The 72,089-nt window shown below is 44.9% G+C and overlaps 2 protein-coding genes and 1 long non-coding RNA gene across 3 annotated transcripts; 1 reads left to right on the top strand and 2 right to left on the bottom strand.

Annotated features, from left to right (window-relative positions):
- The first annotated feature begins 28,129 nt into the window (after window positions 1–28,129).
- LOC108650328 (uncharacterized) lies at window positions 28,130–29,109 on the top strand. Its single transcript, XM_018099443.3, has 2 exons — window positions 28,130–28,243; window positions 28,305–29,109. The coding sequence occupies exons 1-2, from the start codon at window positions 28,238–28,240 to the stop codon at window positions 28,959–28,961; spliced, it is 663 nt and encodes a 220-aa protein (XP_017954932.1). The 5' UTR covers window positions 28,130–28,237; the 3' UTR covers window positions 28,962–29,109.
- Window positions 29,110–36,487: 7,378 nt separating this feature from the next.
- klu (zinc finger protein klumpfuss) lies at window positions 36,488–67,597 on the bottom strand. Its single transcript, XM_018102598.3, has 3 exons — window positions 66,249–67,597; window positions 50,321–50,371; window positions 36,488–40,011 (listed from the first exon to the last, which is right to left on the bottom strand). Exon 3 carries the CDS (start codon window positions 39,895–39,897, stop codon window positions 37,561–37,563), a length of 2,337 nt encoding a protein of 778 aa, XP_017958087.1. The 5' UTR covers window positions 39,898–40,011; window positions 50,321–50,371; window positions 66,249–67,597; the 3' UTR covers window positions 36,488–37,560.
- Window positions 53,804–60,871, bottom strand: LOC149091525 (uncharacterized). The gene is made up of 2 exons (XR_016196684.1): window positions 58,288–60,871; window positions 53,804–58,257 (listed from the first exon to the last, which is right to left on the bottom strand). It is a non-coding gene; the product is annotated as an uncharacterized LOC149091525 (long non-coding RNA).
- Window positions 67,598–72,089: the final 4,492 nt, after the last annotated feature.

Below are 72,089 nucleotides of genomic sequence, written 5' to 3'. Positions count from 1 at the left end.
TTGCGCTGATTATTCCAGCCATCGTAAATCCCCACTTTTGTGGGGGCACGCGCGTGCCTTAGGCTGATTCCAGCTGCTGCCACCAACATCAGCAATACCAACAACAACAACAACAAGTGTTTGCCATATAGGTAGCTGCAAGTCAAAGAGGTGCGAAATGGCAAAGCGCCCGCTGGCATTGAATTTCAGACAAAGTGTTTTCGCCAGGCATTAGATGATGTTGCCATCGCGTGGGTCAATGCTGCTGCTGCTGTGGCAGCACCAGCAGCCTAAACGTGTTGCTGATACAATTTGCTTGATAGGCGCACATTTTACGCTTCAGCGCTCTGCGCTATCTGCGCGAAATCTAATACATTTTGTTAGCGCGCACACTTTAGCCAATTTCAGAGCAATTGTTGCTGGTGCGGCAGCAACTGCAACAGCAACTGCAGCCGTAGCTGCTTGATTACCGAGCCGAGCACCGACGATCAAACAATAAGCAGACCCCAAACCTCTGACACGAGCAACAAAAGCGCCGCATTGCAGCTCGAGTCGTGTACGTGGCTGGCAAATTTGTGTTGCCAAAAATGAGGAAGGCAGCAAAAACAGTCTCACCACCAGCAACACCACCAACAGCAGCACGCAGAAGGCGCAGGAGCTGGCGCCAAGTGTGTTTTTTGGTTAACCCTGTGTGTCCCTCTGCTTGCCAAGAAGCATTGCTGCTTGGCCACGTAAGGCGCATAAATTGCATAATTTTGACTGACTCTAGTTGGCGGCATTGCTGGCACTGCATTTTCTTGGCAGGAAGCAGCATGCCCAGACAGCTCCTGGTAGGTGCCGTACATTGGCTTCTGCTGTGGCTCGAGCTCGATTCGAGTCAACTTTAAGTTTAGAATTGAATATGATTATGATATCGGAGAGAATTGTTCAAAGTACTTACGATATTTATTTATTATTTTTACTTTTTACATAGTAATATCACTGTCAATTTCAAACTTTAGGAGGATTTAATGAAATTAAATTGATTATTACTATATTTTTCCTATGAAATAATTAACGCATTTAGGCTTTGCCCCCTAACATTTTGTGGCATCGCACGAATGTTGCTCGTATCGAAATCTTAACATAGCCTGCAACATTTCCGTCCATCTTTCAATTGGTTTTCCCCCAGCTAGTTAGTTGTGCTGTCCGTTGCACTTCCTGCATAAAAATTCTAAGCACGAGCAAACTGACTTTGACAGTTTTATGTGCTTTCAAACTGTTTTATGACACGCCACAACAGCAACAGCAATAGCGACAACAACAACAACAACAACCAGAGCAACAGTAACGCGAGCCGAGTGAGCGAGTTGAGGCGCGAAGCATGCTTATAATGAGAACGAGATGCTGTACACACTCCGAGACTGAGACTGAGACGGAGACGGACTGACAGGGGAGCTCGCACGTTGCTCATACGCCATGTGGCCCTGCGCCAATCAGACAGTTGTCCGCCCACACATTTCTCAGTTGGCGCTGGCGATATTTAGTTGCAAGAATAATGCGCCAAAATTGAAATGAAAATGATAAATGTGCCTCAGATACAGAGTAAAACAACAGCAACAGCAACAACAACGGCAGCATGCAGCGAGTCCAGCACGCACAGTCGCTGTCTCTGTCTGAGACTCCGCTTCTCTCTCTGTCTCCGTCAGGGTCTCAGTCTCAGACTGAGTCTCAGTTTGCATCTCGGCGCCTTCGCGCAGGCGTTTTTGACAGTTTTTTAATAATATCAGCCATGCAACTGAGCCTGTTGCTGATGTTGTTGTTGTTGTTGCTGGGTAGACAGACCAGCCTACTTCAAATCCAATACTCTCATTCTGCTGCACTGCATATATCTTTTTTATATATTTTGATAAGTGTTATTTTGTTTTATTTTAATTTTGATTTTTCTCTTTTCATATAGCATATCTCATTGCTTTTCTCGCATAAACGATGCAGACACGGGCGTAACAGCTCCCTCTCTGTCACCTCCTGCAGCTCCATCTCGTTCAATGGTTTTACATTGCATGCCGCACGACATTTTTTCGCGCTGTTTCTGTGTGTGTGTGTGTGCGATAATGAAATTTTCTTACACCTTAACCAACACTTTTTGGCTCGCCAGCAGGCGTTACTGTCAGGTAGGCCGCAGCCCCAGCACCGGCAGCTACCACCTACCAGCTAGCACCTAGCACACGGTGTCCACCGCCAGTTGATAAGTCAAAAAGTTGTTTCCTCATTATGTTTGATAAACGCCCAATGCCCGCCCGTAAATTGATTCATAGTTTGTGCGCTAGGTGTGACAGGAGCGGAGAGAGAGGGGGCAGAAGGCAGCGAGTAGAGAGCAGAGGGCAGAGGGCGAAGGCAATCCTCCGACTTGTGAAAAGTCGGAATCGGATGCCAATTCCGGTCTGCGGTTGCATGGCGTGCTTTATTACTTATGAGGTTGTTATTGCTATTGTTGTTGTCGTTGTTGTTGTTGTTGTCGCTGCCTCGTTGCCTCGTTGCCGCTGCACTGCATTGTTCTGTGTAATGACATGTAATTAAGCGCATATTTACAGACAGCTGGCGATGGGCGTGGCAGTTAAGCAGGCATTTAACAGACGCAGAGTGCCCGAAAATTGACAGCTTAAAAGCGCCGCTGCTACCCGAAGTGCAAATGGCAACAAATTTGAGCTGCAGGTAAATTATTCCACTCGATTGCCACGCAGAGCCATTGGAACTTAAAGGAATTATGTACATATTTCCCTCTTGTTTTAAATTGTGGAGCAGAAAGTGCTTGCGCGTTAAAGCTATTATTGTTGTATGATTAATATTTTTAATTTTATTATTATAAGCATTAATTATTTTTAAATTTTAAATTCAAATAACAATGTTATTACTCGATTTCGCAAGAGTCACTTATTAATTCATTTCTGTTTAAAGATAATAATTTTTTTGTATATCTTTTCTTTTGCTTTTCAGGTTATGGGACTCGCAAATATATGTTATAATTTTTATTTATTTTGTTTAATGTATATATTGTTTTTAGTTTGAAGAATTTTTACAGTTTTCTACAGTCACGTCTCCCTTGGTCAGCAGTGTTTCCATTTTTCTGAAACTTACAAATAAATGTTTTTCATAAAGAGCATCAACTAATTTTAATTTCGACTATAATAGATAGACCACAAAAATGAGTATACAAAATTCCTCATACACATACTGAGATATTAAATTACAAGCATTGTTTCAGCTGTTCGCTAAGTGAGCCAATATATCTCCATCAAATAAAATCCGTAGATCTATCGCAAATTTAGCTGCTCATCCATCGATACTATTGATGGTGCCGTCAATGGCTTTCACAGCTCTACCGTGTTTGTGAAGTCGATTTGATTTTTGATTTCGTCTGTCTGCATTTTAATATGTTAATCATGATGTGATTCTTGCCCATCATAAGAGCTGCCTGTGCGTAGGCGATGCGAGCTGAAATTGAAACCAAGCACAAGCCACAATAGCGGCATTGGGCGGACAGGCAGCGCGACCTATGGGCCGCTCAGGCGGGCCGAGCCGGAGCGACGCTCGCCTAGGATCCACGCGGCGTCTAACCAACGCCAGCGCCAGCCTCAGCGCCTCAACTGGTGTCGGGTGTCGGAGCTCGAGCGTTAGTATCGGTGTCGTTGGCGCTGTCGTTGTCGGCGTCGAGGCTTGCGTCGGCCTGGCTGGGTTGGTAGTAGACAGCTGGCAGTCAGGCGACAGGCGGCAATAAATCAAACGGCAAACAGCAAACAGCAAACGGCAGACGGCAAACGGCTTCAAGTGTAAACTAATTTCCATGTCGATTTATAATAACAACTTGTTAGCATTTTGTAACATTTCGAAAAGCGAGCTGCACTTCATTACCGGGCGCCACAGTCAGAGCCAGAGCCACAGTTGAACAGTGCAACATTTTGATAATGTTTGCCAAGTTCGGCAAACAACTTGTGTCTTTTTGACGTGCCACTGGTAAACGTGCAACGCGCAACGTGCAACGTGCACCACGCTCCACGCACCACGCACCGTGCTCCATGCACCGTGCAACTTGGCTAAGATAAATACCCTTCAATCTAAATGTAAATGGCTCCGCATGTAATTGCCACAAATTGCCACTGCAGTGACCAGTTTTTGCCACAGCCATTGGCCATGTCATGTCTATGGCTCGTAGTCGATCTTGGTGGTGGTGCTGCTGCTGTTGTTGCTGCCGTTGCGTTGCAGTTGCTGTTCTTGCGCCTTTTTTAATTACCCGCAGGATGCGCGACAACAGCAAACAAATTGCCTCAATTTCAATGTTGTTGGCTGCCAGGCGAGTGCGTCGTGATTCATGTGATGGAGAACAGCGACAACATGCAACTGCGGCAGCAGCAGCAATAGGCATCTAACGGCTGCAACTCCCTCGCACACCCGACCAACTGTAAATAACGCGTGAAGTGGCCAACATGCGTGGCGGCGGTGGCAAAACTAACGGTTCACGGTCTAACAAAGTGGGCGGCGGCTCTGCAACAGCAATAGCAACAGCAAAAGCAACAGCAGCCGTAGCAGCAGCAGCAGGAGCAGCGTCAGCAACAGCGCCTGGCAACAACATTTCGTGCTGGTGCGATAAACAAACGCTAAGTGTTGCTGCCAGACACCAAAGACTGCGACGGCAGCAACATGTTGCCAGCTGACTGACAGCGTGATGTTGCGTAGACCGTCCAATGGGAGTGGGTCATGTTGTAATGATAATGACGACGATGATGATGATGATGATGATGATGATGATGATGATGTAATGATGATGATGATGATGTGGCTGAAACATGCTTGGGTCGCTCTTAATAATATTTGTATTTATCCAACCCGTTGATAATTAATGGACTTCTTATGCGATTCCTAACTCGAACAAGACACCGCCACACCAGCCATGCAGCCACCTCTCAAGTGGTTCGGGCGTTGGGCAAATTGTAGCCGGCACCTTTGAGCCCCAATTGCAATTGGCCATGCCAACCACCTTCCTGGCAGCCAGAGCGACCGAAGCAGCACTTGCTGCTTGGCAATTTGATTTATAGCGCGAATGGATTAAGTCAGCGTATCTGCCGCATGCTGCTTAATTAATTCGTATCTTTTGGCTAAATCGAATGCTTTCGATTTGCCATACTTCCTTCTCTTTCTCGCTCTGCCCTACTCTCTGTCACACCCGCTCTGCTGGTCTCCCTGTCGGTCTCCCTGTCTCTTTCTTTCCGTTTAGCCACAGTCGTTTAACATGTCAGCAAGGCTTTTTGCCGCATCCTCTTGGTCTGGCTGGCTGTATGGCTGTATGTCTGTCTGTCTGTCTCTCTGGCTGGCTGCTTCTTCCGTTGTGTGACGTCTGTGTCCTTGTGCCGCCATAAATTTAGTGCCCCGCCTGTCAGGCGCTACACATTTTGCGTATTTATTTATTTATTTATGTGTGTGCGGCGGCAATGCAAAACTGTCAAACGAATTTGCTGCTGCTCCTGCCGCTGCTGCTGCTGCTGCTGCTGGCAGGAAATTGTTGCATTTAGCGGTGCAAATCTGTCCAGCATTGATTAGCCGAAAAACATATGGCGTTGGTCTTCATTTTAAATCTGTTTCTCTTACTTTTTATCAATGGACTTGACCATGTCCCAAAGACATGCGAGGCTTTTGTTAGACAGCAGAGCGTACATCACGCAAGGCACAAATATTCAATTGGCAATCAATCAAACAGCTGCGCAGCGGTAACAGCAACAGCAACAACATTAATGCAAGAAACAACAGCAACAATAACATCAACAATAGCAACAACACAACTTTGACATGCAGCAACTTCCAGGCGGCAGCAGCAACAGTTGCTGCCACCGCAAGCTGTGGCGTCTCGAACTGACAACAACACAATGCCGCCAACAATCCATTGTTGTTGTTGTCGTTGCCGTTGGTTTTTGTTGTTATTGTGTACTGTTTGCCGTTGCATTTTTCATTGCCAGGCGGGAGACTCGGCATTCTCAGTGGCTCGCTGGCTCACTGGCTCGGTGGCTCGGTGGCTCGGTGGATCGGTGGCTCTTGGCCACTTCAGAGCTTGTGGCTGCAAGGTGTTTTGTCCAGCGCGCTCAATCAATCAAGCCGCCTATAATTAATCAAATATCTCAAACATAATTAGATATGGAAAATCTAATGAGTCTGCTCTCTGCACGCTTAGTTCTCCTCATGCTTAACCCTTTGTTGCCCTAGCGTTGCGGGGGCAGCGTGTTAAATTATGAAAAATGAATGCGTAGAACGCGCTTTTAATTGTGCCAATGCTGCAAGCCGTCGGCCTCCAAGGTCCCCAACAGGGTCTCATGTACTCAGGCGGCGTCGGAGTGGGAATCATCTGCTGCTACCTTGGTGTCCCGCTAATCCCAATTTGTAAGTTAATCGGAGACGCTGCTTGACTCGGACACAAAAGACCTCATACCCCGTAGTCTGAGTAGGGTTTAGGGTATATGAGGAGTCTCATATACTACCAATTTTGCACCCTATCTATTGTAATCTCAATTCTTCAAGTGAGCTGTAAACAGATTCTGTTAAATCTCAGCCTTATGCCAAGTGCTATATGATTTATAAACTTCACTTTTGCATTGAAGACCATAAAGAGGAGGAGATTCTCGCATGTCGTCTAAAATTAAAGAAGCAGTTAAATCGAAGATCAGCAAAAATTATGTTTAGTACAGGGCATCTGTTAGTTTATCACATAGTCTACCAGCCTTTTATGTCGCTGGCGAAAAAAATGAAAAGTCCATTGTGCGTTGCTTGATTGGGTTCGATCTATCTGGTGCTCGCCCTTCTCTCGCAGCCGTGTGGCGTTTATAGTGGGCGCAACTTGTAATTAACTTGGCTGGCACACACAGCCCCCAACCAGGCCGCCGTTCGTACATAATTTTTCATAATTAATGTGGCAGCTCGAATATACAATATATCGAATACAGCGAAGTCGTCTGCGAAAGCTGTTGCACCTTCTGCATGCATATACAGCATCTCTCTTTTTCTTTATCTCTCTCTCTCTCTCTCGCTCTATCACTCTTTCACACTTGCTGCAATTGCCAAATAATAAGAGAGCGAGCAATTTCAAGAACAGCTTGAATTGAATTGTAGTCTGAGTAGGCTTATTATTTTAATTGGGTGTCGATATCAAGGCCATCAAACTGGCATATTGCGATTGCGATTGCGATTGCGATAGAGTTTGGAAATGGGAATGAGATGGGACGGGGAGCGGGATCGGGCCTCGCACTGGTAGATTGAGAGATCGTCGCAGACACAAGCACAAACGCCTATTTGGGCATTTGCATGCCACAGCAACGTAGCATCGTCGCATCGTCGATGAAATCGTCGCATTGTTGTTGACACCTGACAACGTCGAGCCAACGTTGTCCAGTGTCGCCTATAGAATTGCGTGGCAAGTGCAACTCCAACAGCAGCAGCAGCAGCAGCAGCAGCAGCAGCAAGAGCAACTTGATCGACTGACAGTGAATTTCCGCCGGCTTTTGCCTTTGGCCAAGCTAAAGCGCTTCCTTCAGAGTGAGAGCTGCGCTAAAAATATCTCTAGAAATGGATGCGGATCGTGTGTAAGTGATCCCCTCCCCAACATGTTGCCAAAATGTCTGGCGAGTTGCGCGGCTCGCGGTTGTTCGACAGCTTATATAAACTTTAAGTATTTTATTGTGTCGCGTTTTATTAAAAGCTCATAAACATTTATTTTATTTAATAAATTACAATTTCTAAAGACGAAGCGGACTCACAGAGATACACACAAGCCTAAACTATATGGGCGAATTTGCATAAGAGCATATAAATTGTTCATCACGGTTTGATTGGTTTTTGGCCAGTCGCCGTATCTTTGTTTTCGATGTGTCTGAAAATTCATTTAGCCCTAACGGTAGTCACAAGGCTGAACACAACAGAAATATATATACATCTCTATATGTATATACATATTTTAATTTAATTTAATATTATTAACAAAAGCCTCTGAAAACAAGCCTGGGAACACAGCCATAAACTCGAAGCTTACCAGCTGCCGCAGCTACGGCATGAAAAGAAACACTCGATTTAAATATGTATGTGTATATTGCGTTGAGCTTCTACACATACATACACACAGACACACATATGCATTTGTATATAAGCCTATCGGAGATGTGGCCATATTTGTGGCTCATTATGCGGGAGGAGTGTCAGCATCTCTCCGATCATTAATTAATTTCGATTTAAATAGTCGCGACTTCCCAGGCGCGCATTTCTCGATCGATCTATACATAAGCAGCCAGAAATTCGGCTAACGGGTCACAATGAATGAAATTTGATATGCACAACGAGATAGCTCCAAAAGAGCGTAACACCCTATACTATATATACCAATAATCGTTACAGAGGCGTGACTAGCAGGGCTCCTCAAAAAACAGCCAAAACAAGAAAACAAAAAGTAGAAAGTAATTTTCATATGAGTCGCAGCCCAAGTGAAAGGCTCAGCCGGAGACTCTTCAAGTGAATGTTCCACAGAACTAAAAGCTCAAGTTGTAAAACTGAACAAGGTCTAAGAGGAGCAGCTGCAACGCGTATAAACGATATAAATATATAATTATTGGTGGTCCTTGCGCCTTCTACTGCACCCCCTCTGAGACGACGCCTCTGGCCGTTGGCAGCTAACAATGCAAATTTATTTACTGACAGAGTTAGCATCCGCCAATGAGGCGGGCTTTTGATCGGCGCTTCAACATTGCTCTGGGCTCTTTCGAGATCGACTTATTTTCTCGTTTTGTCACTTGCTTATCAGCAGGTGTCTTCCATTGAGCCGCAGACCGCCAGCCGCCTAATTGATTTTCGAATGCCTGGCGCTATAAATCTGAAAACAGTCGAGCACACAGACCATCAAAACAATACGAAATAAAACATAGCGACAACACACGAGCCAAAGTGCCGAGCATTTTTCAGCTTGTTTTACATAAATAGATGCGAACTGCAGATATCTATACAAAACTGGCAGCCCCCGGCCCCTGCCCCAGCCCTAGTCCCCAGCCGAAGAGCTCAGTCAACGCCATTGTTTCGACTGGAACCGAATCGGGCCCGTAGCAGGTCTTGAATAGCTTTGGCTGATTGTGGGTGCATTTGCGTGCTGCGCGCCGAGTCCCGGCCAAGTGCTGGGCCTTCTCATAATTATGGGCATGTGTGCATAAAAATTTGTGGCATCATTAGGCTGCACCCCCGGCCAAATACATACACACTAACATACATACAAACGTGTGCATACCAGAGCAGAGACGAGAGAGGAGAGAGGAGAGCGGACCCGAGAACAGACAAAACGGAATATGTTTTGGCTTAAAGGCTTTTCAAATGAATCCCTCGACTGGAGCTGAGACTCAGGCCGAGTCTGACCCAACTAATGACCGGCTAATCATTATGGCCAAGTCCGAGCAATGCTAAGCTCAGCTAAGCTAGATAACGACGGTCAAATGGAGGGGGCAGGGAAATATTTTGACAGTTTCATGCGCAGCCCGCGAGTGCTATATGATACTTTAATTATAGGCTACGCTTTGATTTTTTAACAGAACAACGAAAGCTGCCCCTGTCTATGAAAAAAAAAGGAACAACAACAGTATAATATATAATAAATAAACCAAACAACGGACCGCAACAACATAAACAAAAAAAAAAAAAAACAAAAAAATAAAATAAAAGAAAAAATAAAAGCGCTGAAAAATTCTTTGTACAAGTTCAAGACGTCGGCTGCGACGCCGACACCGACTGCGACTTCGACTGCGACGCGTCGGCGGCAACGGTAACAAAAATCTTTCAATTAAAATTAGCATAATTGTGGCAGAGAGTTTTGCATGAATTATGTGACTACTTGGGCATTATTTAAACAAAAAAGTTTCTGCTCATAAAATAAATTTCAAAAATGACAAAATTATAGTTTGGCTTTTACAACGAGTTTTCAAGCCATCATCATGACTGAAATTCAATGGAAAAAGAACTGGTTGTATATGGTACTCTCAATATATTTATCCCACAGCACAGCATACACACACACACACACACATACATAAATATGCATAACGTGAAACCGATTTAAAACATAAATATATGACTATGTCTTTATTATTGAAACCGAGCCAGCGCACATGGGACACCTATCTCAACTAGGCAGCTAGTTAGTGTTAGTGAGGGGCTGGAGCGTGTGGCTCGAATAAACACACAACTCAAAATAAAATGTAAGCTCATAAGAATTTGGATTAGATATACTATTCTCGAGCGCGCATTGTGTGGATCTAGTTAAGTGGCGTGTATTTAAGCCGGGCTTATCTGTCTAATTAGCAGCTGAATGGGCGCGTTTTGAGCTGAAACATTGCGCACGGCTATAATAATATGGTCTTTGGATAGGTCATCAAATAAAATACGATATCTTTTTGGGTTGCTTGCTTTCTAAAACTAATTTTGAAATAAATGTCAAAATTGTTGAGCTCTGCCATCATCGATGGGGGTACATTTTACGACAGCAAATGGAAATTTATGCTCATCAATCGCATATATCATTCGCTAGTTGGAGAGTGTCCGAATGTCCAGCGTATCAAGTTACCCGAAGCATACACATTATAAGCCCGAAACAAAGCTAAAGATTCAAAAGTGGACAATCAAATAAAAACAAATAAAAGACTGGCTATTAAATTATGATTTCCCTCGCTAATTTCCTGGCTTGTTAATAAAAAAATATATATTGGAATTCTCACTATCGATACTGTAAGCCAAGACGAAAACGACAACAACTGAAAGTTAATTTGTCTGTGGCTCGGCGGTGCGGTGGTGCGACGTCGGGTGCTGCTGCTGCTGCCGCCGCTGCTGCTGCTGTTGGTGGTCCACTTTATGGCTGGCTGCCAGATGCTGGTTGGTCGGTTGGCTGCCTGCTTGTTTAGCTGGTTGTCATTTAGGCAACCACACCCCGCCGCCGTATGCTAATTGCGAGGGAGAGAGCGGCAGGTGTGTGCGAAAGAGCGAGAGAGAGAGAGGGCTAGAGAGGGCAACTGTTTGAGAGGGTTAGAGCGCGTCGACGAGGGACCGAGCGATGGATGATGCATAAACAGCACATCAACAGCTTTTGGCTCGTTGTTGCTGTTGATAAAGTAATTTGTTTGATGTCCACGCAAATGAGTCGTGTCCATGGTGCATCTATAGAGCAAACGCACACACACACACACACACACATACCACATACTCTGTGCTAAAGAGACTGGCCAACTGACCATTAAAATATTGTATGAAATTGACCAAAAATGACAGACAAATTGGTATTTTATCGTTAGCCATGCCTGTTGTTGTTGCTATCATTGTTGTTGTTGTTGTTGTTGCTGTTGCTGTTGTGTGTTATTTTTGCACCATATTAGTGTTTGAATAATTTAACAATTTAAAGTGGAGCTAATGGTGTTAGTTGTCGTGTTTCATATGTCGATTTATTAAAACTGCTTTTGTTTAAATAAACGAACCAGGTGTGTGTTTGTGTGTGTGTGTGTGCTTATTATGATGTGGCATCGGCCCATAACATAATGCGCTGAATCTTTGAATAGCCAAATGAGTTCAATCAGCATCCATTTCAGCGCACAGCGTTGATAAATTTCATATTTATGCAAATGCATTCGCATCCAATATCCAAACCGAAAGCCACCCAACGCTCTCCGCCGCGAGCTGCGTATGCCTAAAACTCGATAGCCCCATCTACGTTTAGCAATACGATTTTTGGTTACCTGCGGCGTGCGACGATTTGGCTGCCAATAAAGTGTTTAACTTATATATCCGGCGGCTTTTGGGGTAATGCCACGCTGTATGACCCGCTATCTATGGAACATTAGGGATGTTTAATGGTCGGCAGGTGTCATAACTGAGATCTCTAGCAGATCGATCCGATAAGCTTGGTCGAACAAAAGCCTCAGATTAAAATCGGAAATTGTCTTTATTTTCATTTAAATATTTATGATAAATATATTTGATTACGCTTGTCCGCTTATCTTGTGAATCTCATCTGAATCGTTTTCGTCTACAGCCCTATATTTGCTGAAAAATATAAAAGAAATCAAATAAAATAAAAGATGATACATGTGTTAATCAGTTCCCAAATATACATAGTCCCAACCCAGCCAATTGGCACTCCTCGATTTGTTTCTTTCTTACAAATGTAACGATTACACGATCTTTTCTCAGACTCGATCTTCAGAGCGAGCATTGATATCTCAATCTAAGTGGATTAATCGGCAGCATTCGCTGTTATCGCTATCTGACGATTACCATATTTAATGGTTTAAGACCTTGGGCATGGACGGCGTTACGATTGCGCAGCGCAGCCCCCATTCTATAAATGGCTTCAACATGTGTTTTCCCCCGGTGCTTTAGGCAAGTTTTTTGCATTTGGATTTTGGGTATGTCTGCTTAGATTCGGTTCATAAAATCTCATTAATAAAAACTTTATCACTTGGCAAGCAGAGCGCTCCTTTGGCATATGCAACTTAATTATCGCTTCTGATAAAAATCAGGGCTACAAACATTTAATTAACGAATCTATGCAAATGCTGGCCCCTAAAGCAACGAAACCCCTCTATAAACGGATTCGGGTTGGGCTCTTTTATTATGAGTATTTTTTCGTTTTTGTGTGTTTTTTGTTTTTCATAAATTGTCATTTTTGTTATATTTTGTTTATGGTTTCTGTTGGTAGTTGTAGTTGTCGCAGCGGCTTTCGTACAACTACCAAATTGAGCAATAAAACGGAAACTAAGGCGCTTAATTAATCGTATTAGTATTCTATTTTCGATCCACGGCCAACCAACACCCAATTAGCCACAGTTTATTTATAATAAAAAAAATCTGTTATGTTTTCTAGTTTTAATGACAGTTGTTCCAAATGGGAACTGCCGTCGCAGGAAATCGTCTTCTCGATGCTTATTCAAAACACATATATCCATCGATATATTTGCATTAAAAAATTAATTAATTAATGTCTATAATGCTCATTTTATGACATGTTTCGACAACAGAGTGTGGGAAATTGTGGCACCCGGCCAACAGTTAATAAATATTCATTATCATCGATCATCAAAAGGTTAATCAAATCAATTTTGAAAGGATATTAGAGTCGAAATGTGAAGAGGCCCAAAGCACCACACACACGCACACACACACACACATACACGCAGAGAGTGAGAAAACGTGAGAGAGAGAGGGAGAGGAAGCTATGAGCCACAGTGTGTGTGAGGGAGGGTCGAAGGGCAGATACTTGAACCGACAGCGAGCCAACTTCAAAAACAGTTCCCACAATGAAGCGCGCTTGGCACTTGTGATTTCTACGAATGTTACAACAAAAACAACAACAGCAACAGCAACATAAGACTGAGCCACGATACGTTGCTGTTGTTATTGTTGTTGTGACATTGAGGGCGAATGCGTTTGGTAACTTTTTGTTCCGTCGCCGTCGCCGTTGCCGTCGACGACGTCGAAATCAGGTAAAAACAAAAGGTTAACACAAAAGAACAAACAACGAGAACAACAACTACAACAACTGGCAGGCTGAGCTGGCCGCAACTACCGAAAAGACAACAGCTCCAACTCAGCTAAAGACCAGGCCCAGGCCCAGGCCCAGGTCCGGGAATAGACTTAAACTGAAACTCCTCCACCGCCACCGCCACTACAAGCACCGCCACCACTACCATCGCGAGAGTCGCAAGAGTCGCCTCAAGTGCGTGGAGGAGCCATCGCTGCCACCATCGCCGCCGCCGTCGTCGTCATCGCCATTGCCATCGCATTTGTAGCTCATGTGCGACATTAAGTGCTTTGGTTTGACGACGACTGAAAAACAAAAGGAAAACTGACCCGTAAGTCATCATAAATGCAAGTTTATGGCAACAATGAAATGATGACGGGCTCGATTCGAGACTCAACTCCAACTCCGACTCCAACTACGACTCGGACTTGGCTTGACTGTAGGTCGTTTAGACCGCCACCGTAGCTTGTTGGCCAATGGTATTGCCGTTGCTGTTGCTGTCGTACCTACCGCGCAACAGCAATACGCAATAGTCCATCAGCGGTCACTTCTACGAAATCACATCAAGAGCTGCGGCGTCGGCGTTGCCGTCGGCGTCGTCAGCGTCGCTGGAGTCCGAGTCAGAGTTGGACTCCGTCGCTCTGACCAAAGCGGGCGGGCGGGCGTATTTCTTTATAGACGCGCTTCATAGATGTATCTATTCCGCGGAAATCACAAAATGCTACAAATTTTCGTGTAATAAAACCGAATCCCAGCTCAGAACTGCGTTTTCAAGTGCCCACGCAATAACACCAACATACGCACACACACACACATTAATAGGCATAAGTGAACAGCATTTCGCTATGTAAGTCATATTGATATTGCATAGATTACCTTCCGATATACCCATTCTGATTGCCTGTCAATCACCCTGCACATTTGCCATAAAAAGGCGCCTTAGTTTCAACTGCAGCCGCTGCGTTTTGAACGCTCGTTAAACAATTATAGCGCTTAAGTAAGTAGGATACATCGGCCAGCATTCGTGCACAGTGGGTCCATGGTTGAAGATAAGAAATGTTTTAATGAATTTAAAAATATGAGATAAATCTAGAAAGCTGTACAAAAAGCGTACATAATGTATGCATACATTATTTTGGAGAATATTATTACAAAGTATATTGAGCAGAAAGAGAGTTCTCTTTCTTCACAATTTAAATCTCAATTTGAAATCAGTGAAAAACATAACATGTTAAATTCTCAAGAGTAAGTAATTCATTGAACATATGCATTCATACATGGATATCTAATGCTTAAGAGAATATTCCATTTATATGCCGAGCCTATATAGGAATTAATGCTTATCATATTGAGACTAAATCTTGTATCATTTTTAATATCAGAGAATTAGTAGAGTAGGTTGATGAAAGACATAGATGGCGTAATTATACTATGAAGTATATTTATGTATATATACTATAATTGATTAACTCCAATACTTGGACACACAATGATTAGGATTGCTCGTCTCTGTGTCATATTAAGTGTGATTAACTGATAAATGCATTATTTGATCACATGTTTATTTTCAGACGCACCTGATCACAGCTCGCTCAGCTATTGCGCGCGTAACCACTGTAAGCGCTAGCGGTAAAAATGATTTGGGCTTGTTAGTGTCCAGGCTGTAGCATGATGATGAATTGTGTGAATTTTGCGCATTAGTCGCGTCATGCAGCAGGAGCGGCCACAAGATGAAAACGACAACGAGACTAGTAAGCCGGCCTGCCTGTCTCTGTGTCTCTGTCTGGGCAGCAAGATGTTGCAGCAAATCATATCAAACATAGTGTACGTCCAGATGTCTGATCCATGTCTAGCCAGGGACGCACGGACACACGGATCACTTCCTGCGAGCGAGCGAGCACTGGCAAAAGTGGGCAGCGTCGTCTGCCTCGTCTGCTAGATCGATAGGCAAGTCCATATCCAATTGAAAGTCATAGTCGCAAAGTCAAGTTGAAGGCAAAGCATTCATTGTGCTTGTAATTGCAATTGATCTTGATTATTATTGTCTTGTAGCCTTGTGACTTGGCTCGGCTTGTACCGCGGCAGTGATAATGTTCTTATTCAATTTGCAATGGGATTGGTCAGCTGGCACAGGGTATTATGGCGGCTCAGATACTGCTGCTGCGACTACCGGACACACGATCGTTCAATTGTGGTAATTGTTGCACTTGACGTGGACATAAAGCTCGCATATTTCTACGTGCCTCAATGTGAGCGAGGCCAGTGTTAGGAATGGCTACAGCTACAGCTACAGCTGCAGTTACAGCTACAAGTCCAACTCCAACTAGCTACAGTTCCAGCCCATTGATCATCGCGTTGCCCACAAGTGGGCGTCACACGGAGCCATTGCCGGAGCCACGATCCACGATCAGGTAGCTGCAACAAATGTCTGCCAGTTTAATTGATATACAGCGCTTGGCTTATTGACTTCAGCTAAATTCACACAAGAGTTCATTAGAGTTGACGCTTGCCTTAAAACTGACACACGTTACATTTTGTTCGACTCTGGCTCTGACTCTGAGTCTGACTGCGACTGCAACTGCAACTGCAACTTCGACTTCGATTCCGACTTCGGCCTCGACTGCGACTGCGACTGCGACTCCGAGTCCAACTCTGACTCTGACGTTGTCGTGGCTTTTGCAAAATTGGGTCCCTAGTGCAATTTAGCGCGGCTAATAAGCGGCCAAGACGTCGCCAACTTCAACGACTGCGACATTTAAAAGTCAGGCTCAATCTGCCGATCGCTCGCGAATCAAACTAATCATTCAAAATTCAATACAGGCCAGCGACTGCCGGTGACTGCTAGCGACTGCAGTCGCCAGTGTTGAGCTCTACGTGTTCTCCGGCTGCAGCTACAGCTACAGCTCAAATTGTCATCATTAGGAATAGGCAGTCGGTGCCGCTCTCTGCGGCAGCCCTGCGCACCCTGCAGCAGCCCCTCGGCTGCTCTGTCCGGCCCGTCTCCCTGTACCGCTCGGCTAAATTTGATTTCTTCCTGCTCGCTGGCCGCCTTTGTGCGCTTTATGCGCCGTCAAACGCCAGCGACAGTTTGTCAGATTATTATCAGATTGCACTGGCTCACTTTTGACTTTTTGAACGGTCGGGCAACATTAGCAGCGCGCATCTAGGAGCGCAGCTACTGTCGCCGACAGTGGCGTGGCCGCCAAGGGATATGCCTAAACAGCGCCTGGCGACCCAATTTGAGCTCCGACGCCACTGCGATGTCGACGTAGACGTCGCCGTCGCTGTTGCCGTCGCCGGCAACGTTGGCTCTGTCAAGCGATTGTTTTGCTCCCGCGCATGCGCGCGGCGCTTCAAACGAAATCACATTGAATGTCGTCGCATGCGCGTGATCAACGTTGTTGATCTGTGCCTCTGTGGCTCTGCTTCCTCCTCTCTTTCTGCCTCATCAGTAACTGGGCCCATGTCGTTTTGGGTGCTCAGCGAACAGCCGAGGCGCAGGCCGCTTTCGTTTTAGGGCCATTCAATACCGTTTTATGTATTCGAATGTAGCTTCTCAGCCGATGCCCTGCACCTGGGGCACATTAGCTAAGTTATGATGCGGAAGCATTACAGTGACGCCACTTGACTGATGCCTTGGGTATGCTACTAGTCTGCAGAGCCAAGAACTATCTTGAGCACACTTGGCAGCTAGTTCTGCCCCGGCCTTTGTGGATTTTTCATTTGCTTGATTTAAGTGTATTTTGAATTCGTTCAGTCAGCTGCGAGGCATTCTTATTTGTTCTGCCTTATTTTTTGCTGTTTGCTTTTTTGGGGTTTTATGAGATTTTTTCAAGTGAATTTCAGCGCCTGAGACAATGGCGCAGCATTTGTTGTTTTATGTGGGTGGCTTCCTCCATGACCATGGCTCACTGGCAGTTCCAGTTAACTCATCGGAAAGTCGACCAGAAACATGCGAGGCTGTTACTGCTGTTGGTCTCTTACCCTTTCGCTTTGAGTACGAGTATGACAATCGTTAAATTAAATCGCCAGCGTTTATGAGGCTGCTTTTCCTTTTGGGCGCCTACCAAGCGACCTGGCCGACCTCTTTCGGGCCTTCAAATTTGTCAACGTGCAGCGTTTTTGGATTTTCTCGCTGCTGCCTGTTGTTGCTGCTCATAAAATATGTTTTAAGAATTTTACGATGCCGCCACTCTTCGTCTGTCTGTCGGTCCGCCTCTCTGTCTGTCCGTCTGTCCGTCTGTCCGCGTGGCCGTACTTTGCCTCTTAGCGGCATTAAAATTATTGCCACCGGTTTTTCTTGTCCGTCTCACTTTTATGCCTACATGTAACCAAGGCTGCTGCTGCTGCTGTTGTTGTTGTTGTTGTTGTTATTCTTGCTGCTGCTATTGTAGGTCAACTTCCGCTCGATTTTCCCTTTTTAATTAAAACGGAATATAATGCCGCATTTAGCACTTGTCTAATAACAAGCCACATCTACTTTCCAAGTGTTCGACCTGGCTCCTGTGCAGACATTTTTATTTGCTTGCTCGATCAGCGTCTGATTCGCCTTCGCCTTCGCCTTTGCGTTCGCTCGGCTCCATCCAGCAAACAATGGCGGCAATTGGACTTTGATCTTGGCCGATCGGTAGCCAGGCCAACGCCACCGCCATCAAGACCAAAATCCACAAAAGGTTTATTATTTATTGTTGCCAGGAGTAGTGTTCGGCTGTGGTGCGGCTCACCATGGAGCCATGAAGCCACGGAGCCCGGGACAAGTGCAGCTGCAGTTGCACGCGACATGCCAATGGGCCAATGGCTACTGCAAATCTCGGCGTGCACTCGTACGTAACAGGCAACTTGGGAACCTGCAACACACATACAAATGTACACATGTACACATGTACATATGTATGTACGGGAGCAGACAAAACGTTTTACAAAACGTTCGGCTTAGGACGTTAAAATAAATGCACTCAAAAACGCCAAAATGCCCGCAAACAAAATAAATAAAAATGTTATTGATATTTAGCGAGTGGCTGGCCCGGCGCGGTCCCCTTTCCAGTTGCTTTCTGCTGCTGCCCCAGCCGCAGCCCCATCGTCCATCGTAGCGCGTGCTGCATCCTGTCCACGACACTTGCGGCCATTCAAGCGGCAAGCAGCAAGCGGCTCCAGCATGCAGCATGCAGCATGCAGCATGCGGCACACAGATCTTAGCATCTCTTTTATGGCGCCCGTTAAGCCAGCCCGCTTTTGTCTATGATTTGCTTTATAAACACGACTGCCAAGGAGACTCGGTTACAGTTTGCGCACTGCTTCGCTGGTCGCTTTGTCGCGGGCTTTGTTATATTCACTTGCGGAATTCAGGTAGTAATTTCTGCTTTAATGCGCATGTGTTGGGGCATATTTTGCTTATATGAATAGCTGGCGCCCTAAAGGGCTGCTGGCTGGTCCAACTCTTAGCCAACTAGATAGCCACGACTCTGCCGGAGATTTATGCACGGCATTTAATTGTAATTTGGCAGCAATCACTGAGAAATTTACAGCTTCATTAGAAGCTGAAAGATAAATGCCTATATAACAGTCCATTGAAATGGTAATCAAAATGCAATTCTGCTGCTTTCCCCACGATGTCAAATTGCTCTTTAAGATTCCAGCTCATTAGCCTGCCGATACACATAACTAAATCCGAGGTGCTTAAGTTGTGATCAGCTTGAATACTTTTTGGCAAATACAGCGGTGATTTCCGACATTTAAAAGAAAAAGATGGAAGTCCTGAAACACAATAGATTCGAAAAATTCGTTATTTAATATTATTATTCTGATTACATTCCCTTAGTATACAGGTGAACAGTCTTTAAAAATGATGAAGCTATTAAGAAATCCTTAGTCGGGAATTCGCAGATCAAGATTTGATGACTAATGATGAGCGGTCCGTTAAAAATAGAATGCAATCATATTCAATGATAAATTCTTAAGAGTTCTACAACTGCTTAACATACATATGTACGAAGAGTTGATCCATGACTGAATGAACATTTAAATACTTTTTGGCCGTATATTATAAATTTAAATTTATTTACAGACTTAGCAACAAAACCAGCTTATTTTACTGGTATATGGACTATGTAGAGCTGATCTTTTGTAAAATACATATTTAACGTCTAAACATATCCATATCTTCGAAGTTGTCTTTCAAGACAAACCTTTATCGACAATAGAATCTCAATTCTGCATCAATTTCCTTAACAATGTATTAATAAAATGTAATGTATTATTAATAAATGTAAGGAATTTTAAACAGCTTATTACAGAGATATAAAATACAATTATTATCACACATCATTTTATTATGCATTGTTTGATTGCTGTTTCTGATATTCAGTTTATAGACGAGTTACATAAATATGCTTGAAGGCCCTTACATTTTGCACTCTCGTTGATTATGTTAAACATAGTTCTCAATTTTAGTAATTTACTCTCAGAGGCGAGTTTTCATTGAGGACTTCTTTAAAATGCACAACATGCTCCGTCAACAAATTTACACTGGCCACATCAGCGCCATCTGCAAATTCCATCTACGGTGGGTGTTGCCGCCTCGTGAACATCTATCATCTCACAAAAGAGCACAGCGATCTATAGTAGCAGCAGCAGCAGCAGCAGCAGCAACAATGAGGCTGATGTTGCTGGCGATGCTGTTGCTGTCGCTGTTGCTGATGCTCTCAGTGGCGATGCTGGGGCTGATGATGCGCCTTTTGTGTTCTTTAGCGCCCGCCTTAACTGTCAACGTCGATTAAATATACATTTGCATAAATTAGTTAAGGCCTTCAGCCAGCCTCGGCCAGCGCGGGCAAAAGGTGAAAATTAAAGAGCAGCAGCTTCTCTCTGAGGCCCCCAAAGGCAACTAAAGAAAAGAAATCAAATCGAATGGCTCCAAATGAAATGCGTTGAAACGAAATGCCGTAAGAAACGCCTGAAACCAGAGACAAGTAACTGAAACAGAGACTGAGACTGAGACAGAGATGGAGATGGAGATAGAGATGGAGATGGAAATGGAGATCGAGATGAACATGGAGTTGGAGACGGGTTCTGAGACTCTTGACTTGACTATCGACTAACGCATTGTTATTGTTATTGTTATTGTTGAACACCCGCTAGCCGGCAACAACAGCAACAACAACGACAACAGCAACATCAATAACAACAACAGCATTAACAACAAAAAACAATAACAATGACAGCCGCAACGACGGCAACGTCGACGGCAGCAGCTGTCACATAATTCCGCTATAAATTCTTATAGAGTTTGGACTAGCTGTTGATTTCAACACCTTCATGGGGCCCACAGCTCGGCTTGATAAAGCCAAGACAGAAAAGCACCGGCAGGTGCAGGTACAGGGGCAGGGGCAGGGTGGGGGACGGGCCTCCGCCTCCTACGCCTGTGCATATAAACTGCTTGTAATACGCGCCTATTAATTTGAAATTACAGTTTTACAAGATTTTGTGGCTGTTGCTGTTGCTGTTGCTCGCGCTGTTGTTGGAGCGGAGTGAAAGAGTCGAAATATCTGAAAGAAAAAAAATTAATGGCATACGCACAGATTTACAAGTCTCGGCATCGATATGCATAAATGCCTACAGTCGCAGCCGGAGCAGTCGGAGACCATAAAGAGCCTCAGCCCACACTCTGCTCTCCGCTAGCCCCTCTGGCCCTGCAGCCATACAAACGAACTACAAAGCCACTTAGATATTTTGGCTTTGATAAGAAGCGGCGGCAGCGGCAGCGGCAGCGGCACCGTCGTATCTTGAACAAAACACAGCAAAACATACGCTTAAAAATGCATTTACAGTTAAACTCATTCAACTTCAATCGATTTCATTCACGACCTGCCTTCGGAGTGCAACTAATTTATGTGCCGACATAAAATGGTCATTCGGTGTAGGGATGTGGCATTCGCACTGCGCAGTGAGCACCACACAGCACAGCAGCCGCTGTGCGCATCCTTATCACCGGCATTGAGAATCCTTCTGCCAAAGGTCACATTTCATTTCATTTTCATGGTGGCAAACGATTTTTATCCGGTCGGACGACCGACCCAGTGGCTGGCTACCTGTCACCACCTGTGCGTGGGAATCTCGATAAGCAGCGCCTGCCCAGTTTTTACAACTATCTGGCATCGTTCGGGCACTCGAAAGTCGAACTTGACTTTGATCCAGGCAATTCGACGCCGCTTTGTCAATGCGGATTCCGAAGCGAGCCGCTATCCGTGCCCAAAGATACAGACGATTGACCAATTGGTTTAATCGACTCGCCAATTACTCACAAGCTTACACTCTCCAACATGTTGCTCATGTGAAGGACATATATTTCAATTAATTTTGTCATTAACTAGAGAGAAATCTGGCTGTTCAAATCGTCTATAGATTCTGAGTTCCCAACAAACAGTTAGATTTTTATAACCAATTTAGAATGTACACAGCAAAAACCCTTTATTTATTTAGATTTATATATATATAAATATATATATATATTTGTATATATTTGGTAAATGATATAATATATTTGGTAAGTGATATCATAATAATAAGAAATTTTCCAACAGTAAAGATGAGTATCCATAGTATTTAATAGAACTGCTATTGATGGACTCACAGCGCTTCATCGTATATAAAATCATCTTGAAGTATTCAATCTACACTTGTGGATGCGATGCCGACGTACATATGTATGTTTATTGAAAATTATAGATAATGTGCTTGTGTGAAATTAGATCACAACCAGCTCCAAAGTGTTTTTCTGGTTGTTCAGTGTAATTTAAAGTCAGTTTTAGCCACGCACTTGTCGATGGCATTGTCGGCAGCCTCTGATGGTATTGGCCAGGCATTTCAATTGGCTGTTCTATGAAATTAGCACCTGTCCTATGGTCCATTTGAAATTCCGCAAAATCATTATGCCACATCATACGATCCGTTGCCCAAACACTAATAGAGCAATAGCTGCCATGGACCAATGGTCAATGATTCTCCTCCTCAAGATGATGCTACCCCTGCCCCTGCTGCTGCTGCTGCAGTTGCTTTGTTCGTGTGTAATAACTCCTTCAATCGATCCGCTGATCGGCAGATCAATTGCTGCCGCTATCGACGCCGCAGCGTGGCATGAAAATTGCATGCTTTCTATTTCAGATGAAATCAGCTAACAATGGCCACAAGAACATTCAACAACAACAACAACAGCAGCAGCAGCACGTGAATTGAGTTTGAGCCATTGTTCTGCTGCTGCTGCTGCTGCTGCTGCTGCTGCTGCTGCTGCTGTTTCTGCTGACGAACTTTCGCAAAGCTGCCTTTGTGCAATATTATTAACAACAGCAGCAGCAACGGCGCAAGCAACAACAACTGAACTGCAACTTTGAGCTCTCAATCGAGCGTTACAATTTTCACAATCTTACAGCGATTGGTCATGCAGCAGCAGCACCGGCAGCGGCAGCAGCGGCTTATGCAACACCAGGCCCACAGCTACAGATTCAGATACTCTTGTGGAGGGTACACAGACGCAGATACACAACACGCGCCTTGCCATATGCATGATCGTATATGAAGATCTGAATGCCAAACCTGGACTCGACTCGGCTGCCAGAGTTTGCAAAATCACACGACGAGTCGATGCGGCCTCTGGGTCTGATCTTTGCCGCCGTTCAAGGTGTCTGCCTGGCCCCGATCAGACTGCACTCAATGTGTGCATATGCATGTGCTGAGTGTGTCTGCGAATTTGTGTATGTAGTGTGTGTGTGTGTGTGTGTGCATTAAGACAATTTATTGCCGCTAATGTGCAAGCAAAACCCACCGCACAATTGGCCAACTGCTTGGCAGCTTCCGTTCCGTATCATTTGTCTATTTAGTTGCGGGGCCTTGCTTTTCCGATTAACTTTTTGCTGAACTTCATTACCTGGCGAAAATGCAATAAGAGACCAGACTGGATCTACTGCTACTGCTGAGCAATTTGTTTTCCGTTGGGGGAAGAGCCCCCAATCGCATATGCGATTCTCTGACCATCCTGTACGAGCCCCGATCCGAACTCCCGAACTCCTGCACGCGGAGCCTAATGATTAAAAATCGTGTGATGAGAAATCGAAAGCAATCTGAACTGCAAATTGGAACAGTGGCCAAAAACACCTGTGCCCCGAGCAGCTGAAGCTACCGTTGATAACATCCCCAGATCGTTTGGTTTCCAGGGGCCAATGGGTCGACCAGTTCACAGACAGTATAATGATTGGGAAATTAATATTGTGATTGCAAGCCAATGACGTTGCGTGAGTTGCTCAAAAATTGTGCGATTCAGCGTGTTATTTGATTAAGTGCTATCCAAAAATAAAACACATAGCCAGACTTTTGATATGATTTGTTGTGACAATCGGTAAAACGAATATAAATTACCTTTGGTAATAATATAACATCATTATTTTCAATTAACATAGTACAAGCGTTAGTGGAACTCATGAGTCGGTCGTCTGGAAGAAATCATTTTTTATGTTCATATAGTATGTATACCTGTCGGGGCAACTCCAACAGCAAAATATCGCACTGATACGGCATGTCTATATGATGGAAATCTACTACTCTGCATGGTTTATTGAAAAATGGAACTCATTCTATAAGTCCTTAACGTTCATTAATAGACTAATAACAGCATTTTTTAGTGTATATGAATCGTGTATATGAATTGCTAAATAACTCATATATAAATTTATGTATTTACCCTCAACCCGTTGCAAATGTGAAATTGGGGTATAATTCATTCAATGTAGAAGAAGCGCTGAAAACCCAATAAAGCACTACGAGTAGACTGCTATCTGTCTGTCCATAATTCCGCATTTGTACCACAGCTTATTATTATTATTTATAATATTAATATAATATATAGTATACACTCATTTATATCATATTATAACAGAAAGAATTCCCCTGGGTTTGGAAACTCGTTTCTGCAATAAGTTTGGCGGTTTTCTTTAATTGAGTATGTAAATTACATATTGAATATATGAAATATACATATATGGAATTATGTATTGAATATTTGAACTAGTATACACAATATAAAATTATTGTACAATTTTAGAGATTTTTCATCTAATGACAGAATTTAAGTGTGACAATCTGGACAGAGTTTGTCGACTCAATTCTTATTTTTAACTAAATTCTCAGTTATAAATGATGCGACCAAGCCAGCTTTCCCTTTTAGATAATTGTAGATTTTAATATGAAAGGATTTTACACATAATTCCTAATGTCCATGGGCTCAGGCTGTAAAAATAAATCTTGAGATCTCAAATATTAAATTCCTGAAAACATACTCATTGGCCGCCTTTCCATGCCATTTCGCCATTTGCCTCTAGCATGTATGACTCTATAGCCAGGAGCTATTAAGTGCAGCAGAGCCATTTATTTAAAAGCATAATACGTTTTACTTACAATATTAATTACCATCAAATATCTCATGCCGTTGATTTGTGGTCGACAAAATATGTGATGCAAAATTATTTCAGCCCCATGTGCTGCCCACAATGGACACCGCAGCCGGAGAGCCGCAGGCATAAAATATGCACAACGTCATGCCGCCCCGCCCTCCCCGCCTGTCAAGCGCCCCCATCAATGCGATCATCCTCGTTGCACTCCGCAGGCGGCAAGCGGCAGGCGTTGCTGTTGACATGTTGCCGTCTCTGTTGTTGCTGCTGCTTGCTGCTGTTGCTGTTGCCGCTGGCATTAAATTAGTTGTTGGCAGCCTCGCTAATACAGCTCACTCTCACCTCCTACCCACTGCCCCGCTAATACTGCCCCGCAAACGATGCACTCAATTACAAGCAGGCACCACCACCACCACCACCACCAGCACCCGCACCCACACCCGCACCGCACCCGCTCCACCAACTACTTTGCCGTCATTTTTGTGCAAATAAATTATAGATTTTTTTATTATTTTCATTTTCATTTTCATTTTTTCTTTCTCTCTCTTTTCCCATACAGCTTTTTGTCTGTGTGGCTGTCTCCCTCTGCTGCTGCTGCTGCTGCTGCTCGTCGGCGCTGCTTTATGTAGATTTTTTTCCTATGCTAGTCTAACAATAATTTGCATATTGAAATAAGTTGCCGTCAACGTTGTAGCTGCCCCGTCTAATTGCAAATGCTGCACTGCCCGCCCCTTGAGATGTGAGCTGCGAGCTGCAAACTACGATCGCTGCCCGCTGCATGCGACGGAGATACTTTTGCGGCTAATTGGCTGTTGGGGCAGGTGTAAAGCACACGGAGCGGCTGGCAAACAGATCAACACACAGACAGGCAGACCGACAGACCGACAGACCGACAGACAGGAACTGCCAATTCCAAAAGACCAAAAGAGCGCGAGTATTAAAAACAGCGCCAAGAATTGTCAAATTCGTACGCAAAATTCATTGGAAATGTTAAAGTAGTTGTCAGGCGTACAAATTGCGTTTGCGCTTCTATCGAAACCAAAACAAATTCGCACTCAAATCTGTGGACAGGTCGACGACAAGCGCGTCGCGTGGGCACCTGGCGGGCATTTTAAGTCGATCGCCGCTTTTCAAGTTCCACTTTGGGCCCCATTGCACATGTGCCGCACGTACGGCTCTATGTAGTTTTCGGGGTGTTGACGCCGCCGCCCAAAACGATAGTTGCGATAGTTGGGCTCCCTCGCCCCGTTGCTCGCCGCCTCCATGGACTCACCACCTTGCATACAACGCTGCTCATTAGCAACGTGATCAAATTGACCAAATTATTATGTAATTAGCCACAGGCTGACCCACTTTGGATTCGACTTATCTTGGCCTGGCTTTGACTCTGCGGCTCCGCCAGCTAACCGCCTTAAGTTTTTCATAATCTATGGAACGTGTCTGCCGTCTAGACAGGAAATGCAATCGCCATGACGAATGAACACATGCTTAGATATGTATACAGCATTTTTTAAAATTATGCGAATTTTAATGTCTTCAGATAATTATTACAATCGCTGTATTGTCAATAATATCAATAATAATACTAACTCAATAATCGTATATTATTTTTATTTTTTTGTCCGTTCGGCCAATTTTAATTAACAGTCATATGGTAAGGTGCACAATTACCCATGAAGTAATCAAATTATATTGAATTCATCTTTGAAATAATATAAATAATAATACAGTCTTAATGGCTAACTGTTGCTGTTATGATATGCGATGGAGTTTGGAAAAAGAATAAATAATTGATAAGAGGGAAAGTGTATTATCAAAAGTGAATAAAAATCCTTCATCAGAATAGACAATTGCATAAAATTACCGTAATAATATATATGCTTAAAGTAGATATGGCTTCTAAGCTGTTAAGAAATAAATGCTGTCATCCCTTACTTCAATATTTTTACAAAACATTATTTATATCATCTTTACTAATTTGCATTGGCCTATTTGTATTCCCGTATAATATAATAAATTTATAAACTGGGTAAAATATTTATACATTTATTTGTTAAATGATTATAGAATACATACTTTATTATCTATCTTCACTACTATGATTTATAAAGTTAGTTTAATTATGTCAAAAGCTTGAACCGCAATAAAGCTAATCATATTATATACATTTATTGAAAGACGCTCGTTAACAGATTGACCTGGCTGATCTATCCGTTGATATTGCAGTTGTATTGACATACAAGTGTATATTGCAAGAAATGATCAGTTCAAAATTTTTTTAAGATTAGTTCCGATTTCTAATAAATAAACAATAAATAGCAATAAATTATTTTGAGCTGTTGTCATGTTAGTGTAGAATTACGCCCCGATTTCGAGCGTATTTACTATTCGGTGCGGTGCAGCCGTAACGCTTTATTTGATATCCGAACTGAGTTTTGTTTCCCTATTGACAAACGGCAATTCACAGCTGGCCGGGCGCGAATATCGGGGAAGTCACGATTGATAACACCCACAAGTTGCTAGCATTAGTTTTTAGCACCATCGTGCCAATATAAACACGGAGATATTGGCAAGCCGCGAATATCGTGTGCCGCCGACAAATTCCGCACGTAGGCGCTATGAATTGTGTATGCCCAATGCAAATTGTGTGAATGGATTATTTTTGGCCATTATAAAAATGCTACATGATATGTTGGTCAGCTGCAGCTAACGCTTTCACTGGCAGCAGATTGCCAAATTGGTTGCAAAATGCAGTGCGAGCGCAAGTGGAAGTGAGGCTACCGATGGCCTTGCCCACACCTGCCCAGAATGGTGCAACCCCTGGCAAGGTGAGGTAGGCCTATTGAGCCATCAAATTATGACATGACCGGCGCGTCGACGAGCTGGCGGGCTGGAAATGGTTTATTGACCACGGCGCGCTCTTTACATAATGAGCGGGACTGCTGGAAGTGTGACGACAAAGCTCATTGGCCATTCCAGGCACGCCGGCCACTTGGCTGCCCCGGCACACATCGCGCATGGCATTACTTTCATTGCTTGGCCATTTTGATAACGTTCAATGGCTGGGACGACCGACCATGCCAGCTGTTCGAGCCGCCGGCCTGCACGTGCTATTGGCCAACGATTGCAGCTGCCTTCCAGTGCTATAAAACGGGTGGGTTGCAGCGGATTGGAGCACAGTTGAACGACAACAGCAGAGCAGCAAAAGTGTCTCAGGCGCACCGTCAATCTTAACTTTTGGATAACCCGAATTAAGCGTGAAATCTCCACAATGAAGGTGTGTGTGGGGCGGGAGATTGAGGTTCCCGAATTTAATCTAATTGTTGACGTTTCTCTAGTTCTTCATCTGCACTTTGGCTTTGCTGGGCGTGGCTCAGGCTGGCCTGCTGCCCCATTTGGAGCACGATGTGCACCACGAGGAGCTGCCACCCTACGTGGACGGCGACATTCATCATTCCGATGGCATTCATTTGGGCCACAGCTCCGCCATAGTGATCGACGGTAACGACCACCACGTGGACGCTGTGCCTCACCCCGTCTACCACCACGACGGCTACTCTGCGCACTTGGATCACGAGGTGCACCACGGCCATTTGGAGCATGTGCATGCTCCGGCCAAGATTGTCAGCCACGAGCCCATCCATGAAGTGGGGCCAGTGCATCACGTGCACAAGGTGGTGCACGACGAGCCACACCACTTCCTGCACTACAGGAACCCCGTGGTCGACCATCACATCATCCACAACAACGCTCACATCGATACGCACGCCCATGCCCACGCCGATCTGCACCACTATGCCCACCACTCAGCTCCGCAGGTGCACCACCACCACTCGGCTCCGCTCGTGCACCACCACAGCCACGCCGCTGTGGTGCACAAGACCATCTACCCCGCCCACCTGGATGTCCACAGCCACGCCAACCTGCTGGCCTTTGCCAAGCACCATTTGCACGGTAAATACGGCAAGGTCAGGATCACGGAGACGCATTACTGAGAGATTTCCCCACCACACCACACCACCGCACCGCATCCCACACACATAACACATAACACTTATCCAACTGCATGACGACGCTTTCATAGCTAATTTATTACGCACAACGTTTAGTTTGTAGTGCTCGAATAAACGGGTTGTTTTTAAAGATCTTTGTGTGCACAACTGTCTCTCTCTCTTTCCCTCGATCCACATCGATTGATCTCGTTGCCCCTTGGAGCAGCCCGGCCATGTGGCATATTCCCACCACGGCCATTGCTCAGCTCATCAAATCACTCACTGGCCACTCAACAAGCCAGCATAATACATCAAGCTGCGCGAGCCAACGTAATTTACTTGCAATTTAAAGATAAACAGGCGCGATAATGTCTACAAAGCATAAACGTGAGTTGACGCCTACAATAGTAGGCAGCAGTCGAGCTCGGGGCAGTGGCAGTGGCTGAGCAGGGGCTGCGACTATAGCTGGGGCTGTGGCTGTGGCTGTGGCAGTGCCTGTTCCAGAAGTAGAGGCATAAACAGCACAAGTTCAGGCCATACATCATCGCACTATCGCCTCAACCGCAGAGAGTGAAGGTGTTGCTGCTGCTGCTACTTCTGCCTCACGCCACAGCGTCGCTTCGTGCAACGGCAAAAAGCTGAACGAGCTTCTGAACAATTGCAAAGTGCCGAGCACGAAGCGAGCGCGCGATGCAGTCGACCCTGACAAACGCAAATGCTGTGGTTCAGGCTCTGGCTCTAGCTCTGGCTCAGGCTCAGGCTCAGGCTCAGGGCGTCGCGTCGTGTCCAACTGCATGTCTAGGGGCCAAAAGCGCATGCGCAACACGTGGCTGCAACACTCGCACTCACACTCCTATTCCCTTCCCCTTTCCGTTCCCATTTCCATTCCCCTTGCCTTTGTCATTCCCCTACCAAGAGAGCGAGCTCAGCCAAGCGCGGAGCTCTTCACCACCGCAATTTTCTAGTCGTGCGGCGGCTAAGCGCGTGCCGCGCTCATTTTCATTTTCATTGGTCCACTACAATGGGAAAGGAAATTCGGATTAGCCCAAGACAGCGTCGATTCGGTCGTAGCAACAGGCAAGCAGATGCCTAAATTCCCTAAATGAGATATTTCAACTGACAGAATTTGAAGTGCATAATAGAATAGGTGAAAATGTTTGCTAAGCCCGGTCGAGTTTCGGCAATCACTATTTAGCTAACTTTAATCATATTCGCTTAGTTTCATTGAAAATCATATATTTTATATTCCTGTATATCCTGCTTTAGAAAAATTGGTGATCAATGTTGACATCGACTATTTTAATTTATACACTTACAGAAGCATATTTCATCTGCATGGAAGGTATTGACACAGAGTATTATTTAATTTTCCTGCTACTCTGGACTCATATTTGGAGCTCCACTTAAGCTTTAGTCAGCTCTCAAAAGTCAAGCTTAAGGACAAAGTAGTTGCACCCGATGCTAGTGTATGTATATTATTAGCAAATGGCCAACAAATTCGCAGATCGCGAACTTTGCTCTTTGTCAACAGCTCGCATTGAGAGCTGGCAACAACAAAAGCAACAGCAACAGCAACAGCAGCAGCAATGGCAACGGCAACGGCAACGGCAACGGCAATGTCGTTGTTTGTGGCAACATTGTTAATGTGGCTAACGCCGGCAAAAATCGTGCCGCTCGAATCTAAACCAAACGCATCACGACTTTTGCTTTTGCTCCGGCACCTTCGGTCGCCAATGCTGATGGTGCGTTATACGATTTTGTTGCCTTGTTGCCTTGTCGTGCGTTGCGCCTAGACTGGGTAGCCACTGAGCATTGAATGTGCCACACGTTGCAATCGCTTTTGCAGGCTTGCCACAAGCAAGCACAACCTTTGATGAGCGCTGATGGCGCTGCTCAACACCTGCCAAAAATCGCATATACAATAAATCACAACAAAACGTTAACTTTTTTATTATGCTGCGCCGGGCGAGAAGAAGCTGTCAAAAAACACTGATGCGTAAAACACCCTCAACCTGCCGCCCGCTTCCCGCTGCCTGCTGCCTGCTGCTTGCTGCTTGCCGCCTCCTGCTGCCTACCTCCTGCCTCTTCCTTCCACCTGGCGGCAGTCTACGCTGCGCTACGATTAAAGTCAGCGTAGTGTGGAAACGCTAATGGCCAAGGTATACAAAAGTTCGGGGGTCCGCAGCTGAGCTGGGGATGGAGCTGGAGTTGGAGTTGGAGTTGGCTGGTCAGACAATGCCACAGTTTATATTGCAAGTGACTGCGTCGTTCGCTCGGCCTGGTCATTAGCAGCAATGCAGCTGCAACTGACGCCGAGCCAGTGTAACTACAGTAGCTATTCAACGGGGTAGGCAGCAGCAGCAGCAGCAGCAACAGCAGCAGCAGCAGGCAGCAGCTCACAATTGCAGACCCGGGAGTGCGCACTGCTGACTGCCGACTGCTGACTACTGAGTGCCGTCGTCTGCTTGGCAGCGTAATTGTGTTAAAAATTACTCAGGCATCTTAATCACTTTGGTAAATATTTTGCTTGTGAGGCAGCAGCAGAGTGAACGAGGTTAATGCGCCACAGCTGCAACAAGCGTCTCCAAGACTCAATGTTGCCAGAAAAGCAACAGCAATAGCAACATGCAACAGCAATAGCAACAGCAACAGCAACAGCAACAGCAACAGCAACATGCAGCAGCAACAGCACGCTCTTTACACACTTCAATGGTTTGTGTGGGTGTGCGTGTTGTTGCTACATGCAAAAGGCTCAGACGGTCTGTGCCAAGTTTTCATTCATGAAATTGGCCATATTGATGGCCAGGGCACACAGGTGGGGCGTGCGGGGGCCACTAGATTGCATGTTCGAGCTCAGTTCATTTTCAACAGCATCAAGGATCAAATGCATTTAATACGCGACGTTGCCAGCATCCGATGTTGCTACAGCAGAGAAAAAAGAAGCTTTACCTTGTTGTTGCTGCTTTATCGGGCGTGCTCATCTCTGTGAGGCAGCCGGTTAAGTACGGCTACGGGTCCTGGACAAAGGCGGGTGGCACACCTGCGGCAAACTGCTTTGCAATTATTACGTTTTGCTAATCTTGTTGTTGTTGTCGGTAAAGTTGTTGCTGCTGTTACGGCGGCTGCTGCTGTTGCGGCCCCAATGGCGATGCGAGTTATGCTAAATAAAGCCGCTAAGTCCCTTCGATGGCCGTGGCCTGATGATGTTGCAGTCAGCTTCTGTGTGAACTGTTTGCATGTGTATGTATGTGTGCGTGTGTGTGTTTGTGTGCTTGCTACACTTTCTCTGCTGAGCTCTGCACTCGCATCGGGGCATCATAATTTAGCTGCAATCATCATTATCGTTGCCGGCTGCTCTTCGGTCCGAGATTCTTGTGCAAAACGCCCGCACGTAGCAATTTTGGCATATTTTTTCTTGCAGGCAACAGGGCAGCAACAAATTGCAATTGGAGCGAAACTGCACCACCATCAGCAACAGCAGAAGCAGCAGCAGCAGCAGCAGCAGCAACTGTCAGACAGTCAGTCATTTAGTCAACCTGAAAGTCGGAAAGTCAAGCAGCCAGTGAGTCTATCATTCAGTCAGTCACAGTCCGCAAAGTTGCCAGCAATTTGCTCAAATAAAAACGTAAAAACAAAATGCAGTCAGGAAGCTGTTGCTGCTGCTGGTTCAGCTGCGCATGCGTCTTTGGCAGCATATAATTGTCTTGGGCGAGCGAGGATGCTTCAAGATCTGTTGCGTTGATGCAACACGGACGCAGCTGTGCCACTGCCACTGCCACTGCTGCTGCCACTGCTGCTGCCACTGCTATTTCCATTGCTGCTCTGGCTACTGCTGTCCATGTCCGGCGGCAATTGTAATTACCGCAGTTCCGCCTCCCGTTGTGCGTCTTGGCCAACGCCTTCGCCATCGCCATCGCCATCGCCATCGCCGTCGCCCATCGGCTGGACAAATGCGCAGTAGCCTGCCATTTCAGTTACGCCTGTAGTTTGTTATTACGCGCATTATTTCTTCAACCCTTCGCCCCCGTCTGGCCCCCTCTATCGTGCCTGCCCCTGCACAGCCGCCACATAATCTGCACTGATTGCATTCAGGCAAACACCGGCGGCAAAAGGCATTTGCATTATTTTCGCATTCCACAAACTTCAGCTGCATTATTTTATTTATTTTTATTTTTATTATTTTCTCTCTTCTCATTATTTGTTTAAGAAGTTGCTGGCTGAGAGTCCTTGAAAAGTATACTAGTTTCGTTTAATTGTTGTTAATGAAAACTAATTTTTACAGTAGTTATTCATAATTTAAACCGGCATGCATTTAAATAATGGATCTATTTTCAAAGAGAGTTAGTTACCTTTCCTATAAGTACTTGACTGGTTTCTAGTTAGTGTTAATTATTCTCGTTTTTATGGCTGCTAAGGATTGTCGATTTAAACCTCAACTACAGGTCGGCAAACTAACTTAATCTAGCTAAGCATTAGTTTACATAGCACCATAAAACACTCCTGAAAATGCCGCACCTCAAAGAACAAGCTAGCTCGTCAAACAGAAGGTTCAGACATGCTCGGCAAATGATATAGAAGAGCATGGAAGTAATTTGATTTTGTTGTCAACTAATATCACAATATTGTTCACTGATTCGCTTTTTGATGTATTGTTGCATTGCTTAAAGTAAACTAAATGTCCTTAATCTAGTACAATTATTTCGATTAATATTATCTTTTAGTTAATTTGGTTTATGTTGCATAAATCTTGGATTCGCATTCTTAGGTCTAGAAGGCAAATGTAAGCTAAGAGTTGAAAAAGTCTTTTAATTGTTGTTTAATTTACAAACTCTTTTCTATAATTAAGTTTTAGTTTAATTTTTAATTCGTTGACGGTAAAATTCGAAAAGCACTATAAAAATATGTGTGGAAGCGATTCGAGTAAAATTTTAATTTCATAAATTGTTCATTTTTTCAATTTGACGAATACTTATATATTTTTACATTTAAAAAGTTTTTTGCTTTGCTCTATTTATCTCGGAAATGGAGTTGTTCACTTTGAGTAAATGGATTTTGATAAAAAATACTTGACTTGTTCGTTTTAATTTTTTTTTTTTTTTTTGTTTGCTTATAAAGCAGCATTGAATGCTTAAATCTTAAACTTCTTAGAAGCAGTTGAAAAATGTTTAGGCTTATATTTATTTAAAACATGGTACGTATGCTTGGTAAATAGTTATCTATGTAATTAGTATTAGTCAAAAAGTTGATTTCTCTGCAAAAAACCGCATAATTTACAATGCCTTGATATTTATATATTATTGTATATATATATATATATATATCTATATATTATGTCTATATGTATTTGTATATGTACATTATCAATAACTCATTCGAGATTAATGCGTATCAAAAATTGGGTTTTTAAGGCACTTCCGTGTGACGGAAATATACTAAATTTACATACATATCTATATATAATATCTGTCTGCAACGTTTATTTATGGCCTGGCATTTGCGAAACTGTGTTAGGAGCTGGAAATACCCAGCTTAGTGCCACCTTTTTAGCTTTTTGCGAGCTCTAAATCTTTGGCTAACAATCATTTGGACTGGCTCCAAAGCGCAGTGCCAAAGAATTATGCTGATGAAAACAATAAACTTGGGCCACAGAATCAACCGAACCGAACCGTACCGAACCAAGCTCCAACGAGCCAACACAACACACAAACTTCAAACTCAATTTTCGCGCTACAATTACAAATGACGGCGATAAATTTCGCGATGCCCAAAAAGACAAAGGAGTTGCTTTAACAGCTAGCTGGGATGCCCGGCCGTCCTGTCCGCCAGACGGAAGTGATAATAAACGCACGACACGCGCGTTTGCTTAGAGATTTATGCGTGCAAAAATCCAGGCCGAGCTGCAAATAATGTCAACCGGCGGCGGCATCCAAAATGATGCACGGTCCACAGAATAGCGACTGAGGGATGGGGAATGGGGAATGGGAGTGGCGTACGCAATGGATTATGCAATGCGACGTCAGCCATGTGCGCCTGATAATTCAGTGGCCCCCGGTTCGAATCTCTGGCTAACCATAAGTCACAACAGACTCCCTCGAGCCCATGCCCCAGCCCCAGCCCCGCCCTGCTCCTGCTCCTGCCACTGCGCAGAGTGCAACGTGCAACATGACTAGAGCTACTTAGTCGGCGGCTGTGATTTATGGGTCGCTGCAGTTGCGGCTTTTGCCCGATCCCGCCATGTCTTTCAATTACGTCGCTTTAAAGCTGCCACCAAAAACTTTTGCCTTTGCTTAATTGCAAACCAGGCAAGGCAAGGCTGGCAAGGAAACCCAATGGTGGGGACACACAGGCAGGGGGTGCTGCCACAATTAACCCAAAAGTTAAACTGTGCCATGACTGCAGTTCGTGTTTGTTTTGCGTGGCGACTCGTCTGCACCCCTGCACTTATTAAGAAATTAATTTAGTCATTGGAAAACAAGGTCAGACATTAGCCGCAAACTGCATTGCAGCAGTCGCAGGTGGACCCACCCGGCTCCAGTGTCGCCCACGCCCCCGCCCACTCGGCGGCCGACTTCGTGTCGTTTGGCCATTAAGCCTAAAGAAATTTGCGCGTCGCCCAAGGCACGGGGAACTTGGGCACCCCCGCAGGTGGCAAAGCGTGGGAAAACTGGCCCGAAAACTCTCGCGAGGGGCCATTTGGGGGCCGTTCGTCTGCTGCGTGCCTGACTGCAATTTCGTGACCAGCTGAGGCTTCGCCATTTGCCATGTAAGCGCCTTCGATTGCCTAAAAGCTTGTAAGCCAGTTTCCGGGGCAAAAGGACTTCGGCAGCCCCACCCGCGGCCCAGCACGTCCAAAAGAGCACAGGTGGATTGGGAGAAACGAGGGAAGAGACGTCGCTGGGATCGAATGCTCAAGCAGCTATTTGATGTGGCCAAGGTAACCCAGATTTACCTATGATCTGTCTTAGGGCAATCTTGATCCAATAATTTATGTTGTGTCTGCGGTTACGCCTCGAATTCAAGTTGCTATAAACAAAATAAGAATTATAGCAGTGTGCCATAAAAAGAAAATAAATAAAGATTTATGTGTATTGTTTTTTGTTTGTCTGTATTTGATAGTATTTTTTGTGTTTTTATTTTTTATTATTTTTTGTTTTTTTGTCTTATTTGTTTTATTTTTCAAAAACATTTGAACTTTGAAACTAATCATAACGAACTACAACATAAATTAATAATTTATTTAAACGGATAATTAAAATTAATAATCAATATATCATGCGCTCAGAAAAATGGTAATAAATAACAAAACTTCAACTTGAAACAGTTATAAAAAGAATTTATAATATTGGCAAAACAGAAACTTGCCATGATTATAATTTTTAATAATTTTTGTTTTTTTTTTTTTTTTTTTTTTGCTTTTATTTTTCTTGCATTGCTTCGGATTGGCCATGAATGTTTCATTGAATATAAAATTGAACTAAAAAACATAAAGTTTTTATTTCATTGTATGAAAACCAAAAATATAAAATGAAATAAAAAGAGAGATTTTTGTTAAACAAAAAATAAAATAGAAATAATAATATAGAAATAATTATTAATTTAGCTTTGCAATCGCCTCACGTACGAAATTGAAATGTTTTAGTTTTGTGCCCTAGGGAGAATTCTTTGTCTTTTTCTGTGTGTAAAATTGTAAAACTATAATTAAATTAATACAAATCGTTGTCTTTTAGGCGCCAAGACGTTAATAGCTAAATGCGCAATGCTGCCGCGTAGAATAGCCTAAAATAAATTAGCGTACATTTATGTTAATCGTAATTAAAAATAAATTATAAATAATAAACCTAACAGCTAACGCTTTGCTTATGGTTTGTCCGCTTTGCTTTCAATTACTAAATACAAATACGTTAAGATCTATGGCGAACGTAGCCTAGATGGGTTGCATGCCTACCTAAATAATTTCAATGTTGTTCCAAAATGCCCAGAGGCTATGCTCCGACCTCTCCCCTCTCCTTTCCCTAGCTATGTGTCTAACTAACATAATTAACGAAACTAGCTAACAAACTAGCTCTAGCTAGCGCCCATATGTACTATGCGTAAGAGTGTTTGTTCATTATGACGTTAACTAACTGCTAAATTGTGGAACATGGAATTGCTAGCTGTATCTGAACGTTGTAAACAACATTAGCCAAAAATACAATACTACGAAATACCAACTGAGCCCGCCCCAGCTCCAGTTGCTCTACAACTAATTTAAACGCTAATACGTTGGGAGGTGGTCTGAGTTAACTCCGTCTGTATGTGTCTCTTGCGTGAGTGTGTGAGTGTGCCTGTGCATGTGTGTGTGGGATGCTTGAATAAAATGTAAACAAAATCTTTACCATATATATATATATATGTGTGTGTGTGTGTGTGTGCGTATGTGTAAACCTAAGCCTTTAACAGTAGGTAGTAATTAGGTTCTCAGTCTTCGCAGAGAGATTTTCAGAGTTGTGCGTAGCAGGAAGCTACAGCTGATCTATGGGCTCGACTGGCACTAAGCTGGGCAACTCTAGTGACTCTTCTAGAAGGTCATGAACTGTCTAGCCGCGGCCGCGTAGAGGTACCGTTAGGCACTCTCCGTCTTTACCACAATGGGCATGGGTCCGCCCATGCCGAGGGGAGACTTTTGCAGCAGCTCCTCCTGCTGCAGCAACAGTGGCAGATTCATGTTCATTTTCATGTCCAGCAGCGGCATCGGTGACTTGGTCTGTTCGCCCCGGTTGCCACCACCACCACCGCCGCCACCACCACCACCGCCACTAGCACCACCTCCGCCACCGGAGCCACGCGACTCGTAGCGTGTGTGGGTGCGCATGTGACGCGTGATCATGTCGCGACGGCAGGCGGCGTACGGGCACTGCGGGCACTTGTAGGGCTTCTCGCCGGTGTGGGTGCGCTGGTGCGTGGACAGGTGGTCGGAGCGCGAGAAGACCTGGCCGCACACCTTGCAGGTGTACGGCTTGACGCCGGTGTGCAGGCGCATGTGACGGGTCAGCATGTCGGAACGGGCAAACGAGCGATGGCAGACGTCGCAGGAGTAGGCTTTGGTTATGTCGTTGGCGGGATTGCGCGACTTGTGGCGTGAGGCCATGTGCTTGGCCAGCCGATCGTGCAGCGAGAACATCTGCCCGCATGTCGGACACACATAGGCCACGTCCGAGCCGGGCGGCATCTCCTCCACCACCGGCGACACGTCCAGGTTGTAGCGCCAGGCCACCGTCTCCTTGGTGGTGGGCGAGGCCACATCCCCCTTGATCACCGGCACGCCTACCGTCGTGGTGGGCACGTGCGAGTGCAGCGGATGCATCGGCATCTCCATCTTGATCATGGCTGCTGCCGCCGCAGCCGCTGCTGCGTGTGCCGCCGCTGCCGTCATGGCGTACGGCGACATTGCCGAGGGCGGCGCCAGGGTCGACGTGGGCGTAGTGCTGGTCAGCGAGGTGCTCGAGTGCGTACTCGATGCCGGAGAGAGCGCATTCATGCTCTCGAGACTGCTGGCGGCGCTCATCGATGCGGCCGGAGGTGGCATCATGGACGCGTTGGCGGCATGCAGGGGCGGCGAGCCCGACTTGAACTTCTTCGGGTCGCCGAGGAAATCGCTCCGCATACACAGGTCCAATGGACGCTCCTGTGGCGGCGGCATGGGCTTCTCGCTGGGCGAAGCGGAGCTCTTCTTCTTGGCCGGCTTTGGGCTGAGTCGTGTGGGCTGCGCTGCCGTCACCGAGGAGTCACTGCGTGGCGGCGAGGGCAGCGAGGGTGGCGGCGAGGCATTGACCAGCACGCCCGGCAGCAGCTGTTGCTGCTGGCTGCCATTGAGGTTGTTGCTGCTGCTGCTGCTGGTCGGCGTTTTGCCCTGGCTGGTCGGCGAGGTCTCCGTCTCGGAGGCGATGGAGGAGGGCGTGTGCTGCAGCGGCGAGGGGTACAGATCGTGACGCCGCCGGAACACCTCGTTCAGATACTTGGTGTGCAGATAGTAGCCAAACAGCGGCGAGGGTATGGCAAAGTAGCGATCGTACGGGCTTGGCATCGGCTCAGTCTTGATGTCCACGTGCAGCGGATTCTCCTTGGCATCTGTGGCCATGTCGGGAGCTGGCTTCGCGGAGGGCGTCGCGGCCACCTCCAGGGGACTCATGCTGATACGCGGGCTCTCCTGCTCGTCCTGGTCCGAGTGCGACAGCTCCTCCGCGGAGAGATCCGCCTCGGCCTCGATATGCTCCTCATCGCTAGCCGCTGCCAGGATGTCGCGCTGCTCCCGCTTGATGTAGTTAGCCTCGTGTTTCTGCATCGCATCATGCGCTGCATCGCCGTTGTCCTCGTTCTCTCCATCTGCCTCCATCTCTTCGATATCCCGCTCGTCCATATCCATGGGCTCCGTTTTGCAGGCGACGCCATTATTGTTGTTGTTGTTATTATTTATATTGCTGTTGTTATTATTATTATTGTTGTTGTTGTTGTTGTTGTGATGGAGCTTATCGAGCACAGCCGAGAGGCGCTTGCGTTTGCGCTGCTTCCACGGCACGATGTTGTTGTTGGCCACGAACGGCTGATTGTTGTTGTGCTGCTCGGCGCTGGCGACAGCAGCCGCGACCGCAGCAGAGGCAGCAGCCGCCGCCGCCTGCTGGTGCAGACTGAGGGACAGCGGCAGGTGCTGGTGGGGCATGGGATGGCGGTACTGCAGCTGGGCGTAGTTCGCATAGTGGGAGGCAGCAGCTGCCGCAGCCGCCGCCGGCTGCTGCGCTGGCGCGTAGTGCTGGCTGGCATGGTGGTACTGCGCCGGATGGTGGTGCTGGTGCGCGTGCGGATGTGGATGCGGATGCGGATGGTGGTGATAGTGGTGGGGATTGTGCGAGCCGGCGGCGTGATGATGATGCCCCATGGGGTCGGTGCCTTCTGCCATCGTCATTAGGTCAACTTTTTGTGGCGTGGGCGTCCTGCTGGCAACCTTCTGGCGATTATTCAGCTGCCTAACCTTGCGCGGCCAGGGATTCTTGCGGGCGGCCTGACACGTGCGATTCGACTGAAAGTAAACCAAGAGAACACGAAATGTAACTAAATGTTGCATTGCTGTAAATCTATTTATCTAGTTTCATATGTAATGAATAAGCTGATTGGCTTTGTATATGCAGTTGCCATACCGGCATAATGATTATGATTTATCCGCCTTTGATTATTCAACCGCGAAATCAGCTGCAAGCGTTTGATTAATATTATAAATTGGTTTCGTGTGAGGTGAAAATATTTGGTTGTGCTCCAGAAAGGATTATTGCACTGAAAGGTAAACTGCGAACTTCAAAAGATTCATCGATATGAAAGGAAAAAATGAAATCTGGCTATCTCGCTCTACGTTGCGACAAGTCAAAGTTGTCAATCGCTGTCCTACTCGCACTACGGCACTTGAAACGGTCTGGCAGCCTGTCCTGTGAAGGTCTTGGCCGTTTTCCTTTTAGCGTGAAACTGCAATCAGTAAACGGCTGACAAGCTAAAAGACATTAATCAAATAAAAGCTATGGGAAACTAATTCAGCTACAATAATTCATATAAGACACGAGAAAACTGCAATAGAAAATACAAAAAATGATGTCCCTGTCTCTCTCCTGATTTCAAATTTTCAAGCTAATCATGATTGGACTTATCCTTTCTTAAAGCTGTCAGCTTGCAAGCTGCATTTGCAACTGGCAGAGCCGTGGCGCCCCATAAACTGAGTCCAATCAGTCAAGCATCAAAATGCTGCACTTGCTCTTGGCTTTCGCTCAACAAATAAATAAGATAAATTTTCGCTGGCGCTGCCAAAACAGACAACGTCGCCGCCGTCGTTTACGCTGCGTTAGTTTTATGCGTTTGCCGTTTGCCGTTTGTCGCTAAATCTGCTGCTCCCTGGTCACGCCCTGGACTTGGACTTAAACCTGGCACAACGGGCGCTGGCGATGGCGCTGGCGATGGCGACGCCAACAACTACATCTCCATCTCCATCTCCATCTCCCGCTGTGGCTTTTTTTATTGCGCTGCCAGCAAATTTTATGGTGCTCAAGTTTATGACATTGCCTTGACCGCCGCCTGTCGTCGCATTCGTCTCTCTCTAGCTCGCTAGCTGCTCTCCACTCTCCTCTGGCCATTCCCCATGCGCCGCTGGCCATTCAAAGGCAAGTGGAAATCAATGAATGGTCGCTTGGTAACAGGGGCACACAGCATCCTAAGCCGACGTCTGGCGCCAACATTCGCAAATAATTAAAAGTTACACACATGAACTTCAGTGGTGCTCCCGTGCCCAGTGCCCAGTGCCCAGTGGCCAATGTGTCCAGTGGTCGGTGGTCAGTGTCAACTGGATGGCACAGGACAGCGGCAGTGCAGGCTGGCAGCGACGGCACGTCTGGAAGGACGTTTGCTGCATTGCGCTTATCCTTGTGATATATGAATATTGTGCACACACGCACCCAGCCGGCAGAGGGCGGAGAGTGGAGGCGCTGCCTGAGCTACGAGTTCTTGTACGCTGCACGCTTCACTTGCCTTTTGGCTAGCTCTATGGGGTGGCAGCCAGTTGGCTGAGTTGGCTGAGTTGGCTTTGTATCTGACATAAGCTGGCAGTTTATGGTGGGCCATCGTCGCTGCTGTTGTCCTTCTGTTTGCAATTTGCGCCTACAACTGGAGCCGTGGCAGGAGCCGTGTCCGTGTCCTTAACGGTCACGTGTTTGTGTTACGTGTTGAGAAAATGAAAAGAGTCCAACGAGCGAGCGCGTCGCACGAGTTGTGGCAGGCAGTTGCTCGGGTGTTGAAGTGCCAGCGACATGGACACCTGTGCCAGCCTCCCCTCCTGCCAGAGGCCCGACTCCTGCCCAAACACTGCACCAGTTAGTGGCTTGTTATTGTTGCTGTTGTCGCGTGTGTATGAATGTCTGGCGCACTCGTTTAATGGAGTGCGTGTGCCGGCCTTTGTCTGCTTAAAGTTGCTATTAACTTTTTCGATTTTACAACTTAAATGGAAATGCTAAAAACTTTGCTCGTTATGTGCCATATAATCATAACTCATGTTCTATTTTCTGTTGCACAGCAGAGCCACAAAAAAATAGACCCCAAGCGAATGGCGAACGGCGAACGGCAAACGGAGAATGGCGAAGGGCAATTAATATTCTTAATTAGCGTAATTAAACAACGCAGCGCTGACAACTATGCGAAAAACTTTAGCTCCATGGCAATGTTACCCCTTTTATTTTTCTCTTTGTGCCAACAAACATTGGGTTTTAGGTTTTGCATAAATTAAAAGTGAAAAGAACAAAAAAATATCAGGAAAAAAATAACATAAATTTTGACGCCCGCTCAAGGCTCCAAGTGGGGTCGCCTCGTTAGCACGCGAAAAGGAACTGCGCTGAAAATACCGAGAAAGAGATTTATGAATTATGGCTAGAGATTTTCATATTTTTTACACACACAAAGAGAAGGCGCTTAAGGAGGAGAATGAAGTGCTAATTCGACTCTTTGAGATGATTTTGGCACGCTTATTATGAGTAGCCTATATATGAAAATTGCCTAAAATCGTCTCTAAAACCCAATATAAGCTATATAATATAGAAACATGTAATGACTAACAACATGCACATTTATTAACGATATTTAAAAAACTTTATTAGCCCTGCTGAAAGTCAGAACTTGCCACACACAAACAACAAGCGGCGCGTCGTGAGTTTGGCAACCCTGAGAATTAGCCAGTGCTAATAGCTGCCCGTTTATGTCTTGTGCAATTACCGAAAAATAATACAAAATAGTAGAAGAGAAGAAAAAATTAAACATTTTATGATCATCTTTGAGGCAAAACATTTTATGGTCATTCATTCGCTGGCTCAGCAGCATGAAGTGAGTTTCATTAATGAAGCTAGATGTCAAATTAAAAATCTGCCAAGCCAACTTATAGTTATGAAGTGTGTGTGTGTGTGGGGGGGGGGGGGGGCACTTGGGGCCTAAGTAGCGCCAAAAAAACTTAAACATGGCGCTACGGGCTGCGAAACAGCGAAACATGCTTGTAAGCAAATGTTTGGAAAAACTGGAACAGCGCCGTGTCATTTGCGAGATACAGATACAGATACAGCAAAAGTATCTATGAGATACGCGCCAGAAATAATTAAGTGCAAGTCAAGTGAAAACGGGTGCGAGCGAGATGACAGATAAGCCGTGTGAGAGTGTGTGTGATATGCTTAATTACATTATTAAACAATAAACGCGACGAGGAAGCATTATTAAATGGCGCTCATTCGCTGTGCTCGGATACTTTTTGCTGGCGCTGCGCCGAGTGCTGAGCGCTGTTCATTGTGAGCTTAAAATGCAAAATGCAAATAGCTGTAAAATAAGAAAACTGTGAAAACTGAAAATGTGCAATGCCAGTGGAAATCTGATTCATTGACACTTTTGTTTCTCCTTTTTTTGTTCTTTCTTTGCTTTTCATTTTTTGTTTCCAGCTGCATAATTATGACAACCGTTTTAACACCAAATAAAACAATGCAAATAACAAAAGCGTGAACTACAAAAACCAAAAGCCAGGCACCAACAACAATAACAATTGCCATATTGTATTAAATGCAACGTAGCAGAGCGAGTGAGAACGATAGAGAGGGAGGGGGAATAGGTGAGAGTGAGTGACTGTGAGGGGGAGTTGCTGCAATGGCGGTCACAATGGGCGCCAGTCTTACTCTGTGTGTGTGTGTGTGTGTGCGTGATTGTTTATTTAACTTTAGTCACGCTTATTACTTACACACACAGACACACTGAACGCTGATGAAGTTTTAAAGTGGCGCCCCCAACTCCCTTGCTGCCCTGCTCCTCCTGGGGCAGCTATATCAACTCAGTTGTCACCGCAGCGATAAGAGCTTGTGTGTGCCTATGGGCGTCCCTGCGCCGAGCGCTCGCAAAGTTAACTAAACAAAATTGCAGAAATTCAAGTGTAAACAAATTGTGTGCACAGCCACGCCCTGAACTGCCCTGCACTGCACCCACACACACACACACACACAAACACACATACAGAGAGCGACCTAAAGTGGACTTCTTTATTAGCCATCTGTTTGATATTTGCACAAGATGTTGGCTTTCATTTTGATTGCTGCGCCATGCAGGCCGTGTGTGAGCGTGTGTTTGTATGTGTGTGTGTGTGTGTGTTGGATTGGAGCCCCACACATTAAACTAGCAAATGTCTTGCTGACGCCATTTAAGCACACTTCAACAACTTCAACAACAGCAGCAACAACGTGATACGCATTGATAATGGACAGCTTAGTGTTGCAGTAGCAACAGCAACAACTAAGTAAGGAGCAGCTAAAGCCAGTTGTGTATAGAGTTGTTCAGTCAAAGGCAAACAATGCATGACAGAGCACAAATATGGCCAATAAAATAAAACGCCATTTAAACAGCGCCACAGCACACACTCTAATGTAAATACAAAATGAAAATGAAAATGAAGTGCGCATCGAGTGAAAACATAAGAAAGCAAATAAAAAGCTGCTCATACGCCCACGCCTAAGCATGAACCAATGAGCAGAGCCCACTTGACGACCAGCAACATTTGAGTTGAGCCAGCAGCATGAGTCCAGCAACATGTTGCAAAGCTCACAAAACACGCCCCATTCCAGCGCAAGCTCAAACATACTTAACGGGCGGGCAAAGCTTGTTAGAAAGCTCTTTTTAATTGATTTAAAATGCACGCATACACACACACACACACACACACACACACATGTCTCTCTCTGTCTCTGTTGTTCTTTAGCTCGCTCATTTGTAATTGGGAATTGAGCTGTTGGCTTCGTCTGGCGCACTGCAATTAAAATGATCACCGTCATTTTAAGTGCATACGACTACGGATTGATTTTGCTGATCATTAAATGCCAGACCAAATTTGACGTCAATATGAGAGCTAACGATATGCTAATTGTTGCCGTTGCTATTGTTGTTGCTGTTGCTGTTGTGGCTTGGTGTCATTAATTAGGGTAGGATCATTGAAACCTCTGATCTCGGCCAGAGATTGACGTGCGGCCTACGCCGCCTGCACCGACTGCAGCTACGGCTACGGCTACTGTTGCACAAGTGGATAATGCCAGATAATGGCAATTTCCTGCCACTTGGCCAATTGTTGCTGCCGTGCCGCAACACCAACAGCAACGCAAGCACACACACTCTACACACAGACATGCATGCATGTGCCCCTGGCTGACCGCAGCTTAAATAAAATTACATTCAAATTCAATTGTAAATGCATTTTATCTGTTGGTTTTCTGTTGTTGCTGCCGGTGTTGCTTAGACTCTCCATCGCTGTAAACTGCAATCATGTTGCACATTTTTCTTTCGCAGAGCCCCAGCAACGGCGGGGTCGCTGCCTGTGCCTGTGCCAAGTCCGAGTCCGAGTCCGCGTCCGAGTCCGAGTCGCCGGCCTAGATGCTGGCCTTTTACAATCAAATGTAATTATTTTTGCAATATACACCTTCAGCTGCTGCTGCTGCTAGTGCTTCTGCTGCTGCTGCTGCTGCTGCTGCTGCTGCTGCTGCTAGAAGTTGCCGGCGTGGCAGCAACAAGTTGCTTAGCATACTTCCGTTTGCCACAATGGCCGGGCGATCGCGTGATCAAAGTCAATTTAGTTACGATATACAGACACATTTGTTTTTGCTGCTGCTGCTGCTGTTGCTGTTGCTGTTGCGGCTGCAGTTGCAGTAGGCAAGTTGCACGTGGGCTGGGCCCAACGATCCTGTCGTCATCTGCTGCCGTTGCATTTTTTGTAGCTGCCTTCTGATCGGCTGTTCAGCTAAATTAAACCATTGCCGCCTTATCGACGACTGCAGCCAGGGCTAAAGTAACTGCGGCGCCTGCGGTCGTCCAAATGAGAATAAAATGGGCCAAAGGAACTACAAGTGCTGGCAGGGCCCTGGCCAGGGTTGACTGCAAACCGGTTTGCAACCACTTAAGCGCTCCACGAACCACAATAGCCCCCGCACTCTCCATGCACTAAGCCAGCTAAACGCCCCATAAATGTGGTAGCTACCTCAAACATTTCGAAATTACAAAACATGATTCATAGACCCTAATCGCAGCGCAATGCTGAAGCGAGCTCCTGCTCCTCGTGATGAAAGTCCGTCCGTTTGCCTTGTACTCCAGGGTAATATTCTTATAACATATTGGTCTACTTTATGTTTATCATTCATTAAAACAATTAAAAGCGAGGAGAGATACTCTGCGAAGTGTTCTTAAGAGGGGAATGTAGTTGTGCAATTTTAAGCAAATAAAATATAATAATATAAAAAACTAAACAATATGAAATATTTAAGATTTACTAAATAAAAAACTCGAAATATATATAATTAAAATACTATATAAAGATATACATACAGCTTATATACATCTTTAATATTTATAAAAATATTCAATGATTGATAACATTTATATTAATATTTTAACTAATTAGAATTTTTCAAATATTTGCTTGATTTTTTGTGTTGCTGGCATTTCATCTATTATCTTTCATTTCCTGTTGCCATTTTTTGCTATTTCTTGCTGTCTGCATTGCTGCTGCTCCTCCTTTCTGTCTGCTTCTTCTTCAGCGACTTTGTGAAATGTTTATCATAATTAGCTACACGATTTTCTGCTTAATTGCCAAAGCGCCAAAAAAAAAATTAACATAGACCACTGACGAGATCGCCAGAAGCAAAGCGAGCCGAACTCTTGAAATATTTAACTAAAAATCTCCGAAATCCTACTCATTTCATGCTAATTACATGGCTAGGCAAATGAATGGATGAATGAATGGTTACTCGACTACGGTTGCTGCGTCTGCTGCGTCGATCCGCCCGCCATTTTGAGCTGGGTCCGGAGATGCGAGTTGGCAGCAAGTTAAAAATTATTTAATTTTAACCTTTGGGGGCCGGCAATCATCATTAACTACGCGTTTCGTATTTGTTTAGCTGGGCTTTGTGTGCTGCCTCGTAAAGGTTTTGGGTCACAGCCGAGAGGCATCTCAATCGCTGGCCAAGTCGTTTCACCCCGCGTCCGCCCGTTGCTGCGCTGCTCGTTTATCAACCAAAAGCGATCTTTGCAATTAGCCTTAAACGATTTTTGGCTCAACACTCACGCACTGCCATCTAGGTCAGGTGAGGCTGCAACTGCTACGCCGACTGCGACGGCAACGGCGACTGAGGCTGGACATTCGCCCGCTGTCCGTCACATTATCAGAACGAAATTATCGTATATCATGCAGCGCGGCGGCACAAGAACTGCACTCGTTTCGAGGCGGACGTCGGCAGCGACGTCGACGTCGTTGCATATTTATTTTTAATCATCTTTGTGAAAGCAGGTGAAATTTTTGGCATTTATGAAAGTATGCAGCGTGACTGGCACTGGGCAGGAGGCAGCCAGCAGGCCGTTCAGTCTCGGGCTATATAAAAATTAATATAGATTGCAGGGTACAGATACTCCCCGATACTGCAGGTACATGCTCGCCGGATCCATTGGTACTTTAATACTCGGCACTTGGCACTCAGCACTCGGCTGTCGGCTATCGGCTCTCGACTCTTTCGGCTGGCCGTTGCCCACTTTCAGGATGAGTTCGCCAGCTCTGGACTCCGCCAACAATTTGGGTTTGAAAGTTGCCTCGGCGTTGTGTGCCGGTGCTGTAAATTTATTATGCCAAAGGCCGATCATTATCGGGTAGCCAAATTATATATGCGCGCGCGCACATGATGCGCATTAAAGGGTTGCTGCTGCTCCTGCTACTCCTGCTGCTGCTGCAGCAGTTCCCACCAGCCAACGGCAGCAATGGGCAACATGTTGCTGGCAACATTACTCGTTCGCTGGCCCGATCGATCGCAACGACCACAAGGCAAAACTATAAAATGTCGCAGACTATAAATCCACTTGGAGCAATAAATTTCTCAAAATGTCAGCACAGGCTCCCGCATTAATTACAGCCTCCACTCGATGTTGTTGCTCTCTGTTATTGGAGCCTTTCTGCGCCTGTCTGCAACACCCGCATCGAGGTCGCTGTTGCTGTTGCTATTGCCTCTTGCTGTTGTTGCTGACTGTTGCCTGTTTGTTGTATTGGGTAATGTGAGACCCAGCGATTGGCAACTTGTAATCAATAGTTGTAACCACCAACAGGCACTAGCACCACCAACACCACAAGCGTGCACTAGTGTTGCTGTTGTTGGTGTTGTTGTTGGCGTATTGGGTTTTGACCGCAAAGCAAGTGCAAAACTAAAGCTTTCAATTTGCTTGTCGACGACTGCGTGCAGCCGGCAACAGCCAACAGGCAACAGGCAACGGGCAACGGGCAAAACTGGCAACAAGTTCTTTCAATTTGCGTTCGCAGTTGCGCCTGCCAGGTGGAAGGCGACTGCAGTCCGCAACAGCAATAGCAACAACAACCAGCAACTGGCAACCTACAAGAACAACACTCAACGCATATTCTCAGCCATTGGGAGTTGCACATGTTTTATGCCGCATTTTGATCGCCTACAAGACGCTGTCGCTGTCACTTTGGCTTACACAACAGTTGGAGGGGCAGGGCACGCTGGGGAGGAGCGAGGAGGCGCAGCGGAGTACCATTTCAATGAAACGATGTTATTTTTGAATAATGAGTTCTTTAACATATTTCATCGATATGTTTCCATCCACATATATAATAGAGAAATATTAAGACAATATAATGAAGATCGATAAATAGATGTCCGATAGAACAGGTTTCATTTCATGTTTGGTTATTATCGCGCAATTATGTTGTATTTGATATGCTAATTTCAATGTGTTTGTTTACTGATTTCCAATCCAGCCAAGACCTAAAGATGGGAAATTTTAATTTATTCAACTCGTGGCGGCTCCTGCTGCTGCTGCTGCTGTGCGGCTGCTGCTATTGTATCAGACAGTCGCAGGTGTTAATTGATTATCATTGATTGGCCTGTTGTAATTTGTGTCGCTTTTACTGTTGCACGATTCGTTAACGAAATTCTCGAACTCGACTCACTCAATTATGGGAAACAATATTGTGACAAATTAGTCAACATAAATCTACGCACTGAATATCACTTGGGAGTCTGAATGGAGTGAATGCATGAATGGAACTGCGCTCTGCCAGCGAGCGGCTGCAGGTTTTCTTCAGATTTTTTGTTAATTAAGCTGTATTTCATGCCGAGATACATTTAATGAATAAAAGCGACCAAGCCACCTGAGATACAAAGCAAAAACTGTTGCAAAAAACGGTTTTAAATTAAATGAAAAAAAAAAAAAAAGTTATAATGAAAGAAACAAGAAACAATTGTGATGACACCAAAAGCGCGTCGCTTTTGTTAGGGCGTGTCAAAAGAAATTTCAACAAATAAATTAAAAATTAGCTGGCGGGCAAAAAGCGCCAATCCAACGACTGACGACCAACGACCGACAACCGACGACTGAGATTAAGTTGTAGTTGCTGCCGCGCGGCCTTAATCGCCCAGCCAGCCAAAGGTCGCACTCTAAGCCAAGCAATTGACCACGTTTCGCATTGACGTCATGTTCATTTTAGCCACAAAATGCCAATTTTTATGGCTCGAAGGGGCAGCTGCAATAGTTGCCGCTGCTGCTGTTGCTGTTGCTACAATTTGAGCGCTGCCATCGTTTGCAAACTGTCGCAAGCAATTAATCTTCAAAAAGCAACAACATCGAGTGAGTTTCAGCTGCTGCTGCTGCTGTAGCGAAGTTGCCGCGTTTTTATGACAAAACCTGGCAATCTGTCTAAAATGTTCAACTTCACTCATTTTCAATGGCAGTTGCAATTCCTTAGCGGCCGACTTAGAAGGTCGCCTGCCGTGCAACGCCCGCAACTAAAAGCTGCCCCAGACGCAGGCGCAGACGCAGACGCAGACGCAGACTCTGAACGCAGACAACTGCCAGACCGAGAGGCTCGAGCGATCGGGCGAGGGGAGACGCCGCCGTAGCCGATGCGAAATTCATGCGAAACGCAAGACGACACTTGAATGTTGCTGGCTGGACAGGCGCACATGATCGATACGAATGAGAACTCCACCTGCCCACCTCCTCCGCCTCCGCCCCCGCCTTCGCCTTCGCCTCCTTCGCCGCCTTCTCATCTTGTCAGCTGCCTACTTTATGCTCCTGCAGTGCACGCATTAAATTCAAAATGCGTTTCAGATATTTTCTCATTTTTTTTTCGTGTTTGTTTTTGCGCTTGCGAAGGTTGCAAGCGTTGTCTGTGCATGGCCAGGCCAGGGTTGCCATTGTCAGCCAAAATACAAATGCAATAAAAACAACGAAACGAAACAAAGCAAAAAGCAGCAGCTGCTGCTGCTGCTTGGAAGCTTCTGATGTGTGCTTACCTCGTTGAGTTAGGATGTGTCGACTGCTGCTGCAATGACCTCGGGCATATTCTGAAAGGAAGAGTGAAAGAGCCGAGTTTATTAACGCTTCATTTACAACTGTTATTCGGCTGAGCTATAAAAGTGTTTGCTCTAAAATCGTGGTAAAACTTTCTAGAAACTTTCGCATGGCTTTTACAACGCGCTGCCCACTTTATGGGCACTTTACGAGCCAGCTTTATTTTTAATATACATATATGTATGCACATATATATGATATATATATATATATATATATATATATGTGTGTGTGTGTGTGTGCATAACTATGTTTATGTCCAAGTTGATGCTTATGCTTAGGCCATAAAGACATGTGTGCCATGTGTAACATGAAATGTGTTAACATTTCGCTGATGCTCATGACAAATCGTCGGAGCGAACAAAACTCGATTGCATTTAGCTGCTAATTGCCGCAGTAATTAAAGCAGCTCGAAACAAATCAAACATCATTAATCAAGCTCAAAAATACTTATGACTGAATAGTTCTACGACGCTGTATAAATATTTATGCCAGCCGGACACGCACACACACACACGCACACAAACAACTCTCAATAAGTTTTGCAAATTTGTGAGTTTTTAATGATGTTTGCTTTTTTATGGTTTTTTATTTGATTTTTTGCTTTATTTATTTTTATAGGTAAGCCAAAACGCAGACTGCGTGGCTTTGGCTTAGATTTCTGAGCCGTTTATGAATTTTACATTTTAATCATTTTTTTATTGATTAACAAACTTTCTGCATATATTTGCGAAAGATGTCGCTGGGCCGGGCCGGGCCGATTGCAACATTGCCGCCGTTTTGGGCCACAAATTTGGCAACTGGACATTGATTGATGGAGCGTTCGGGCATAAATGCAAAATTAGTAGAGAACTGAGAAGCGTTGCCACCCACAAAACACAAAGCAGCAAAAATAGGAGAAAAAGAAACGGCTGCCAATATACTTAAACAGTTGCTAGTGGTCAATTAGTGGGGCGTGGCAGCAGCCCCCAAAACGGTGGCCGCGCACACACAACAAAAGCCTGAAAAGCCGCTCCAATGCCAAGCGCAAGCCACATAGTCATGTTCCACGGCTGATTAATGATCGTGGCCAGTTTTAAATAAATTATAATATTTAACTCATTAATTATTTGAGCTGCAGTAGCAACAAATCAAAGCCCAATCAAATGCCAGATCCAAGTGACAACATAAACTGCTTACCGCTCGCCGTCTCCTGCCTCCTGCCTTCTGCCTGTTGCTTGCTGCTTGCTGCTTGTTGTTCTTCCCATTTTTGGTCAACAGCAGAGAGACATCAAATAAACAATTAACAATTGTTTTAATATGTACTATTATTTACTAATCACACAGCGGAATTGTCAACATGGGCCGCACCACATTTGCATTTGCCTCTGACAATTGACAATTCGCAATTGAGAACTGTTGCTGCTGCTAATTGGCTTGTTGCTGGCACAAAAGCGACATGTTGCTGCAGCACCCACTGCGCCTCCCCCCACTACTGCACCACTGCAAGAGCGACAGCGACAGCAACCCTTGTAACCGCAAACAGTAACTGTGTAGTGTGTTTGTGTAAGTGCGGCTGCTGGCATTTGCCACCTGTTGCAATTAGGCATGCAACATGGCATGTTGTTGCGGTTGCTGCCAATGCGGGTGAGCAAATAGCCAAAAAAAAAAACAAAAAGCAATACGAAATATGCACAAAAACCATGTGCCACATGAACAGCAGCTATTTATGTGGAATGACTACCGCAGCAACAGTTGCTGGCGGCGCAGCTGCGCGACCTTAACAAATATGCCGCCCCGACAAACTTGTTTCTAAACATATATCTCAGCAATGTTGCAGGCAGTCGGCCAGCCAGACAGACGGACGGACAGACGGACGGACAGCAGCGCGCCGATTTCTGTTCGCTGCGACATGAATTTATTAGCACAACAATTTTCAATGTTCGGTGCTTGAGAGTTTTCAGCTTTTCAGTATTTGAATTTTCAGTCGCAGCTGTGCACGGCTCGCTGATAAACTCTGGCTTCGACTGGACTCTCTTATCGCGCACCCACAACAACAGCAGCAGCAGCAGCAGCACGCATTGAAACTGATGGCTCCCATGGCGTTATCTAGCCATTGAACCGGCCTGCCCTGCCCTGCCGTGCCCTGCCCTGAACCTTGGCCCGGCGCATCAGTATGTGCGTAAATTGGTACAAGGCAATGCTATGTAGCTCTGGCTGCTGCTGCGGACAACGCCTACTCAAAAATCATAAACATAAAAATAGAAAAGCCAAACGGCAACGCATACTTAAGCGCTGCCGATAACCATCATTGAGCGTTATTGAAATTGGAATTTCAAATGAGCTAAGAGGGAAAATCGGTTCACTTCTGCCTCTGCTTCTTCTTCTGTTTCTGTTGCTGCTTCTTTGTGAGAATATGGCATTTGAGTCAGTTTTGGGCGATTGTGTTTTTGTGCATATCTGAAAACCGTTTGACTTTTGCATTTAAGCTTTCAAATGCAATTAGCTACGGGCATAAATTACACATGCAGAACTTGCAGCTGACCAGCGAGCAGCAACAGCGACCAACAACAGCAACCAGCAACCAGCAACGGCAGCAATACATGCTGTTATTAACATGATTGCGCGGCTTCGGTCACCCTCCGTCCAAACTGGAGCAGCACTTTGAGCCGAGAGGAGCTATAATGACCATTGGCTAGCCTAAGCCTAACCAAGCCAAGCCAAGCCAAGGCAGGCTGGGCCATGCCGGCCTAGCCACCTACTACAATCAACAAGGCGTACATGCAACTTAGAAATTGCTGCCTGCCTCGCAGCAACAGCAGCACAAAATTAGCAGCGCGTGCTAAACAATTGGCCCAGTCAACAGCAGCAGCAACAACAACAATAGTCTAGCATACACACCCACAAACACATATATATATACACATACAAGGAGACTGCTCAAACATGGCGGCAGCAGCTGCAGCAGCAGCAGCTAGCTTTGGTAATTGCAACAATTTAACGGTCTGTCGCTTTGCTTTTGCACTTAAGTGTACTTTGGTGCGCTGTGCCAACTGCATACATTGAGCCAAAGACTGCCCTGCCATCTTTTTGGGGACTACAACTTAATCAAAAACTAATTGCATTTGCATACAAGCAACATGGATGATGTTGCTATTGCTGTTGCTGTTGCCGCTAAGTTGGCAGTTGTTACTGCTGCTGTTGCTGCCCACCACGGATGTGGTTTTCAACGCTTGGCTGTGTCAACTTTCAATCAAAGTCAACAAAAAACAACGAAAAGCAACTCAAAAACCCCTACTGTGGTTTACTGTACCACCAGCGCTTCCTGGCAGCGGCAACCGCAAGCAGTCCCGCTGACCCGCTGCTAGCGGGTGCTGCTCAGCTCAACCGTGGGAGCAAGAAAATTACAACAACAAAATGAGTAAATATATATATACATATACGTATTTTGAGCAGAAATAAAATACTCGAGAAATAACAACGCACATTCTAATTTATATGGCGGACGCCCGCGCAGGCCACGCATTTTTTCACGCAACGACGGCAACAGCAACTGCAACAGCAACAGCAATGGCGGGGCAAGGCACTCAACTGACATTCGCAAGTGCCTCAGTGCCACACAGCTGATGGATCACCGTAGATAAGCGAATCTTGCAGATAATCGCATCACTCACTGGCCATGCCAATGCTGCAAGTGTTTCGCCTTCTCAGTTTCTCGGCTTTGCATGCATAAGCCTGAATCTCAGAGTCAGACTACAGACTGCAGACTGCGGACTACAGACTACAGACTGCGGACTGCAGACTGAAAACTGCAGACTGGACATGCAATAATTTTCAAATACAGAAACAGCAGCAGCAGCAGCAGCAGCAGCAGCAGCAACCGGCTCCAGTCCGGGTTGCAATGATGATGATGCATGACAGTGACAGTGCGTTGTAGTTGCTTATGGTTGCCGTTTGTTGTTGTTGCTGTTGCTGTTGTTCTTGGTGTTGTTGTTGCTGTTCCCGCTGCATGACATTAAGCAGGTTGCAAACAGACGCTCACATGTCTGGACAGAATGTCTGTCCAACTGTCTCTCAGTGTATGTGTGTGTGTGTGTGTGCTTGTCTGTGTCAGTCTCTGGCTGAGCTCTGTTCCCGTCTCAGTCTCTGCAGCGAATTGTGGGTGCCTTTTGCAGCATTCTTTGCAGATTACTGAAATTAGCCGCGATTCGCCTGCAGCTTCAGTTGCACAACATATACATTTGTATACGGATGTGTGTGTGTGTGTGTGTGTGTGTGTGTGTGTGTGTGTGTGATTGTGTGTGGCAGGCAAAACTTATTTTCATGCTTTATTTGAGCGCGAGCCTTTACAAGCGCAACGAAACAGAAAATGAAATACAACTTTCAACTGTTGCTCCGAGTGATGCTGTTGTTGTTGCTGTTGCTGCTGCTGCTGCTGCTGTCGGGCAAAAATCAATTAAAATTCATAGCCAATTGATTTGCGCACACTTGAAAAACTGCAATTGAAAACGCATTTTACGCACACACACACGGAGGCATACTCAGACACATGCAAACATTTTGAAAAGTTATCTGACTTTCGACTTTTGTTTTGGACCAGTAGAATACATAAAGACTGGCGCCAGTTGGGCAAACACAAGAGCCCCAACTGATAAAAATCACGCCGCTTACATCAACAAACAACCAACAACAGCAGCAACAGCAGCAGCAGCCGCAGCAGCAACATTAATGGTTTTCTCTACCTGTGCTTTGGTGGGGCGCAAAAGGGATTTTTTTTTTTTCTTCATTAATGTCTAGCCACCGACGCAGTTGCAGCCACCGCCAACACCGCCAACACCGCCGCCATCGCCACCACCGCCACCGCCAACATCAACGGCATCATCATTATCATCATTAAAATGTCAGTTAATAATTTTCTCGTGTTGCTGCTGTGGCTGCTGCTGCTTCAAAACGTTGAGTGGATTTTCTGTTTGACGTTTACAACGTGGGCCAGCGCTGTCCGTCCAGCATCAGCGGTGTCCCAGCCCTGCTGGGGCTACCTGACAGGCGACGGACTGCAGTTGCAGCTGCTTGGCGAGTGTATCTGGGTGGCCATTTTATTGGTCAAGTCGAATTCAAATTTTCGACCAGCCCTCGACCAATTGGACGCAGTTCGTTGCTTAAGTCTTTTGTTTATGCGCAGCGCAGCTAAAAGTGCAAAATGCTGAAATTGCACTGCAATATCAACAGTAAGTATTAAGGCAGGCTTGCTTCTCGTTGCTAGCTGCTGCACCTGCAGCTGCACACAATTGCTAATAATTATTTCTGCCAGACAGAGATGGCCAACAGGCTAGGAGGAGAAGCTGAAGCTGTAGCTCTAGCTGTTGGTGCCGCCGAGTGGCATTGGCTACTGTTTCTCACTGCTGCGGCAGTGGCCACGGCTCATCAACAGCTAATGACCAGGCAGCCTGGGCAAGCCATCATCGTCGCCGTCGCCGTCGCCGTCGTCGTCGTCGTCGTCGTCATCGCCATTGCAATCGCCACGTTGGCAACATCATGACTCCATAATTATGCACAGGCTGCATTTATGCGCATGCCTCCTGCTCGACTGCCATCGGGTGGGTGGAGTTACGCCTCGATGTGGCCGCCTTCAAGGCAACAGCCTCAGCAGCTGGCTCAACTTTTAATTTAATAATATTTTTATAGGCCGGCGCGACAAGCTTGTTTACACGCGTTCAACATGCAACTTTAAAGATACTTTCAGCCTAGCATAATGCGGCAATCATTTGTGCCCCTGTGTGTATGTGTGTATGTGTGTGTGTGAGTGTGGGGGTTGCACTTTGCATTTGCAAGTTGTGGCATTTTGCGCACTTCCTGTCGACTGTCAAGACATGCCAAGTTGTCCTCGTTCGGCGTCTTCTGCTCGACTTCCTGCAGGTAGAGCCCAGGCGAAGGCGGCTCAACTTTTGCTGCCTGCTGCCGTTAACTTTTTCCTTGCCACACGCACGCATTGCAGTTGTTTTGCATTTCTGTGGCAAGTGGCAAGTGGCAAGTGGCGGTGGCATTTCACTTTTTACTCAACACCCCCGCCGCCAACAGCAACAGCAACAGCAACTGCGGCGCCAGGTAATCCACACCAGAGACATGAGCGCCTCCTTCACCTCGTTGTTGTTATTGTTGTTGCTGTTGTTTGTTGCTCGCTGATTTTCTGCTCGCTTGCATGCGATAAGTTTTGTAATTTGATTGCCGCGCAGTTGTAAGTTGTTAGTGGCACGTTGCGCGTTGCACGTTGCTAGTTAGTGCTGCATCTCACAGACACACATAGCAAGTAAGTTGTAAGCCCTGCGTCGGCTGCCTTTCGCGTGTTTGCTAATTGAAACAAGTCAAATTTCAGCCTCAAATGACACCAAACCTGTCCAAAAGAGTTTACCAAAATTGCGCGCAACACGACAATTTATATGGCAGCCGAATATCTAATATCTAAGGGAAACAAAAAGTATCTATTCCTATTCTTTACTAAAGCTTCTTAGAACCCAACTGAGTTGGCATTTTTTTTGGACTCTGACTGCAATGCAATTGCTGCATTTCCTGCTTAGATGCGCAACTGGCTAACAACCGCGTCATGGCAGCAGAAATCTTACATAATTAGCCTGGCATGACGCGAATTCTGCAGCATCATCTAATCAAATCAGGCCTCGGCCTCAGCCTCGGCTCGGCGAGACATCGGCGAGGCGTAATAACTTCCGTTTTAGTTTCAATTAAATCAATGCCCCGGCTAATCAGGGCCCCTAATGGGCTGCATTGCATATCCGTTTCGTTCCAGCCAAATCACTGGCCCTCTTCCTTGCCAAGTCATTATCCCAACCGCCGTTTGTGCCCCCGCCTTAGGCTCTGCTCCGCTCTTCCTTTTACATTTCTCTTGGCTCGTTCAGCTGGGCTTCTTCCTTCTGGCCGCAGCCAGATTTTTGGGGCCTCCGACAGCTCCGCGTGTGCGACGTCTGTGTGTGTGCGTGTGTGTGTGTGTGGACCAGTTTGACAGGTGTTTCTTGCGCCGACTGAAGCTCAATTCGACGTCGCGTCGTCTTCGTCTCTGTCTACTTATTCGTTTCAGATTCTGACTCTGATTCTGATTCTGATTCTGTTTCTGTTGCTGTTTATTTGTTTTGTTTATCCGCTGGTCGTGTGGCGTCGGCGTTTGAATGCAGGTTGTTCTACTCGTATTTTAAATACGCTCTGACATCAGAACAGCATCTCGGCAACGGAATCAGAATCAGCGTCTTCAACTTAGTAGTCTTCAGCTGCGGCTGCTTTAATTATAATTTATCTGCCGGGTGGTTCGACGACGACGGCAACGGCAACGGCAACGGCGACGGCGACGGCGACGGCGACGACATCGACGCATACGTATCTCAAGTTTTTGACTTTTATCTGCTGCTGAATTGATGAGTATATAATAAGACTTTATTGGTCAAAGCCAAAGCCAGAGCCAAGCCAAAGCCGAAGAGCCAAAAAGCCGATAAACAGCCAAGACTGGACCGACGACACTCGATGCCCTCTCTCGCAGTGGCAGCATGTTTGTCTGCTTATTGCCAGGCCATTAGCACCTGGGCAGCGTATCCCCTAGTCGCATACGCCCCAACCCCAAGAGCAGCGCTAACTTGCTCTTCTTTCGAGCTGGGTCACAAATTTATGCTATAAGCTGTCATGATAGCTGCGGCTTGTGGCTGGAGCTGTGACTGCGCCGGTGACTGTGGCTTCGGGTGTGGGTGTGGGTGTGTGCTTGGACGAGCGCGGCGTGTCCTCCGTCCTGTCGTGGCGAGCGTGAGAAGCGACTGCGTCGCCGGGCTCAGCCTCTCGCATTGCTTAATTCAGCTCTTCTCGCTTGTTCGCTTGTCAATGTATTTCGCCTGTTCCGTGCCCCCTGCCCCGCCTCTGCCCCCTCCCTCGGCACCATGCCAGTCCAATGCATTTTTGTTGTTGCTACAAATTCTACAAGCAAATCAACAAAAACAAACAACGTGTATGCCATGGAATTTAAAACTTTACTTGGCGCACCGCATTTCGCTGTGGTTGTTGCTCTTGCTGTGGGTTCTTTTTCTTCTCTTCTCTTTTTGTTGCTGTTTTTTGTTGCTGTGTGAGTGTATTTTATTTTCTTTTTTTTTTTTTTTTTTTGTATTTTGCTTTTTGTATAAATTGTCAACGGAAATCAGTTTGCCACTCAACAGGCTTCCCTTTTCCTGTGGCCAGCCGCGCAGATAGCGCTCTAGTTCTCCGTTTCTGATACATTGGGGTGACAGCGGCGGTTCCAGTTGAGACCCAAAATAAATACTACAAAAATGTATATGTTTATATGTATGTTCATATGTGGAAAAGGAACAAAAAACAGTAAAGTTTGGCTACTCAACTGCCGTTTGCTTAATTTGTGAGTTTTTCAGTTTTTCTCTTTGAGTCTTTTTTGTGATTTATTTATGGCCAGGTTTATGCACACGTGCCAGCATTTAAAAGTCGCTTTGAATATAACAAATTCGGGTCTTTCTTTAGACAATTAGCGCACAAAAGCGGCAACAAGAGTAGCAAAAGTGAAGAGAGCCACAGCCACGGAGATATGCATAAACATAACCATAATAATAACTATAATTTGCATATTCATTTGGCATTCGTTTCCAATCATCTCTCGAGCCCATAAGTCAGCCGAGGGCAGCGGCGCAGCGCAGCGCAGCGCAGAGCTAGGCTCAGGCCGGCCTCCGGCCTCCGGACTCCGGAGTCAAATCATATGCTATGTTAAGCTGTTATCACTGAAAGGCGACTGCCAAACTGTAAAATAATCGCGCGACAAATTTATGATTAGTTGTTGGCCAGTTGGAGTTGCTGGCCATTGTGTGGCCAAAGGGGAGGCCCATCTTTTTGTTAGCTCTTTCACAGGCAGCAAATCAAAGAGAATAACGAAAGTGGCTTAGTGACAGTTTCTCAGGTTTGTTGGGTTTTAGGCGCGTCTACAGCCAACAGCAACAGCAACAACAACAGCAACAACAACAACAACAACTACAATAAAGCGGCTTACATTTTGTTTACAATGTTGCGTGGTATTTTACAGATTTCGTGTTGTTGCTGTTGTCGTTGTTGTTGTTGTTGCTGGAGTTGGCTGTTTTTTTGTTCTGTTGGCTGCGTCAATATTGATAATAAATAACAGCAACAGCACAGAAACAACAGCAGCAACAACAACAACAGCAACAAAAAAACAAAGCAGCATTAGACAACAACAACAGCAACTAAAATAAAATAACGACAACGTCAGCAGCGGTCACGTCTCAAGTGAAAATGGTTTTTAAGTGCCCCATTGCCTAGTGAGAATTAAACTGTCCCTGGGCACGTCAGCCGCTGAGGCTGGACACAAGTCAGCGACAACTTCTTTAAACTGGGCAGAGTCTCTTCGTTCTGCAGTCTGCGTTCTGAGTCGCGAGCCCTTTCGAGCCGAGCCAAGTCGCCGCCGCCGCCACAGCCATAGGCACAGCCACAGCCAGAGCCACCAAAGCCAAAAGTGTCAACTCTAATTGCCTTTTGCTTGGCTTGCCCGCCTCGAACAAACTCAAACAGCGATTTGGCCATGGACCACTCCAGCTCCAGCAACAGCCGCTGAGCGTTGCGTCTTCAAAAACCCTTTCCACCCCTCTCCATATATGTATTGCATGCCGACTCTCTCTCTTTCTCTGTCTCTCTCTATCTCTCTCGCTGCGTGCCTCCTGCTCGGCGAACATCTTATGGTCAGTCCCGCTGCCTGTCAAATATTTGCCTTAGCATTGCCTGCGCTTGCGCAAATACTAATAAAATTTCGGTTAATTTTTTTAACTTAACACACACACATTTACTTTTATTTATTTGCTTGGTATTTGTTTTTAGCTTTTTTCTGTTAGTTGCTGTTGCTGTTGTTGTTGCTGGTGGTGGTGCGCACTTGACTGTAATGGATTTGTTGGCATGAAGATATTTTTTATTTTTGTCAGCCATTTGCGCGTACTTAAAACAAAGCAACAACAACAACAACAACAAAAGCAAGGCCGGGCTTTATTGTTTTATTTTTTGTTTGTCTGTTTTTTTGGAGGCGGCAAAGGAAAGTCAAATATGTCAACAACAATGAGAATTACATAAATTAAGCGGCTGCAGTGTTTTGTTAAGAGATCAACAAACAGCAACAACAACAACAACAGCAACAACAGCAACAGCAAATTTCAAGTTGAAATTGCGAGGATTTATGTACTTAATTAGCGGCGAGGAAGTCAGTAAGTCGCAGACAGAGCGAATATCAGATTGGAAGACCTTGCATTATGAACTAATTGACTCATCATAAATCATGCGCCTATGACATTAGCTGAGCTGGCCAACAAACACAATGTGATTAGTGCTCAAATAGTAGTCGAGAGAAGACTTTCCCCGCTTTCGAGAATGTTATATTCCTAAAGAAATATTTCTGTATGGGTATAGTAATAGTAATAGGGCAACACTTATGACTTTTTTATTTATGTGCCCCTTTCATATTTTGAGAATGAATGCCTCCAATAGATAGTATTTTATGAATTTAACTTTGATCTTCCCAAGAAATATTTCCTTTAAACTTATTGGACATTTAAAAGTTGCAGTTATCTAAGAAACATATTTCAGATAGGTACGTAAAAAGTAAGTAAGTATATTTATGCAACATAATTATATCGCCCATATCTCAAGTCTCAGTCTCAAGTCTGTTCAAGTCGTCTCCTCCAGCTTTTATCTATTTCATTTATTGGATTATTTGACTATGTAATACACTAGTTTTGTTCATATCTTAATTTAGCGTTTGCTTTTACTTTTTATTGTCCAGTTGCATATTAAAAATGTTTATTACGCTATGAAGCTTGCATTTGGCGCATTGCCCATTCGCCGTGTAGCAAAAAAAAAAAAAGCAAAAAAAAATAATAAAAAATAGAAACAAACAAAACTTGTTTAACATTTGCCGAGCACATAAACAAACATTACAATTAATTTTTATGCGACAGGCATTTGTGCTTATAAAGTGCACTAAAATATTATGCGAAGCGCTCAGAAAAGCCAAAAACAAAATTACAGCTAAGAAAACCCCAAAGATAAGCAACGCTTGGCCGGGCTTGAGGTGTGCGAGCGAGCAAGCGTATGGAGGAGCAGCGCGCGAGAGAGAGCGGAATGGACACAGCATTCAAATTGGCGACAGCGAGCGCTAAGTGCAGACAGTTGCACATGCTAAGCGACAAATAGACAGATGGAAGGAGCGCCCGAGAGACCGGAGACCGGAGACCGGAGACCGAGAGACAAAGAAACTGAACTGAACTGAGTGACCATCCGAGTGACCAACTGGGCGAGCATTGCGTGCGAGCAACAGGTTTGAATGTTGGCCTAATGAAGCGCCTCTTGCAGCTTGCAGCTTGCAGCTTGCCGCCTGCCACTTGCCACTTGCCACTTGCCGCTTGCCACTTGAATATTACGAGTCAGTTATGGGCTTTATGCAATGCTCGCCTTGCGCAGTTTACGAGCCAATCATAAATTTCTTAATTGGGCTGCCCGCCAAAGGCCTGCGACATTCGCGCGATAAGCCCAGAGACTAACCACCCCCACCTCGGCAGCAGGCGAGCGGCTCAGGTGCCGCCGTATCAGCCAGCGGCTTATCACCACCTACACACTGCAAACGAAGAATTCAAGAAATTATTTGTCAAGAATCAATTGTTAAATTCATGAATTGCGCGCCGCTGTGACGTAAATCGACGTCTATCGACTGATAAGGCTGACCAAGTGCGAGTATTATTATGTTTGTATTTATTATTATTTATTATTTTTGCTATTCTCAATATATTTTTAATTTGTGTGCAAACGTTTCATTCAATTGCTGTTGTTGCTGTTTGGTGGGTGGTCGCAATCTCATGATCTTTTAATATAATTTTTAAATATTTTTATATTTCCTTTCCTATATATATATATATATATATATATATATATATATATATATATATATATATATATATAATGGTATTGCGAACGCGTCGCATAATCAACAATCTATGTAGTCCAATGACGTTAATTGAAACTACTTGAGATTAAATAAAAATTGTTTTCAAATGCCGACGATGTTGCTCTCTTGCCGTTGCTGAAGTACCTCAGAGCTGTCCACCTCCAAGTTGTGGCACGTTTAGCTAAATGAGAGCCAACAACAACACCAACAGCAACAACAACAGCACAAATCGCATGTGAATTATTTTTGAGAGGCAGATATGTTTATCAGTGCGGTTCAAGTACAATTTCTGCGTGTGGTTTCCCATTAAGAAATATAAAAGGAAAACAGTCCATGCCTATTAAAAATCGAGCTATATATATTTATAATCAAATGTATATATATTTATATGCTAAATGAGAGCCGCTGATAGCGCGCGACGCTTTTGACGTAGTAAGGCGCACCACTTTGCTTATCAAGAGCTGACAGAAAATAAAATATGGGGAAGACGAAAACCACCAGGCAGGCCGCTTGAGAACATTTGCACCACATAAGCCACAAGCCGCACTCAAAAAAATGGCCGACCAAATTTCTGTTTTAGATTACATTTGGAAAGAGTTGCCGGGAATTCGCCGCTGGCTGCTAATTGAAGGGGTGTGATCTGAATTAGTCCATGCGGCTGAGCGCTGGAACTTGGAGTCTGAAACTGGCCTACGGGCCACACACTAATGAAAAACAAAACGTTTATCAAATGCGTGATAACAACGGATGCCGTAATGACACCCGAATGGACCACAATCAAGCTGAATTCAAGTCGACGGCCCAAGTCTAGGCCCAAGCTCCAATCGAGCCCTATCAAATGTCTACCGCCCGTAAGGTGTTAATCTCTTAGCAACTGTCGCAGCGTCCCCTCCACTCGATTCGAATACGAGTCTAAATCCCCATTGGGTCTCTCTCTCTATCTCTCTCTCTCTCTCTCTTTGTTTTATTGTTTAACGCATTCTAATTAACAACTTTGGTTTTAGACATTGCCACAGATCGAGCGTCTCGGAGTCGGGTCTGTCCCGCTTTTTAACGCACACGTGATGATTAAATTTTAATTTTAGTCTTTATACGGCGGATCGCACCGTGTGCTTTAAGGTCTCGAACTCGACTTGTGAACCCAGAGTCCGGCCAAGCAAGCACAACTAATCCAAATCAAATGGCTTCTCCAAATCAATTCGTTTTCAATCGTTTAAAGTTAATTAACGCGCCACAATTTTTATTTCAACTTAGGCATTCTTAAGTTCTTCAATTTCTGTATTCGCTACGTTTCGTTACGATTTATAGTTGCTTTTGTTGTTTTAGTTGCTTTTGTTGCGTTGCTTGCTATTGTTATTTACTCAGTTACACACACCCGCCTTTGTTTCGTTTCTAAATTTTCTATATTTAATTGTTTCCATTTTGTGTATTGTGAACATTTTATTTTTATTTATGTATTTACTTTTTTCTGCTCTGCTCGATGTCTCAATTTCAAAGCGCGCTTTTGTTATTCCTGCATATCATATATATACTATACATATATATAGATACAAATAAATATATAAATTTCTTTTCATGGCTTTTTTCTTGTTAAGGGCATTAAAATTGTGAATTTAAGGCTTCGCGTTAAATAAATTAATTCACGAAATCGAGATCCAGACTTTTATATATGTACCTTGCTTACGAAGCGGGTAGAAAAAACTTTATATAAAAAACAAGCAAAAGAAATTCTGATGGATTGAGCCATATAAAAAATGGACTCCTATAAAATAATGTTCTATACCCAATATATACAAATGAAATTAATTTTACGGAATATTTTGAGACTATTTTTTGAACTGATTCTGTCTTCATACCAGATATCATATATGACATATTATTGTAGACTAAATACTTTATATCAAACTGATCTAAATGATGAGCTGAACAATGCAAAATAATGAATCAATAATCCTGAACTATAAATCTGCAATTTTTCAACAAGAAAACGAAGCTCTAAAAATGAGTCCAGTGCAGATATAAAAAGTTTGAGCTTTAACTAAATATTTGTATGGATATTGAAAGGCTGCTTCTTAAAGAGTACACCCTATTCGACACCTGGAATGTCGACGATTCTTTTTCTTTTTCTGTTTTTTGTTGTTTTGTTGTTGTTTTTTTTTTTTTTGCGAAAAATGTAAATGCAAAAATGCCAATGAAACGCACAGAGGGTGGCAGTGGCAGTGCATTAAATGCGGCTTCAATCGGGGGCTTCGCCGGCGACTTTTAGCCAATTTAAAATGGCGTCGACTGTGGTGCGGGTGCTGTCGCAGTCGTTGGCGCTGTCGCTAGCTGCACCGCTGGCTGCTTTATATGCCAAACAGACGCAGCAGTCGGTCGGACCGTCCGGCAGACGTCGTCATTGTCTTATAAGGCGCGGTGCGTATAAAGCCAGACATCGACATCGCCGAGTTGAAAAACAAATACAAAAAATAAAAAAAAAGAGTCAAACAAACAGAGAAAAAATCACTTGGTACACTCGCGCGACATATTGAGAAATGTGCAATAGCTCAATGCCCATTTATGGGCTGCACTTTTCATGGCAAGTTGCATTTATCGGGCGATCAGCTCAAACGGGCGATCGATCAACTGTTTAGCCACCAAAAGTATCATAACATTTCGATCGTTACTCATACGACCTGTGGCACGCACGCATGCTAATTGCCTAAGCGAGCGAGAGGTCGACACAGAGAAAAGATAGAGAGAGAGAGAGAGAGAGAGAGAAGGAGAACAACAGCTAAGCAACGTCCTAGCGAGAGAGTTCTTGTTGCTGCTGTTACTGTTGCTGCTGCTGTTGCTTGCCTTTAAATGGTATAAATTACCAATGAATGACATACAGTTTAATTGCCCGCTCTAAGCAGCAGCAACTTCTGCCGCATACAGAGCAGCAGAAATACTGTTGCATCGTGCAGCCAGCAGTTGTCGCTGGAATTAATTAATATTGCACTTTTGAAGCGCGTGCATACAAATTTGTCAGTCGGCCGTTGGCCATTTTTATGCGGAAGGTGTAGCCAATTGGCATAGTTCACATTCACTCCTTTTCCTATGGCATTCGATGGCAATTAAAAGTGTTTCGCATTAATTGTGCGTAAGAGTCAAGGGCTGCAAGATTTGTTGCTGCTTCTGCTGCTGCTGCTGCTGTTGCACGCCAGCAACACGTCCGGTTCTCTCATCTGCCTATGTGCGTAAATTGCTGCTGTTGTTGTTCATTGCTGATGCTGTTTTTGTGCGTCAATTTGCTGGCCACACAATGTCGTTGTCATTGGCAGTGTTTGTTGCTGACGATTGACGTCAAACCAAATCAAATCGCAAGCAATAGCAGCGGGGGCAACCGCAAGACCCATCTTTGGGGGCTGGTTTATTGATAGCAGCCGCTATCAGTGAGGCCACTGCAATGTTGTAGGTGTTGCAGTGTCGCCTAGCCTAACTCCTTTTGATTTATTTAATACTGCTTCAACACTCACACACACACACACACGCACACATATATAATATACTCATTTATTTGCCAGCTCCATATATCTATCAACTCTGGTGCTGGTGCTATCTGATATTGCGTTGTTTGCAGTTGCAATTTGACTGTTAACTGATTCCAGAGCAACAACAACAACAACAACAACAACAGAACCGGCAACAACAATATCCGCAATTGGCTATGTAATTAGATCTATAAATTTTTGACACATTTCAGCAACAACAACAAAAACACCTTTCTGCTGAGGCAATCAGCGACTGGCGCCTGAGCCTAAAAGTCGTTGCCGTCGGCAAAAAAAAAAAAAAAACAAAATATTCAACAAGAACAACAAAACGCAGCTGAAAGTTATAGTAAAAAAAGTATTTTACCTAAGATATATATAGATGAGACTCACCTCTTTCGTTTAGGGCGCTTTGGCAAGCATTATCCAAGCATTATCCAATGGCAGCTGCCCGTTTCTGATAGTTGTTGTTACTGTTGTTGTTGCTGTTGCACATTTATTATATTATTATTATTAGGCGAAATTCTCTTTATTTATATGTTGTATACTTTAATTGCTAATATCATAAAAAATATCACAAACTTTTGCTTATTTGCTGAACGCGTGTTGTGTTTTAATGAATTGCAATTATGTTTAATAACTTTATTGTTGTTGCTGTTGTTGTTATTTATAATTCAAACTTGGCAAGCTTTGCATGTATAAATCTTCTTGATAGCATATACATATGTATGTATATATATATATATTTAAGACACTTCGATTGCGACTTTATGCACTTATTTATATATTTATGATTTTATTATATTTTCTTTGAATTTCTTATGTAAAAGATTTGTTGTTTGATTATTTAGAAAAATTTGGCAAGTTTAGTTGAATGAGAGAGCAAAAATTGATTAGATTAAAAATTGTTGTTATTTGTTGTTGAGTTGGTTGTAGTTGTAGTAGTTGTAGTTGCAGTTGTTGTTGTTGTGAATCGCAGTTAGGTTGAGTTAAGAGAGGAGTTTTAGCAAGTTAAGTGACTAAAAAATTGAATATCAATAAATAGGTAATATTTTGTTGTTTGTTTTTGCTTTTCTTTTCTTTTTCCTTTTCTTCTTTGTTATTTGTTTATTATTTTTATAACTGACGCGTATTAACGTTTAACGCTCGCTGTTGTTCTGCTTGTTATTATTATTATTGTAGTTGTTGTTGTTGTTGTTGTTAGTGTAGCCGCTGCACGCGTGTTCGTTTAATACACTTCGTACGTACCGTGTACCGTTTCTTGTTGTCGACGCGTCAACGTGCAAATAACAAATAACGAAAACGTACGAAAAAATTTTCACTGCAACGCAAAGAGATTTTCCCGTCGTCGCGTCGTCGTCGTCGGCGTCGCTGGCATCGTCGTTGTCGTCGTTGGCTTCGGCTGCACCACCAACACGCACGCATTCATCACCAATAAGGAGAGTGTGAGAGAGAGGGACAGCGAAGGAGAGCGAGAAAGAGAGGGCGCGAGAGCGCAAGAGCGAGAGCGTCTGTGTGCGACAGCAAAAGCAGCTGAGCGGGCGTTGGAGGGAGTTATTGCAATTGCACGCACAATTTGGCCAACCAAAAAAAGTGAGGCAGCTATTCGCGGGGCTTTTTGTAACTTGCTTTCGAACCGGGCTTGAAACTCTATTAACTTTTTGCGGCACTGTGGCGACAGCGAACTCGTGCGGGGCTCTGACGTTGAACCTGAACCGACACTGCCCAGCAAGACACTGGCGCAGCTAGCGGCCTTTCTAAGTAGAATTGGCTGCCAACGACGACGCAGCTGCTTGTGCTGCCGACGCCGCCGCACACACACACGCACACGCTCACACAGCTACAAGCGCGCACACATATTGAGACGCACACCATCACAGTAAGCGTGAGTCTGTGTGTGTTTGTTGGCGTCTCATTCGCCGGATAAACGAACCAGAGAGCGCGCCAGAGAGCCAGTGTGAGTGCCCGAGACTGGCTCAGCCAGACTGCAGCACGTGCAAAACAACATAAAAGCTGCCTGCTGATTTTTGTCATAGTTGTTTTTGCATTTTTATCTCTTCACTTCGCGGCTGTCAGCTGATGTTGTTGGCGTTTGTGGCTGCAACTGGCGAGTCTCTGCTGCTGTTGGGACAGCAGCTGGTCATTGTTGGTGTTGGTGTTGGTGTTGCTCATGCTATTGCTGCTGCTGTGGCGTTGGCTTTGGTTGCTGCTGCTGCTGCCCCCACGCTAGTCGCAAGTCGTTGTAGCTGTAGTTGTAGTTGTTGTTTATGGCTGCGTGGGTTTCTAATTGCTCAAACTTTATACCAATGAGGAGACTTCGTTGCATTTTCGCTTTTGCGAAAGCGAGCTCCGAATAGGCGCCTCCCACTTTTCCATTGTTGTTACTGCTTCGCTGTTTTGGAGCGTTCCAAGCGTTGGAGTTGGATTGGCTGGGGAAGGCTCATAGATACAAAAGTGGGGATGGGGGCGTATAGAAGTCAAGTACGGATTACGTAACGAGAGCACAACGAGCCAATCAATTCAATACTACAGGTTATGTATTTTAAACCAAGAATTATAGACAAAACATTGTGTGAAAGCGGTCAAGGGAAAAAGAAACATTTAATCAGTAATGTAACAAGATATACATGTATATAAGCTTTTAAGAATAGCAAATATCATATGACAAGAGTTAAAAGGAAAATTTTAATTCCCTCTATATAAAACTCAAATATGTTTACTAATAAATATAATTGAAATTAAGTGGGCATAACATTAAATATATTAACGTATATGTTATTTGTTCTGTGAGGCTCCTATCTCTAACAAGTCGAATGAGAAACTTAGTTGAGTTTCTTAATCAAATTCTAACTTATATTCAAACAATATTTACATTATTTCAAATGTTATGCTAAGTAAGTACATCATCATTTTGAAATAAGATTCAATCAATAAGTATATTTCAAGTTGAAATTGATAATACAAAACGTACCTAAAAATAAAATATTTATTTCATATTATAATATCACTATAAAGAGACAATCGCCGCATATTAAAAGCTGCAAACAAAATCAAAATTATTGTTTCTTTTTAAATCACAATCAACTGCCGGATAAAAATCCATTCGGATAAAATAACACACGCTCACAAAATACCAAAATGCTCTCATAGTATTTCGCTCTTTATCTCACACACACACACACGCATATGTAGTTCATTGTTTGCTCTTCTCTTGCCTCCCTCACACACACACACACACACACACACACACACACACACACACTCCCAGAAAGAGCTCTGTCAAATGCCGGCAAACTTCAGCGGCAGCGTCGAGCGTCTGAACTTGAAATGCCGATGCAGCAGCGGCTGAGAGCTGAGCGCGTGCTCTCAGTTGGCGTATGTGTGAGAGCTCTAGATGTGTGAGTGAGCGACGACGCGACGCAGCTGCATGCCGACGGCCACTGCTGTTGTGTTGGTACTGTGTAGCTGTGTGAGTGTGTGCGGTGTGTTTACAAAACAAAGACCAAAATGAAACAGAGCCGAGCCAAAAGCATGCCACTCAAACACACACACACACACACACACACACAGACACTGGCCACGTTTTGTGAATGAACGAATAGTAGCACACCAATACTAGAGCGCTCACTCACACACACAGCAATGCCAGAGTGCGCTCTGCCTGAGCGTGTGTGTGTGTGTGAATTGTGGGCAGGGAAAATAAACGAAACGCAAAAACGCGTTTACGCGATTCGTACAAAAATTTTTCGTGTAGCAACAACAACAGCAATCCGCTTGTAGGTGTAGCTGTGCAGATAGATCTGTGTGCGTCTGTGTATGTGAATGTGTGTTTGCGTGTGAGTTATTAGTGTTAGTTGATTGGTGTGAAACAACTACAACAATAAGTTATTGAAATGAGACGACAGCGACAAGCACAACGACAATATTTACGCTGACGAGGCCGTGAGCAGCGAGCTGCGAGCCGCGAGCCGCGGAATAAAACCAAAATGGTGTAGGCTCAGTTGGCCGACGCGAAGGTGGCAGCAGCAACTGGCAGCCAATTCGCGACAGCGACATCAGCATTAATGCGAATCCGAATGCTGATACTACTCGTGTCTTACGCCTCCGTCGCGACGCTCTGGAGGCAGCCAACCAATAACCAATCAACCAACACAGCAGACAACATTTCTTGGCGTTGGCGTTGGTCGCGTCGCTGATTTGTTGATTTGCCGACTTATTCTTGATGAAGTTGTCGCAGCTGCTGCGCTGCTTGTTTTATGCATATTTGGAGTCGACTTAAGTACATTTTAGTGTCGGAATTGCCTACGCCGGGCAATGCAGCACGGCAATCCAAACATTAACATCCCGGCGTCTGAGACGGCGATCTTGAGCAGAACTCATTATTATTATTATGTTTCTTTCTTTTTTTTGCTGCTTTTTGCGCAGCTGCATCGAAATGTTCCATAGAACAGAGTTTGTTTGTGCTTCGGCTTTTTGTGCTGGAAATCTTCCCACGGTTGGGCAGGCATCACCCTCTCTGATTGAGCATTGTTGTCGCTGGCCCACCACTACCACTGCCACCGCCGGCACCGCCGGCACCGCCGGCACCACCCGAGCCAGCAACCCACCACCGCCGATCCCTGTCGTGCAACCCCCTAACTTTTGGCGGGAAACGACAATCTTGCAATCTCGGTTAACGTCTTTCAAACTTTCCTTGAACAAAAGCAAGCCGCCCGCGGTCCGCCTGTCAAGGAGCGTATTCTATGCCGCAGGCGACCCAACCCAAGCCAACCCAACCCAAGCCAGCCCAGACCAGACCAGCCCAGCCCAACCCAACCCAAGGCGATCGGATCCAGCTCAGCGATTTCTGCAGCCACCCCTGAATGGCCTTACCTGAGCACCGCTTCGCATGTCATGCTGCTCCTTTTTCCTTAATTTTAATGATGCTCATTCTTTCTCGACAACATCTATTCTACCGGGCACTGGCGTAGCGCGGCGCGGCGCGGCGGGAGGGCAACGGAAACTGCGCCGCGGCGTCTGCTTTTGACTTTCCCAAAACACGCGAAACACAAAACTAAAACTAAGCCTCGGCTAGGCAGCCGCCATAGAATTCTCAATTAAAAACGCCAACATTGCGACAATGTTAACCACAATTTGGCACATTGATTTGCATTGATGCAGCAGAGGCAGCCAACCCGATGCAATAACCATAAAAGCAAATGGCATTGTGGCACCTCAATGACGCCAACGGCTCAATGGAGAGTTGTGCCATTGCCGCTTTTCGCGAAATTCCCAGCCTGGGGGTCAATTGCAATGCGAATGCTCTAACTGCCTGCCCTCAGCACTCGACACTCGGCACCGTCACCAACACCGTCTCCCTTCCCAGCTTCCACTGAACAGCTACCAGCTACCGTCTCTCAACGCTGTCGCCGCCTTTTATGCGCCAATTAAAAAATCTAATTTGCATGCGAATGCGCAGTCAAGATTTATCTACGAACTCCGATTCTCACGGATAACCACGGTGTTTGAATGCTTTTTTGTTTAATGAAAACACGTGTGGCTTATGATTTATCATAAGCAGCTGTCGCATCTCAGAGAACAGAGATCGCAGATCACAGATCACTGCAACAATTAGTTGCAACTAAATTAAAACAGTTAAGAGCAACTGTAAATAAAAGTCGGCTTCAACTGCAACCTGTTCAATTAAGTGTTACGGCTTTGCTGACCTCTTGACATATTATTTGATGATCGTCGAAAACTCATTTATAGAAATGAATTCTCGATATGATTTTGTTATGAATTGATGAAGATTTCAATCTAAGTTTTAGCCCACAATAGCAACACATTAGTTCAACTGCTTTTAAGTAGATATAACAAATAATATAAATCATTTATATACAATAGAAATTATTTTTATTTGCTTCTAGATACTTTTGGTGTCAACTTTTGATTTCGTTCTGTTATGAATTTGTAAAATAATATTCCATAATAAAAATAAGATACTGGCCTAATTATATTCGCATTAGTTCAACTTTTTTATGAATAGTAAAATAAAATATATAAATAATCATCATATTCATATGGAATCGTACTCTTATTCGTTCGCTTTTAAATGCTTTTCAATATCGACATTATAAATATGTCAACTTTTCATTTCCAATCGAATATACCTGACACATTTTCTAACCGATTAGAGATAGCCGCATATAGAGCCTCTTAGGTTGCTTCTCTATAAATACCTCAACCCTAGCACCA

This window comes from Drosophila navojoa, chromosome 4, assembly GCF_054131105.1.
Source record: "Drosophila navojoa isolate 15081-1374.11 chromosome 4, UAZ_NAV_1.0, whole genome shotgun sequence".
In the NCBI taxonomy this organism is placed as follows: domain Eukaryota; kingdom Metazoa; phylum Arthropoda; class Insecta; order Diptera; family Drosophilidae; genus Drosophila; species Drosophila navojoa.
The sequence above is the reverse complement of the archived record's forward strand: the minus strand, read 5'-3'. Positions and strand labels throughout refer to the sequence as shown.

Bases quoted from the DNA above. Each gene is read 5' to 3' on its own strand.
- klu (XM_018102598.3), bottom strand. From the start codon at position 39,897: ATGACGATGGCAGAAGGCACCGACCCCATGGGGCATCATCATCACGCC.